Below are 60,948 nucleotides of genomic sequence, written 5' to 3'. Positions count from 1 at the left end.
GCCACTCCTCATTCAGGGCTCAAATATTTCATATACCTGGGTATTTGGTGTCATACCAACTGATTTTATCATTTTTTATGGTGATCACAATCTGTTGGAGATGTTCTACTTATAATTCAAGGTGGGAATGCTACTTCAGTGTACTGGACATTGAAAACAAGAACTGACTGTAAAATATATGTTGAAACATATCAACTGACTGATTACACTCTCTCATAACAAACTTGGCCACTTCCCTGAAAAAAAAAACAAGACAAAGTGTGGTCTATAAACCAAATTTATTTGTACCCATAAACTTATAGTCAAGATTGAATAAATATTTATTTACTTGTATTTTGCAAGATATAAAGACAGTGACTTCAGATATGCATATTAGATTCATTTACATACAAGAAATGAGTTCTACCAACAAAATAAGTTACAATATAGGTTTCTATTGGTGAAAAGAAATCAAGTAACTATCTGGTAATCTGTTCACACCAATTTAAAAATCGGTTTAATCTTGAAAAATTACTTATCAGATTTGTTATGTTTGTCACTCAAAAATATTGGCATTAACAATCATAATAGATATATACAGGTTTGTATCAATACTTCTCCACTATTTGAAAAATTGTACTTCCATGGAAAGAAAAAAAATGCACTGGATATCCAAAGATTAGTGAGGCAACTGTGACATAAACTACCAGAATTAACAAATGCTTATTTTGCTACCCGCTCCCTACAATGGGTGTGAAGTGGGTTGCATGCATGGGCTGTAGTGACAACAGTACACGATTCTGTACCTACAAGCTGTTACAACTTCTATAAACGGGCAATCACTGAACATGTCGTTCAGTGCAGGCACCCAGGTTAAATGTGACTGGCAGGTATGATAACAATATTTAGGCAGCTGGGTTTACATTCACAGAATACAACACTGGTTGGCATGAGAGTTGTCAGTATACCTCCGCCCCCAAAGCGAATAGTAGGATTTCTTGCAATTCTCAGTAAAACCACTTGCTTGAAAGTGGATTCTATCACCAGCTGGGTTAACTCACTGAGTGCTAAGAGAGGAGCTGTGGTAAGTGATATACAGTTGTACCTAAACTGGCCCAGTTGTGGTAATTTTATATGATAATTTAGAACAAGTTTTTTTTTCATTTTTTTTTTTATATTTTTTGTGCCAGATGACAGTTACGGACATTGAGTGCCACTGTTGTCTCTCCTGACACATAGTGCTTTTTGCCACAGAAGTCATATTCATGTTTGGGACTACATGACAGGGCTGTGTGGCCATCTGTCTGTCAAATGGCAATTAGTAATGCGCTATCCTGGCGTTAACCAGGCCCGGTCAATCACAAGCACCTGCGGACCTTAACCAAGAATCCCCCAAAGTCGTATTCGTTAGTGAATGAATCTCAGCCAGTGGAATTGGCCTTCCCATTGAGTCTGTGGCACACTCACCCAGGGTAGGGGTCGGCCCTTTGATGTTCAGCCTTAGGTAGGATTTGAACTTGGGTCTACCGATCATGAGTCTGATGCGACAACCACTATGCTACCAGTGACCGGTGAACAAGTTTGTTCTGCCACGCCCTCTATATTTGTCACTACGTTTCTGTGGTAATAAATATGCTAATGAGTTGCATGACTTATGAGCTGACAACCAATAAGAAAGGCAGCTTTTGGTCCGTTTTGTTCTACGCAACTAAACCGCACAGCACAGGTGGCCTGACGTTTAGAATCTTTTGCGCAAGCGCACGCCTACTTTCCTCGTTTTGTAGTGTTCCACTCCCAGGTTCATCACAGCATATCATGAATAAGTAATAGCAATAGATATGCTGCAGAATCGACCAATCATATTTTGTGTTGGACCACAATTTAGGTAAAAAAATATGAAATTACCACGGTTGGGTTAGTCTAAGTTATACCCTCTCTCCCCTTCTTCTGGACTGATAATTCTGGCGTACACTGAACAATCTCTACCATCAGTCTTCAGAAAAGTGCACCCACAATTTTTACTTTAAGTTCCTTATATTGCATATACATTTACATGAAATCTTATAAATAGTGTTGACAACACACATTATAGCGATATAATACCATTAAAGTTATTGTTCCACAAAAAAAGCATGCAATATTACATCAAGCAGTGTGGTGTTTTCAGGTGTTGTATACGATCCCAGAGTGCAAACAGTGCATATGTTAGAAGAACATACAGTCTTGACTCAAAAAAACGATTAATTAATTAATTAATAAAATATGTTATTCTTATAAACATTAATTGTATTTATATATTTCATTCGTTCGGCTCTAAATGGAATTAATGACAATGCTAGAATTCATTCTAAATAAATTAAAACTTAATTTAAACTACAAATTCAATAAATAAATATTGGCTTCAGCCTTAACACTACTCCCAATTATTTTGACTCCATGTGATATGTACAAGCGGCAGTTATATTCCTAACTTGCAAAACCCTGCAGGCAGAGGAGTTGTAATAGTGCAGCTACACAGTGCTGTGATATCCTGCCTATTTAATCACAACATACTTTAAAACACCGATTTCTTTCACCAAACTTTTCTAACTAGTCACCCGATGTACCAAATTAAAACTTTCTCTCACACAGACCATTGTGCACTGTGAAATATTGCTTCTGTATTAGATGAACCAAATGCCCATGAAGGGTACACATACTTTTAGTGCTACTAGCACTTGAATACAGGAAATAAATGAAAGCTTTACTGGATTTAGTATTTCTACTGGAAGTCTAATTGTAATCAAGGAAGCTTAACATTGCTTTGAGTTCATGTTTATTTTGTAAGCTTGACTATATGGGTCATGAGTCACTGGTTTCGACACTAACTTTGATGTTGAGGTCTTTAATAAATGATCATTCACCAACATGGAAAATGAGCTGGGTTTAGACCACTGTGTTAAAACAATCCTGTTGATAATTTACATATTATTGCAAACAAGAAAGATTCTTAACCCTTTGACTGCCATAATTTGTCTTGACTAAATTTTGCTGCAACATTTTTTATATATATTTTACTACAATGTTGATTTGAATAAATTGTACATAATTTCTAAACAGCTACAGATTAAATATACAAGTCCGGCGCTCAATGGGTGAAATAGATAAATATACTGATATATATATATAACATGTAATTATCTGGTCTGGTGGTCAGATTACTGCAAGGCAGAGGTACAAGATCTTCTGGATATTCCCGCAGATGGACTGAGAGAGAAAGACTTGTCTATCACCTGATTACATTATGTCACAGTTGTCGTAATTTCACATTGTTGAGTTGTGTATGGCAGTGGATGGTATTGCTAGTAGATCGTAGTAGTGGTGCAGAACCTCCTTCAGTGCCTTGCACACCTGGGATGACGTACACGTCGTGCAGTCAACGAGGTACGGATATAACCCGATTACTTGTTTCCAAGTATCACTGTCAACTGCAAAACGAAAACAATCATGAATAATTACCATGAAGGGGATTTTCTACTGATGAATTTAGTTTATTTAGACTGCCATGTTTTTATAGACGCCGTCATATCACAGGATTTGTTTATGTATTCCTAGTTTGTTTCACTTAGTTGTGTCTGCCTGCACCGTGTGTTGTTTACTTTCTAGTCAACTATCTCATACTATTAATGATCGCAATACATAAATAACAGCTACCTACAATTGAGCAGTGTTACGCTGTGTTTTCATATGACAACTAGGTGGCGCTATACTCTAACTTGGCACCAAGTGAGAAATCACACAAAAATAGTAGACACAATGTTTATCAAATTATGATTGTATGCCACTAGTTAAAAAATAATATCTTCACTCCATTTATTGTCCAAGAGCTGCTTGTTGTCTGTCTCTCAACTTTAATCATGACAATCATGGTCCAGAGTCTGACTGTTTATATTAGAATAACCATTAACAACTGCTATATTGATGTCATCAAATTATACTTGTTAGAGTCTTCATTCAAACAGTATAGCGCCATCTAGTGTTCATTCTACTCCCCAGACTTTATTCAGTTATTTGAACAGTTCAAAACTTACCATTGCCAGGTTTGGCTTTCTTCAGTGAATCAAGCAACGTTCCAACAGCCTTCAGTACAAACGCCATCTCTGACATACGAGGCCTACAAGACAATACGAGAGAATAACATAATGATACCCTGTGATCAAGGGCAATGAGACCATGTAACACAAATCCATTCACCTATCTAGTGTTCAGGTAATTTTTCATGCATATTTAATGAGCTATTTTGCATACATTCAACTGATTTTTCAATTCACACAAATCAATTTACAAAACAAAGTGTGCTTGAAAGTCACACTGGCTTCAGATTCATTAGATGACACATCTAGCTTGTTTGTTTTCCTTCTACAAATACCAATCATAACTAATTACAAATCAATTAATTAGTCCCTGTTCGGACGTAGTCCGAAAACGGGGACTTATGTTTTGCCCTGTGTGTGTCCGTGCGTGCGTGCGTGCGTGCATGCGTGCGTGATCACCTGTATCTCGAACATGCATGGACCGATTAAGTTCAAACTTCACTCATACATCACACATTATGTGGGAAATATGCACATGCATTTTTTTCATGATCCGATTCACAATAGTCGAACAGCGGCCATTTTAAGGCCGAAAATGCATCAAAATCGCACATTTTCACCATTCCGGACCCGGATCTCAGTTATGCATGAACAGATTTTGTTCAAATTCGGTACATACATTAAACATAATAGGACCTTGATGCAGGTCATTTTTTTTTAATCGGGTTTGAAATGGCCGACTGGCGGCCATTTTGTTTTAAAGAATTCAGTTCTGGATCCGTATCTGAGACATGCTTGGATTGATCGAGTTCAAACTTCACACACACAAGGTACATCATGTCACAAATATGTATGTGCATTTGTTTCATGATTTCATTAACGATAACCAAATGGAGCGCTTTAAGGCCGAAAATGCATTGAAATCGCACATTTTCACCATTCCGGACCCGGATCTCAGTTATGCATGGACGGATTTCGTTCAAATTTGGTACATACATTAAACATAATAGGACCTTGATGCACGTCTTTTTTTTTCGGATCAAGTTCGAAATGGCCGACTGGCGGCCATTTTGTTAAAAAATTACGTTCTGGATCCGTATCCAAGACATGTCTGGATTGATCAAGTTCAAACTTCACACACACACGGTACATCATGTCACAAATAGATATGTGCATTTGTTTCATGATCCGCTTAACAATAGCTGAATGATGGCCATTTTAAGACCGAAAATGCATCAAAATCACGTATTTTCACAATTCCGGAACCGGATCTCAGTCATGCATGGATGGATTTTGTTCAGATTTAGTACAATGTGTTGTACATATGCAGGTGAATTTTGGTCATGATCTGCTTTGAATGTATATGTCACTCAAATATGAACGAACGGGGACGTGTCATTGACAATGACTTGTTAACTATTGTTTTACATACCTAGGGAGAGGGCACTTGCCACTGAGCTTCTCATCTTCAACATATTTCTTGAGAACTTCCTGGCACCTTGTCAACAATGCCGACAATGCCATTTTGGTTATACTGCCCTCATTTGTAATAACGCTTTTAGTGATGTAAGAGAACTGCAACAATGTCTCAAAACAAGCTTTGGCAAATTCCTCTCTCAACTGTCGACTAGAGTCTGTGTCTGTGAAATAGAAGAAAAGGATTTCTTTCATTGGTAGATAAATGAGGAAAATAAAAGTCATTGATGAATGTGTAAGTTTATTCACCAAGTACTGATCACAGGTGGTAACTATTGGCAGGTGACTTTTATATTAAGGAGTTCAATAACACAGGTTGATCTGATTACAAACAACATTAGAGATTCCATGTATACTAGTACCTAGTAGAATTTATTGATGAATGTGTAAGTTTATTCACCAAGTACTGATCACAGGTGGTAACTATTGGCAGGTGCCCTTTTATATTGAGGTGTTAAATAACACAGGTTGATCTGATTACAAACAACATTAGAGATTCCATGTATACTAGTACCTAGTAGAATTTATTGATGAATGTGTAAGTTTATTCACCAAGTACTGATCACAGGTGGTAACTATTGGCAGGTGCCCTTTTATATTAAGGAGTTCAATAACACAGGTTGATCTGATTCCATGTATACTAGTAATTGAATTTGAGGTTAACCGTTGACCAGCAATGACAACTTTTCTCCCCTTTCACAAAATAAAACTTTGTGCAACAACTGCAGTCAATAGCAAATTATCTCCATTTGGTTCAAACTTATCCAAAATATTGGATAGAAAACCACATAAAAACAGGCAAAATGTTGCATTTGAAGTGAAAAATTATGGCATTCAAAGGGGTAATAATTGAGAGCAGAATTCTCCACTTTACTGGTTTATTTATTGAGATATAATGCGAAACAAAAGATTTGTTTTGGGTATGCTTTCTGCCAAAATATTGTCAAAATGAAAACAACATGACGCTCATCACCCCATGTTTTTCAACATTTTAAGAAAAAATACAATTTTGTTTTAGCCTAAGTACTGGTCTTATTACCTGTAAATGATGTAGTTTTACTTGAGTGTATGGATCCTCTGTTTAGCATTGATAGTATCATTGCCATAAATGGTTTAGGTATGTAACTAGGATACGGCAACACCTCATCACGTAATAACTGTACTACTTGAATATCAATTGATTCATGCTCTTGGAATTCATCTATTGAGAGGTTTGGCGGAGTGCAGCTGAAGAATAAAAAAATCACAGAGAGTGAGTATTAAAGTATTGTTATGAACACAGCTGTGTGATGCTTCACTGGATAATGTAACCTATATGGACCTGAATGTCCCTAAGGTTTTTCATTTATAGGTGATGGGACTTGTATAATCATTTCTGTGCTGACGTGATTGATAGGAATAGAGATAGGTAGAAACTGACATCCTGCAACCATATTGTCAGCCAGCTATCATTCATTTGAAGTACTCAATAGACCATTTTCCGTACACTGCGAGAACCACGTGTTATGTGTGAAATCGAACGTAAAAACAGGACAAACAAAGGTCATAGCGTCGTAGTCGCGTCAAACATCGCGTGGGATTCGACAAACGCGAAAGTATTTCGGGGACATTTCCATGCTTAATAATGTGCTGTCCACATTTGATGATAGGCAATTTCAATTAAGTAAGGGTATTCGGAAGCAATATTCCTCTGTCGAAGATTGGCCGGTCAATGTAAGCTGCGAAATAAAGAAATTCTAGTTCAAAATCAAATCGTTCGATTTTTGCGGCAGACGTTCGATGCGCGTCTTTCATGCATCTCGCGAGATCTCGCAATTGTTCGGAAAATCACCTATTATTTAACAAAGATGGCAAAAAAATGTTTTGTATACCAGTAATTGAGAGCTTTAGGGTTAAAAGGCAATACACTTCATTGATTCTCACAATGGTGAGTGGAAGTAGATTATTTTTCCTGGATTCAAGACAAAGACTGACAGACAAATCACAAGTCCATGGAGTTAATATAGATTAAGTCTGAAAACAAATATCGGTCATTCATGACTTACTGTGGTGAGAAAAGGAAATGATCCAACCCTGTGGATAATTCTGACCACATGCCAGTGAAGTAAGAATCACTGTGGTGCTGTCTGGCTACAGGTAATGCAATATACAGCATCTCAAGCTGAGCACGTATGGCCAGTTTCCATGTGGTCTGAGATGGGCAACCGTATTTCATGCCAAGTGGTAACTGCAACGTCTGAAATCATTGAAAATTAGTGTTAATTATTAAAGGTCAATCATACAACGTATACTTTGATTCTGAACTCGAGGATGCAGCTGTAAAACAAAATATTATATTTGATTTTTTGTAAAAGGAGAATTATACTATACCAGCATTTCAATTGACTGAAAACTGTAAAATACTTTATTTTAGCTGGAATTAATTTTCGCTGAAAAAACTTTTTTTGTGGGATTTATTGAGTTGAATGTAAAATATAGGAGAAAGGTATATTTGCTGAATTTTATTTTCACTGGATCATCCCTTAGCGAAAATAGCGAAAGTAAGTTCCAAGCAAAAATAATATATTTTACAGTACGTTTTTCTGATTGTTTCTGATTCTGAATAAATAAATATATATATTTATATATATATGTGATGTAGCATCTAAAAAGTTGCATTCGTTAGTAAATAAATCTTGGCCAGTAGAATTGGCAAACTCACTGAGTTTGTGGCACACTCAACCAAGGCAGTGGTCGACCACATTTGGTGTATAGCCCTAAGGTAGGATTTGAATATTCTTATTTGGGACTACATATCAGGGCTGTGTGGCCATCTCTATCAAAGGGTAATTCAATGTGCTATTCTGACGTCAATAGGGTCTGGTCGATTACAAGCACCTGCAGACCTTAATAAAGGTTCAACTCAAAGTCACATTTGTTAGTAAATGAATCTCTGCTAGTGGAATTGGCTGACCCATTATGTCTGTGGCACACTTACCCAAGGCAGAAGTCGTCAATTTTTGGTGTTTAGCCTAAGGTAGGATTTGAAATAATCACAATTAAGTCAGATGCAACAAGCACTATGCTACCAATGACTTGTCAAAATCCAGTGATATTACCTTAATGATATTCTGCAAAACGTGTTCTTCTATGACTGATTGGTGGGTTGCTGTATGTCTGTATAACTCAACAACCATCTGAAGTGATTTCTCAGCAAACGGCACATAATTCATAGCAATCCATTCAGGCTGTACAAACAATATAATTGGTTAGATAGCTAACAACACACATAGATGAACCAAACAAACTATCGAGTAAAATAAATAATTCAACATAGAGCACATATTCATATTCCATAAAACATATCATATATAAACAATTTGGGAAAATAATAACCAGTTTAATATCAGTATTGTATTTTATCTTAAGTTACATACAAGATAACTTACACCACAAAAACATAAAATAAAATATAACATACTGTAAAATTTATTACCGAAGATAAAAAGAATAAATATATTACCTCCAAAAAACAAAATAAAAAATCCACACAATTAGGGAATCACATGACTACTAACATAACAACACATGACTACTGACGATATCATGACAGTCACATGATTACAGGACCAGCAAGCGTGTGTTGGGAAATCACTAATTAAACTAAAATAACCAGGTTATTATACCTTGGTACAAATGGGAAAGAAGGAACACAATAAAGGTATATAATATAAATACATATTGAAAATATATTTAAGCTACGTTGCTATAGCAGTTCATATACATTATACAACAAACTCCAATCTATACACAGGTCAAGTATGATGCAAGGGTACAGTGCAGTACTAGTGCATCATTTACAATCTTGCGAGAATCAAATCGCTACACTACACTGCGACTTTAAACAATATGGCAGCTAAGCCAGATTGTCAGATGCAAGTGCATAAGGTATATGAACCAATCTATTGCTGCTATACTAAACGTACCTGTGAACTATCACTAAACCTAAAATTAGCCCACCTCTCCTATAAACATGAGGTAATATAAAACAGTGTTATACAGATATGAGGAAATATTGTACATGCAAGATACAATCTGTGTGTGTCCAGATACTGGCCACTGGTGTGTGGGGTGGGTGTGTGTGTGTCATTTGTCTTATCAACGTTGTGACGACTTCCATTTAACTTTACACCTACCAAGTGATAACAAACCTACCAAGTAATGACCCTCACTATTATTTATATTAATATTTAATCAAATTTAAGTCAAGCATAGCTTAGGGTTAGTAAAGGGGGAGGTATGGTTCAATTTATATTAATAATGATATAACTATACCATACCTACTTCCTTTACTAACCCTAAGCTTCCCAAACTTTCTATGTTAAGTCACAAAATGTATGAGGTTATTTCTACTTTGTTGCATTTTTATTTAATTAAACTTGAATTAAATTCTATATTGAATTGCAATATAATTAAATCGCAATCCTATATAGAGTTGTGTTGTAATCCAAACATAACGCAACTATATTACAAGTTAATCCAATGCGTGTCGTTACAACGATGGTAAGACATGTATGTGTATGCGTCCAGATGCTGGCCACTGCTGCATGTGTGTATGCGTCACAATACTGGCTACTGGTGTGTGTGTGTGTGTGTGTGTGTGTGTATAAGTCACGATACTAGCCACAGATGTGTGTGTATATGTTCATGTACTGGCTACTGGTCTGGGTGTGTGTGTGTGTGTGTGTGTGTGTATGTCTGGATACTGGTTACTGGTCTCTGTGTGTATGAATGAAGAGGTGTCACACAATGCTTTGTATGGGTAATGTGCTAACATGCTAATAGGACATCAAGCATACATATGAATTAATATAACAAGGCACAATCAACATGATACATTATGTATATTATAACAGGGCTGTTCTGATATCCATATCATGATTGGCAGAGTTCAGGCATTAAGAGTTCATCGGGCAGCATTATATTTGAATTGGCAATCTGAATACCATGCAGATACCAGGCAACATAACATAATAGATTAGTTTGGTATGGAACCAGTAATATGTACCAGTGACAATTTGTGTAAGCAAGAAACAATGTGACACAACAAACAAACATACATTCAAGCAATCCCGGGATCAATGATTTGTACCCTTGTTTTTTAATTTAAATTTTACTTTCTTTACACATTTGCATGTCTATGCAAAAAAAAAAATACTGTTTATCACTAAACAATATTTTGAACAATTAGTTTCAGTTTGTAGATCCCATTTAATTTTTGTATTTTGGAATTATTTTATTGTATCCCATATGACGTACACATTGCATGCAAAATACATTTGTTGATGTGAAGTTTGAATGTGTGTGCCGTGCTGACTGTGATGACTTTAAGCTGAAAATAATAATTATGCCTGGAGAATATACTGTGGGATTGCCATTTCTAAAACCTCTTTGACAGGTATTTGATTTTGTTTTAACCAATACCATCCTCAACGACAACAGTGTTAATAAAGATTATGTTAATATTATGCACTTCATAAAGAACTTACCTGTTTAGAAGTCTCTGCAGGGTTGATTGTTTTCGTCTCTAGTTTACCATAGTTTGGTGGTTGGCAAGCAAAACTTACAAAGGTTAGTAACTGATTGAATATAGCTGGATACATAGACTTCATATTTTCTGGTCCATCTTTAATTGCCTAAAAAAAAAACAGAAGCTATATATTAATTTTAATGCATCACTTACTCAGCCAATAATATTTCAATCTAGAGATTGTGTCATTAACATTCACTAATCTCTAGTTCAAAATCATATTCTCTAAAAGGGATGTTTGACTCATCCATGTCAAATATGGTTTTTAAGCAGAACTTGGAGGATGTCTGGTGTGGATAACAAAGTAAGAAGTGAACGATGAGACAAATGAAAACCGAGACCTCGTTGAGAGCGAGAGAGCCGTAAGATTGCTTTTCACCCTTAAAATAGTGTTTCATTATCTCCTATCATAATTTCCACTGTTCTTTTGACTGATGGAACACGATACAATGATGAAAGAGAATAAAACATTATTTAAGGTTCAAAACCAGAATCTTGGCAGCCATTTTCATTAAGGTATAATCACCTAGACGTTTCATTATGATAACTTTATACCAGTGCAGTCAATCAATTAATAGTATGCATACAAGCACAGTTTCTATTTTTATCAAACCTTTGAACGCCATAAGTAAATTTTTGTCACAATTCACAAAATAAAAACACACAATTTTTTTTTTATATATTTTTGTAGAGATTTAGATCAGCAATGGAAAATTGTTCATTTTGCTGAAAATTTACCAAGAAATCACAAAAGTGGGAAAAATTATGACATTCGTAAGGTTAAAAAATACAATTTGTATTTAATGTTAAAAAGGTAATAATTTGGGTCATGCTAAAATTGGGTTATCTAGACACACAATTTAGCTGACATCATTAAAAGCAGCTAAATATAATTCTACAGTTATACAAAAAAGCACCCTTCTCTCTGCATAAATTAATTCACACATTTATATACCAGCACTGAGTGACACCATAGAAAATGTTTAAATAAGATAACAAGTATCGAACAAACATGAACCGCACTTTCAAATTGATACAATACCAGAAATTAGATTATCAGTACTGGCCACACAAGTGACAAAATTTTAACAATCCTTTACCTTTTGCACTACATCAATGGCCTGCAATGTAGACTCTTGCAAAGATGTGATTTCACACTCAAAATAAGAAGGTATAATGAAAGGTGAGGTCTCTGAACTGACGGGAGCAGACACTGCACACCGCAACACCATACACAGCTTGTAAAGGTCAGCCGAAACAAAACGCTGTTTGATATGTTCGAACAATGGTGGAAAGATCTCCACCAAGGCAGTCAGGAATGGCTGAGAAGGTAAGAACTGCACAGTGTTTGATTCCGGAGGAGTAGTACAATGGATACCAATGCTGTGCCAGACACGCCAGGCATTGGACCATAGCGAGATGTCATCCGGATCGATTTCATCTTCAGATTGCACAATGCATTCAGATTTGGCACCATTTGGTCTTCCCATTGCATTATCACTGGGAAAGACTTTTACCACAGCAGAGGAATCCTTCTGGTCTTTTTTCAATGCACTTTTAATTTGTAAGATTTCTTGGAAGCTTTGTAACGCAGCTAAGGACACTTCAGAACTAGTACTTAATGCTGCCGATTCAATATGTTCCAGTAGTAAAGCCCATGCACGTGGGTAGTCACCTGTAATCAAATCAGAATTATTATTTTACAACCCTCATTTTATGTGCCACAACCTAGTTAATTAAATGTACTCAAGGATACTGAAAATAGAAAATAAAAAAATGTTGCATGTAAGTAAGTAAGTAAGTAAATAACTTTATTGATTTTGTATCCTTATTGAGATCTTGAAAATAATACAATAAAGACTGTTGTTTAAATAAACAACAGCTAGCTAAAAAAGTAACAAAATAAAGTAAACAATTAGAAAATTAGATCAATAAGTAAAACAAAACAAAAGTAAAAAAAATAAAAGAAATGTAAAATTGAGTGATTATTTTGGGGCAGCCGGTAGTTTTTTCAGTGTAATATCTCTGTGGATAAAGCAGTTAAAATGTATTTTGCGTAGTCAGTGATTTCTTTGTTGTCAGTAGAGGTGAGAATTGTTATCATAATTTTTTCCTCAGCTACACCAGCTGAAGATAAGTTATGTTCAGTGAACAGTTTAATCCTCTCCTCTTGGTGTAGTTTGCATTTTAGCAGAAAGTGTTTCTTTTCTTCTACTTCATCAAGATCACAGACTTTGCATTTTATATGGTCAAGGTCAATATTTTTGTACCGCCCCATTTCTATCTGTAAGGTGTGGGCACTTATACGTAGTTTTGTTAGGGATGACCGATGGTTGAGATTTTTAAATACTGTTACTTACAACACAAACACAAGAGCATGTACATGAACCAATAATTTATTTGGCAAATAGGGGGGCACACCACAAGACAATCGTACACAAAAGTGAGACAATGCATAACAGACTGATAAGATGGTCCCTGGTGCCGCCCCCAAAATGTAGAACAAAGCAGGTGTAAACTAGCTGGCTTACAGTTTCTAAACTAAAATACAAACTAGACTAAGACTGAAAACATGTTGGTTGGTTGCATGATGTTAGTATAGAATGGCAGATTGCAGCATGACTGGAACTGGAAAGTATAGGCAGCGAGTGCTGCGGCTACACCATGGTTATGCAGCGGGGGCTGCATGAAGTTAAGAGATTATGGGTAGAGGCAGCGAGGGCTGCAACTACTGAGTTTAGACATTGATGCAGCGAGGGCTGCCTGGGAAGTCGGTAATGAGGTATTAGTAATTACAATAATAAAATTAACAATAATAAAACCCACGCAAAATATACCTAAGAAAAATATGAATGATCTTGGGGGGATATGAGCTAATCCCATAAGCGAAGTCCCCCAAATTGGTGTTAATGCCAGCCTAATGGGGGAGAATGGGGATGGTGGCGGGTGAATAAAACAAGAATAGCTGAAGCTCCGTAACACTTTCTGGCTACTTCCAATATGGCGCCAGAAACAAACTTATTGTGATGTTGAGCCACGCAAGAAAGTGCGAGATCTATGTAAATATCACGCTAGAGAGCATGAGATTTGCGTCATAAACATGGTTTAATATTACACATTAAACCTGTATTTATGACACAAACACAAGAGCATGTACATGAACCAATAATTTATTTGGAAAATAGGGGGGCACACCACAAGACCATCGTACACAAAAGTGAGACAATGCATAACAGACTGATAAGATGGTCCCTGGTGCCGCCCCCAAAATGTAGAACAAAGCAGGTGTAAACTAGCTGGCTTACAGTTTCTAAACTAAAATACAAACTAGACTAAGACTGAAAACATGTTGGTTGGTGCAGCATAGCTGCATGATGTTAGTATGGAATGGCAGATTGCAGCATGACTGCAACTGGAAAGTATAGGCAGCGAGTGCTGCGGCTACACCATGGTTATGCAGCGGGGGCTGCATGAAGTTAAGATCATAGGTGTAATCCTTTTTCAGTAATCTGTAGGTTCTAAGTTTGTTTTTATGATTTTTAGATTTATTGTCATCATACATGCTGTTTTCAGCGACTGTTTTAAAATGTTTAATGAGTTTATCTAAAATTGGATGAAGTAGACTGTAATCACATTGTGTCCATGCGTCATCAAGGTCTAGAAAGTTCAGGATGGTTTTTATTCCTGTTACCCAATTTTGTATGCCTGCATCATTTAGCTGTATGCCCAGCTTCATGAACTAATGTATTATGATCCATGTCGTTTAATCGCATCCAATATTTCAGCATTTGCCTTATACTTGAGATGGCAAGTGGAAGCCTACCAAGCTCAAGCAATGGAGGAATGGCACGGTTCAAGCCGAATGGTGGTTTGTAGTTTATTGATTGTTGTGGACCTATGATAGGTTCCAAGTTCAATTAGTTGATTTTCCATTCAACTGCGAGATCTCACGAGTTGCCTGCAAGATGTCTGCCACAAAAATTAAACAATTTGATTTTGAGCTTACCTAAAGTGATCACCTGGCAATTAATTTGAAGAAAAAAAGCCATGCATGGCACAATCCACGTTAGTTATCAAATTTAAGATATATATGATTGATTGATTGATTAATATAGTGTATCTGATAGTCAAAAAAGTACTTGTCTATATTGAGAAATATTGCTCTGGAACAGCATTAACAAGCCATGCATGGCACAGTCCCAGTTAGTTATCAAATTTAAGATATATAGTTTCGTTTATAGTAATATAGCTGGAATATAAACATGTCAGGAATATGATTATGATGATTGACATTTGTATCTGATCAACAAACGAGTATTGAGAGATGTTGCTCTGGAACAGCATTAATTAAAACAAAATCAGCCATTTTGAATATATGTATAATGAATATATAAAATTCAGTCTAAACATGTCAGAGATAAGGCTCTAGAAGCCCATTCATTACACGCACACACAGGTGTACAAGGGTCAAAACATAAGTCCCTGTTAAAAAAATGTGTAATTTTGTTTTGTCTCACCTAATGGTTTGAGGGCATATCTCCAGGTATTGAAGACTCTAGCAACCCCAGCTAGCGAAAGTACTCTGGTTTCGGCCCACTGTTTCTCTGCAGTATCTCTAGAGTGGTGAATGAGGATATTACCAGCAGACATCTCACTTTTATCTGTCGATGCAGCCCCTGAAAATTTGTGTACTCTATCCAGTAAAGGAAATAACACCTGAAATAAAATATTAAATGTATAATCTTTTATTCTCAGTGAAATACTTTTTCAGATAGCAATTGTGTTGGTAAATATTAAGGCAACAAGCCATTGTCAATTACAAGTCCCAGTCTAGTTTTTTTTAGATTTGTGCAATATCTTAATCTTAATGCACAAAAATGACAATCAGACATCATGATTCAGATTCTGAAACAGATTCATGTGCATAAAATTAATTAAATAATATAGTTTGAATGAAATATGTCCATGCACGACTGAAATCCAGTTTTGGAATGGCAGAAATGCTTGATTTTGATCACGCTTAGATTTTTACCACTAAAATGGAGGCCATTCGGCCATCTTTATTTGGATCACTAAACAAATGCATGCGCAAATGTATGATATGATGTGTGATTGTGAAATTTCAACGAAATTGTGCCAGGCATGTCTGAGATTTATTCAGGTACAAATAGTCCACACGAATGATGGATGCACACACAGAGGAATAACTATAAGTCCCCTATTTTGGACTACATACGAACGAAGACAGAATTACAAATACATTAGTTTATTGATTGTCAGGTTATGAATGGAGTCCACAAAGTGTATCTACACATTGTCAACACAGTTAATATTTGTACGCTGCTTGTGAGTCTAACAAATGAGATCGCCTTACCTGCCATAGTACAGTCTGCCAGGTCAGTTGATCCAACAAACTACCATGTGCACTGATAGTTGAAAATAAAGTCTGACCAGCTGATTTCCTGACTGCCGGTCTAGGATCCACGCACATGTCAGCAAGTTTGGAATACAGACACAGCCACAGTGTATCAGATGGCGGTAGACGACCAAGTTTACTGTCTTCTTCCACATCACCAGATGTCTTCCTATTTTCAGCTTCTTTCTCTAAGACCACTTTAATCTTGTTCCTGTTCTGGTACAAATAATCTGCAATATTCCACTGAAAGATGAAAACAAAATTATCAAACTTGGACTTAATCCTATAAAATAAATTGATGGTGTATCAACAGTTTTACGATCCCTATTACCAATTCTATTTGTATTGTATGCTAGATTATAATGTTTGAATAAATTTGCATGGCTTATTAGATAAACTGACCATTGTGACTGTGTTGGAGGAAAGGTTTTAATACCCTACCCCTGAATTGCAGGTTAGATAATGAGTGAATCTCTAAATTGAATTTAGCAATTGAATTTGGCATGGTATAAAATATGAATCAAAAAAAGACATCGCAAACACCATTCCCTATTAAAACACCTTAGTTTCAAAATGATGCCTTGGCATAAAACAAACTAAAAATAATTCCTTTTCATGCAGTTCTCTAGTACACTTATCCAACTCAAAATCTTGAACATAACATAAGCACATGGCCCCAACGCTATTCTGAATTGTGAGTGACACTTACCAACAAACCAATTGATGTCAGACTAATATTGAGTTCTTGGGTTTGAAGTCCAAACTTGGACGCTACTTCCACGCACACTTGTAAATACTGGGAAGGCATCATGGGTAGGAAGTCATTGACGACTAACTGAAGACTTTGAAAAGCTATGCGAATTAAATTCTCTCTGAAATATAAGAAAAGAAGACTGGATTGTCAATAGTTAAATCAACAATGGCTGCAACTATAAAGTTATTGTGAAGAAGCACTTCCTGTGTTATTTGTGCCAATTTGTAACAGCCACCGCCGAAATGTGAACATTGAAAGCATAGCATATATGTATTGGTACTAAATGTCCAACTCTTAGTTTTCAAGTCGCATTTTACGTGACATTAGCCTAGTGCAACTGTGTCAAAAACAATATTTCAGTAAGATTTGGTAATCTTTATGTGGTTATAATGTTCAAAATCACTTTAAAGAATTAGATATCCATATTCTTACTGCCAGACATATTTAGGATGTCTGATTCATATATTATAGGGCCATACATACAACTTTGCAGAGAAATGTTTTTTTTTTTTAAATCCTCTCATAATTGAAGGAGTTGTTTTTGGATGCAACAGGACAGTATGATTACCACTAGTTTCATTTGTACTTGTACAATGTAGGTTTCAAGATCCTTTTTCTAGTCTTTAACCCTTGAGTGCCGAGGTCAACATTATAGTCACCAATCATAAATAATAATTAAATCCACATCATTTTTTATAATTTTTCCATAATGTTGATCAGAACATGTAGCTTATATAAAATTATGACCATTCGATCTCAAATTATCAAAAAAAACAAAAAAAACAATGGGAAAATACATAAAAAACGGCAACATTTTTCACTAAAATTTTGTTAGGGAAAAGATGGTGCCCAGATGGTTATGGATCTATGTAGGCAGGCATCAGTATATGATGATACAAGCATGCCACTAAAATCTGGGTTACATTCCACTAAACTAAACACTTCGTTTTTTTGTTATACCATAATCTAATTCAACAAGTTACAGTGATAGGGTGTTTTCTGTTGCGGTTTCTGCTTATGGAACAAATTAAATTTTATGCATATATTAATTCTGATTAATAATATTTTTCTTTTAAATTTAAAATTTTTTTTTTAAGCATGTCTATATCAATGATCATACCGGAACTGTAGTCAAATGAAACACTTTACTGCCTTAACTAAACCACTTAGACTTACCCTTGATCAACTGTTACATCCCCAATGACACCTAGTATCAGTGGCCAACCATGTTCCAAAGTCTCACCGTTGTCTTGAATAACTTGAAGCACACACTCTAACTGTTTTTGTCTGATATCAGGATGAGATACGTTAGACAACTCTTGCAGCGGTGACAGAAGCATACCCTGGAGTTTCTGTTGAAATGTCAAATATTTACATGTGTCAATGGTTGGGAAATTAGGCACTCATAAATATATATACATTTATATATGGATTTACCCAGCAGTAATGAAGTATGACTGTATTCAAATATAAAGTTTATACTGTCTGTGGAGTGTGGGTACCATTCACACTGCAAAGCCAGCTATTAGTTTGTGTGAGCTCAAGAGAGTATTATATCATATGGTGTTGTCCACCGAATTTAATTGCATTGTATTGCATTGTGTGTCTAATATGGGTTCTATGTGACATATACCAAACGTATAAAATTCAACAGTTGTTTAATGAAATTAAAAATTTATAAAAGATATAAATGTGTTGGTTATGTGCCGGTATACTGCACTTAATAATTATTCATATCAGAAATGTTCATGATCTCTCTCAGCGGTTTCCCTATTATACAATTTTTTTGTTATGGTAGTATTAAATGCAGAAATAAACAATTTGAAAATGATATTTGAACTGCCATGATGAGAGGTTTCTTTAAAAAAATCTGCCATCATATAACAGCAAGTGTGAAAACAGCAGTAAAATACACCCTGTAAAATACACTTTATAAGTACAGCAATGAGTTTAACCTACACAGACCACACCTTCACCTGTTGCCAGTGGAGTTAAAAATACATCGCAATTTTACAAACAATTTGGTCAAAGATTAAGAGATTATAAACATCATGGTAACATAAATAATAACATGATCTGCCCGATACTCACAACCAAATACTGCCAAAATGATCTGACATCATATATGGGCATAGCAGCAATTTAAAAAAAAAATAAAATCATGCCAACATCATCGTAAATTGTACTTGCTGGTAAGCTGAATGAGTGACATGTGGCTACAACTGTCAGATTTGTGCATACATTAATAATTATATTAAATGAGTGCATACAAGTGTGTAACATCTGTGACGGGACATTCACATGGAATGACAAGAAATGCAACCAATGGAACTCTGTTTGTGAAAATTTTTAAATGAAAAGAAATGTAACCAAAGCAACCCTATTTGTGAATATTTTTAAATTAACAATTTCAAAACTGTGTATGGTGTACTGCGTATTGTTAACCTACATTGTTTTAATTACATGTACCTCCCCACTTCCCCGGCTTATAATACTACATTTCAAATTAAAGTAATATATTCAATACTTTATTAATTAAAACAAATATCAACTACACGTATAACACCATAATACAAATGACATATTTTACAAGTTAACATTTATAAAGAATGTTTGTTTTTTGAATAATTACAAATGTAAGTCTTACATCATGAACTGATGTAACACATGTTACCAAAAACAGACGTACCACTAGTCTTTACTTCAACACACTCAACTCATCATTTGTAAAATGCAGTAATCCACTTGTGAATATCAAAAACAATGTCATTTACATGTGTTGTATTAATGGGTTGAATTTTTAACTGCAAAGATTATTACAAAGTTGTGCATACACTGATTGCAGGTTTATATCTTTAAAACATGCACGTTTCCACAATCCAAAAGAGTTGAGTAGAATCATATCCGAAATGCAGAATTTGATATGTTGAAAAAACCTGTCACCAAACAAGCTCCTCTATGATGGGTCTGACCGTTAGGTGTAAGGGTTGGCTAGCCAAACAGGGACAATCTAATAAGCAGCTTTGCATTGATCTTAAAAGTGTAGCGGTTGAGGTGTTAAAAGTGGAACTATGAATGCCTAAGTACAGTATGAGTTGATGTGACAATGTTCTATTTCTCATGAATGCTTTACATACGCTGTGTGCCAATTTTGCTCATATGTGATATTTCGCTGCTTGGATTTTATGAGCAACTGAATCATAATTCTGAAAATAAAGACAAAAGCTTGCGTCCATAGTTATTGGACTGTATATATAATCCCTAAAAAAATGTAATATACATTTGTGATCTCTTTTGTATTACATAACACTATGAAGATACACATGTTATGCCTGTGTTAAAAGCAATTTAACTAATTTCTGAACATATTTTGATAATTTTGACATACTGTAAAGGTGGAAGAAACTGGCCATTGCACAGCAACAATACAAAACTGTATACAAATTCTGGTCTATTGTAGCTCTGAGATACGACACAAAATAATGATTAATTCTTGTGAAAGGGATCAGCCAGTATAAATGCAAACTTACCAAGTTTTGATGCAAAGGTGGCTCATACTTGAATGCCATGGCTGCTTTGACAAGCGCTGTCACAGCTTCAGCTCCCCATTCTCTCATGCGCTGATGAGGATGCTGACAGACGTCCAATAGATGGCCAGTGACCGGTGTCCACAGTATATCGATACGGGGCAGATTAACCAATCCAGTCTCCAATAATTTGGCAACAGCAAACAATGAAGGCTCCTGAAATATAAATTAGAATTTCCATAAACTGTAAAATATCAATTTTCCTGATTCAATAACTTGAGGGTATCATAGAAGGTTATTCAGATTCTGATGAAATGTTAATTTGAGGATTTACCAGACTTGCAAGAATACAAATTTCAAGCAGCTTACAGCACAACACAATAGAGACTAGAGTCAATTTCATAAAATAAAACTGTTGGGAATGATGTCTAAAAATAACTCAAGTAGGCAAAATTAGTTTACTGAGTTAAGAATGTTAAAATAAATATTCCTAATATACACATTGCCATGCTGCAAAACCAAAAATGTATATTATGCTCTTGCATATTCATTTAGTTCATTTTTTAATGCAATAGATTATAACTTCACTGTTTCTGGGACTTAATTAATAATAGTAATTAGCTTTACATTATTTATTCTAATATAACTGAACGTAAAATTATACTTTCATCGCTATGGTTACACCTAGGACACATGAGTAATTCCAGTATGTAAATGAATAAACAATGTAAGCACATGCACACACTTCAAAGATATGTGTTGTTGGTAAATAATTAACTAGAAAAATGGAAAAAAAGTTAATTTTAATGTACTCTGGTGATTGGTGTAATAAACGAGTCTACCATGATATGAACTAATGAAAAGAAATTAGGTAAATAGATATGAATTTAATCTATCTACTCCCCCAAAGAGCAAATTATACAACAAATCTGACTTACCCTATTAGCATATGCCAACTCCATGGACTCGCACGACAGCTTACACAGAGCATCAATGAGATGGTGAAGAGCAACATCATCCAAGTACTGTGAACTCTCAAATAACCGTGACAACATAGCAGAGAGAATAGGCAACTCGGCCATTACCGCTGTAGTTATGACAGCATTGGGACCATCCGTGGCACTTCCAACTTTCAGACTGCCACCAGAAGCAGGTTTTAGTCCCAGGATCCAAGTTAGATGTTGTAGGGTAGATAGTACAAGATGCCATGCTGTGCCAAGTATTGCACCATGACAGTGAGCAACACTCAGTATAGTTCTCATACATTGAAGGTTCTTTGCTGTCAACTAGATAACATTATGATCTTAAGCCATTAATATATTCACAGACACACATAATAAGAAACGCACACAAACATGTGATTTGGAAATATATCTGTTCAATTCAATTCAATCATCATTATTATAATTTTTCATTAATAAATAATGCATGCTCGAATGTTTTATTATAAATCATGTGAAAATTAATTTAATATATAAATACATAATAAATAAATAATTATTTCAAAAATAATATTAGGTGTGATGTCTCTTTCATTTCAATTTAAAGAGGGTAGCAGTGTCCTTTTGTAGGTTAAGTTACAGTTATCTCGAAATATCGGCTATACCGTAGTTGTATGGAAAACATTCAACAAACAAATGAAACACTACATGCAAATAATTGATACATAATAATATTGCCCAGAATTAAAGAATATTCACAATCTTACTTGACACAGCATAACATAATAGAATATGCTAAAAGTCAAAATGCTTTAATTTCCAAAAATGTATAGTAAATGATAATTACTAGATGAATTGAACACAGTAATAAGAAGACCACCATGACTGCGCCAAACCACTCCTAGATTCTGGATTACCACTTGATTGTTAGGTACACCTGAATCGAGCAGTGGTTCAGTGCTTGAATATGAAATATCCAGAGAAGTTATAATAAAGATAAATTTTAAGTCATGTTGAAGAAAAAATAACCAGACCAGTGACAGTATATTTTATAAACCATGCTTAGAAGTGCTAATAAGGAGATAAACAAGATTTCAAAAATAGAATGGAAATAGGGACTCAATGCGTACCTTCTTGTTAAATCTAGATTATATGCCTAACTATATCTATCTAAATACAACACATTAAGAGATTAACATAGCATTTATACTACATTGTTATTTCTGTGCTTTACTTTATATGTTAGCAGCAGCTATGAGTTTACAATTAATTTTGCTAGTGGACACAAAACACAGTTTTTCTAACAGTAGCACAATGGCTGACAGGAATCACACAAAATGCATGATCAGATGTGATCAGGCATGATTACAACAATAATCAAACTACATGTAATTACTGTCACTTGGTAAATTGATAATTAGTGAAAAGAAAGTTAGTATGAAAATCACTGTGAATGACAAACATTTAGTCCCCCATCCAGTTTTTAGATGTAAATGTTGAATAAGTTCAGCATGTTAATATCTTATTTCAAATAGTCATTGGAATCAAATCACAAAACTAAATAATGTACATCAGTAACCCACCATGCTTGATGTCAATGCCAAGTATGAATGAAATGCCAGGAAAATTGTTGATAATTATACATTTCAAATGTTGATTTTTGCTAGGTTTTCTCAAACAAAAATGCCAGTCAACTGTCAACAAATCGAATAACAAAACTATGTGCATACATTTATGAATCCAATTATAACTTGTCTTTGTACCAACTTTAAAAAAAATCAGTTTATGCATGTTCAAGACATGATGTTGTAAGGACGGACAGATGAACAAACGCACATAACCCAAAACATAAGTCTATGTTTTTGTCCAACTGGGACTGAAAATGACAATGACAACCAATATAGACAGATAACAGGGTTTGAAGTTAAGTATTCTAATGCATCCAATTTCAATACCAAAACTTATGAAAATGCCTGAATCTTATAGAAATTATGAAAGAAATTGGCAGCTTTAAATATTGGATATCAAAACTATTTCATAAACAAATAAAATCGAAACTATCTATAATCAAACTTGTGAGAGAATTGCACTGCAGTGAATAATAGATAAAATATATTTAAATACTGCAAATAAATTATGCATACAGCTAAATGGGGAAATATTAAGCATTAGAATTTGATGAACTGTACACCATTCTCAGGCCATGTAAACTAAGGAAGTTCTACACCACAAAAATCCAATGTTTTATCTTTTTACATTTAATGCCCAGTTATTTTTTTAAAATATTAATTAAACCGTACCTTAAACAACTCGCCACAACTTAACTGTATCCCTTACCCAAAACCTCCATACCAACACCAATTATAAAGTCCCAGTATTAGTCTAGCAGTCCTACTCTTTGCGTTTATCACTATCTCATCTACTCACCATGACAGGTCCTTGTTGAGTCCCTAGTACTGTAGATAATGGAGTGCCTACTGCTACTACCTGATTACGGCTGTCTCCTGTATCCGCTGCTCCAGCATCTGCTGCAGTATATGATGACATGTTCAGGAGGTTATCCTTGCTTGAGGTTCTCTTATGACCTACAAATTAGGAATGGGATCAATTATGCTATATACATGGAAATCAGCTCAGCATAGTCTTGTCTTGATGGTACAGAATATGTAATGCAAGTACATTGCACAGACGGAAAATGACAGTGCTCAAGAATTAGCATAAGATTGCAATGGACCAAGTGTTCCATGATAACGCAAAATCTTTTTGATTTGTTTTGATTTTTTAAATAATACCAATGTTTGTTTTTCAAATAGAATTTTACACAGATACAACTTATTATGTAATAAGAAGACACATGCTCCTCTAATAAAGATATCATGGTAAGTTAACATTTACTCATAACATCATAACTAGGTACATTGAGTGAATGAATTGGAACAGAATGGGACTGAATAACCAGGCATGAGTGCCATGTAGCAGTACTAGCACCTGTATACCAGACCAGTAACTGGGGGCCTTGTATGTTTGAACAGCAGGAATTTTTTAAACAAGGGAACAGGGGCACAGCGCCCTGATGTCATGGCCATGTGCCCCTTACCCTGGGGAGCAGATCCTCTGGCAACCATAAAATTCTGATTGACCAGGGATCACATTTAGCCACAGTCTTCAACTGTGACCTGTCTAATAGTAATTTTGGCACAAAAGAAGCCATAAAATGCTCCATTTTAACTTAAAATTATCAAAAACTCCACACCCTGCTAGGGAGAACCCTATCTCTCTGCTGAATTGCAGTACTTCCTCTTGCAGTTTTTTTCTAGAAAAAACCTGGAACAGTACATTATTTTCTTTTTTTGGATAGCCTTGTCATTTTCCATATGGCAATTCATACAAATGAATGAAAAAAACTGAATAGTTTGAAAACCAGTTCCAATAACATAATGATCTTGTCAGTCAGCAATTTAACTGGCAGTGCTGCTGTTTTGGTGTTTGAAACAATATACCGTAACGATATGACTGTACACCCATAAATGCTAAAAGACTCCCAAAACACACAAAAACCCCCACCACGATTCCAATAAATAAACCAGGTTCATAATTCATGAATATTCATGAGATACTAACACCTACCATCAAGTTCCCACCACAACGCTTTGTCGAAAAAAAATATTATGCAAATTAGAAAAATAAATAGAGAAATAAAAATATTAATAAAATATTTTAAATGATAGAATACACATTAGCATGCATACAAAATTGGGACAAGAACACCAATGTCTGATTTTCCAGTTAACCTTATAGCGAGGTATGTAAATGTGTCGAAATGGGCGTAGTGCGAGTGGTTAGTGCTAGTAGCACTAATCCGAAATAGTACTAGATCTAGTGCTAAAATGGCACTAGATCTAGCGCTAAAATGGCACTAGATCTAGTGCTAAAATGGCACTAGATCTAGTGCTAAAATGTACATAGTGCGAGTGGCATTGATATCGCATTGTCAACGACGTCGAGACATCCCGTAATTGTCCGAAAATGAATTAATATTTATGTAAATTGTTGTATCTTTCATTCATTGGGAAATGTGCTGCAGTGGGAAAATTGAGAATGTACATGAATGTCATTGTCCACGTTTGTCGTAATCACGGTTACTAAAAGAGACTTTTGAAACAACGCGATCGGCCGGGAAACTAGCTCCACGGACAGTGAAACTGCAGGTCAAACTTCGCAATTTTTACAAATTGTGAATAGATACACTGTATGAAATCGTATTGTGTGGAAGTTTGTGTTTTCAGCTTCGGTGGATATAAACTTGTAACTTATATGTAAATGGTGGAATTCAGCTTTGATTTTTTTTAAATCGCTGACGTGCCGTTTTATTTCTAGTCGGCGCCACATTTAATGAAAATAGATCTTCGAAAATGAAATTATGATGCCATATGTGAACTAAATAAAAAATGTGTATACTCCTAGTCTAAGTCCCGGGTCCCTGTAAAGCTCGGTGGATTTTGTGTGTACGGCGACCTGTGAATGGGCATGTCGCTCAGTACCGCTGGGAACCAGACAGAAAATGAACCGTTGTCTGGTTGTCATGACATTGACCTTTGCGGACATAATCAACCAATTATAAAAGTGGATTCACGCAATCCTGTTGTTACATTGTACCAAGGAGCATAGATCTTAGAATGTCTATGCAAGGAGGTACTAACGGAAGCAGCAACAACCCCTCTCAAGTGGCCATTTAAGCCTCTTAACTGGCTTATTTCCTTTCGTTTCAACCCAAGTTAATCCTGATAAGGACACTGTCTAGCTCATCTTTGATGCCAATGATAGTTTGCGATTGCTTACACAAGTAACCAGTTAGCGGAATATGATATAACCTCGCTGATTTTTTAACATGACCATATAATATATGTCTAGACACTTTCTCAGCAATAGTATTTTTTAAGAGTCCTATTATTTGTTCTAGACTCTCGAAATTTTGTTCTTGTTACAGTTGCTAATAATTAAAACATGCGAAATCTGTGAAGTTACAAGTTAGTCTGTTGAATTTCCGGTTGTGAAATGCGTATTTTAACCCTTCACAGCTAAACAAACCCAGTGCGCATACGTGATGACCGTAGTTTCGTAATGCGGCGATTTTTCGGCAGTTTTTAAATATTTTGGCGTAATTTTTTAGACATTTCAATCTTTCCGGACGCCTAAAATAGTCTACCGTCCCTCAACACGGACGGTGATTTAAATTTTTATTCAAGAGCGTGTTTATTGTTACAAGCATGAATGGGTAAGCTTCGTTTGGACAAAGAGCTGCTATCACTGTAAACAATATTAAATTATTCTTCTGATGCTCAGTTCATCTTTTGAAAACAACTATTTTTTGACTTGAAAAAAAAAATCATGCCATTTTCCCATCAAAATCCAAGCCAAAATATCGTACTACAACATCGGCAAATCTCTTCCGCGTTGCGTTCAACCTATTTAAATGAGCTATGGTGATTTGAACACATGGGCATCCTTCAGCATTTTGATTGGTTAATTAGCGATTTGACCTATTAGCTCAACTCATGCAAAAGAAACATGGCGGATACCCATACAGCATCGAACGTTTATATGCGATCGGAATCATTTGCTTACGATGAAACTAAGTGAATTTTATTTGAATTTCATAACAATTCAACGAATTTATTTTTTGTGCATTATTATAATCACTACTGAATAATATTCAACAATTGTGAGACGCAGCATGACCGGATTGCGCAACCATAATCATTTGCTACTACGCAATGCAGTTGTGTTCGTTTTTATTTGAAACTTCGTTGAGAATATACTTTCGTTACCAATAAAATAAAAACAAATGTATTTGAAAAATGACACTGGGCGATATTGTAATGAAATTGCAGGCGGTCTACTTTTTAATTCAACAAGAATTATTAATTATTATTGTTAACTCTGCAATAGTTTCTTTCGTCTTAGGTGGCCCAACTGACGGTGTTGAAAGTCTGCGTAGTTAGATACTTCAATGATGAAAATGGAAGTCCCCAAAAAATATTTGATGATTATTTTTTGAAATTCTGAGCCCAAAATAAGTGCCCACCAGCCGTGAAATCCCCAGGGAGATTTTCGGATGGCTAATTTACGACGGCATATAAAGAAAGTATTATTATGGACATCTCGCGTATATTGCCGATGTTTTATACTGTTTGTAGTTTGAATATGAAAGTGGTTGTTGATGCCCCTCCTATTATTCGACGTCGTTGACAATGTGATAACAATGCCACTCGCACTGTGCACATTTTAGCACTAGATCTAGTGCCATTTTAACACTAGATCTAGTGCCATTTTAGCACTAGATCTAGTACTTTTTCGGATTAGTGCTACTAGCACTAACCACTCGCACTACGCCCATTTTGACACATTTACATACATGTTATAGCCAGAAAAGACAGATTTAGACAGAGATTTACCCAACAATACAAGATATTGATATTTATTATATTAATCCAGCGAGTACCACTACCAAAACATTTTCTAACCAAATCAAGAGTTACAGATCTACATTTCAATGTTTATTTATCCTACTCAATGCAGTGACAGTGTTAGTGTAAAGATCAATAAGAGATGCAACATTTGAAACATGAGGGAGGACGCTACCTCTCCAAGTTTCTTATGGTCTATCCTTAACAGAGAATTTGGTAACAAAAAAAGCAATTTCAGTGACTATTTTAATAGCATGTATTGATGGAATGTCAAATAGTTCAGCAATATTAAAAGATTTTTCTGGGCCCAACTGGTTAGCAAAGCAATTACTGAGAAGCAAAATTCTACATATCTATACACTAAAATACTTAGGACAGAGAGGAATAAACACCGTCAACATCTACATTTGTATCTAGTGGTCAAAGTACACATGCTGAATTGGTCTGAATTTCTAAGCAGTTAAAGGGTATATATGTGCAATCTCACCTTTAGCAGGGGCACCTTGTTGAGACGAGGATGAAGACGAAGACTGCGATGACATCAATGACTGTTGTATGTTGAGTACAGTGAGGGCATAATGTGGAGGTAGAGAAGATTTACACAGTGACGTGATGAATGCATCTCTTGGTACGTTCAAATTCAGTTTACCGCATAGACTGGCATAAACTTGCATGGATTTCAGTATGGATTCTGTTGCTGTCTCATCGGTACTGACAAAATAAAGCACAACTCATAGTACAAATTCATACACACATAATATACAGCAACAAAATGTGATTAGTTTTTACTTACATCATACAAATTTTCTATCCCGAGAACACAATGTTTAGTCACACTTTATATTGCATGCTCACATTTTGCCACTGAGGGTGCTGTTTCTAGGTGTACTGTAAAATACTTTATTTTCGCTTGGAATTAATTTTCGATATTTTCACTGAAGGAATAATTCAGTGTAAATAAAATCTAGCGAATATACCTTATTTTCTATATTTTACATTCAACTCGTGCAAAATCAGTGAAAATAAATTCCATACGAAACACCCCAAAAGTCTTTTCAGTGAAAATTGATTCCAGCTAAACTAAAGTATTTTACAGTAATTAGTTTTTACTTATTATATCACACATATGCTCTTACGAAAACAACGATTAGTCACACTTTTTGCCAGGCTGTTCAAAAACTTTACATCATCGATCAACAAGGTTATGTAACAGTTGAAAAGTTTCCTATCAAACATGATCTACCAGTAATCAAAAACAGAGTGCCCTCGGTGTTGAACTCATAGTTTAATGCTCTCATAATATAATTTAATGCTACACTAAACTGAAGCAACAAACAAGATTCAGACTTTCAATGTCATTAAAAGTGAAGACTGGGCAAACAACATAATGCTCCCAAAGCTCCACAAATATAGGAGAATGCACTTTGTTGAATATCTAGATAATGAAAAACGATAAAAAACGTAAATTGCATTTTCCTACATTTGTCGATCTTTTTATCTGAGAGCGTTATTCTGTTTGCCTAGTCTTCTTCTTCAAAGCTAATCACAATGACTTATATTTACCTGGCATCTAGTAGTAATGACAATGATGCTAAGATACCACACCAAGAGGAGTTGACTAGACACTCCCATAAATTCCGTAGTTCTGTAAGGCAAACACATCATAAGTATGGGTTATGTTTATACACTTGATATTGCATGTGTATAAACTTGCAACTTTGGTGAAACTTTTTTTTACTAATCTGACTAAAATAAGAACCGTTTTTTTTTTTTTTTTTTTTTTTTTACTTTTTTCTTCTTTTAATTTTTTTTTGTATGTTTATTTCAATTTTATTTTATTTTATTTAGATCTATTTTTCATTTTTCAAAGTTTTGCTAATCGCGAAGGCCAATAGTTGAAAGAAATATCAAATAATAAGTATGTAACAAAAACATAAAAAATAATAAAAAATTTAATAAAAATAAAATAAAAAAAACACGCCGTACAAAACATTTTTTAGATTTCAATCAGACTGGTTCTTTTCCTGGTGGATTTTATCAACTAAAAGACAGACACCTTTAATTATAAAATGGCAAACCTTTTTTATGGAATAAACAGAGATAAGAGAGTGGAACCTACAGCTCTGGTTCCAACCACGACATTTCTGGTGACTGGGTCTAAGTAACATTCCACAACTTACCTGGAGCAATGTCTTCCCCAATAATGGCATCAACTGTCTTACTATTGCCATTTGGTGTCGGCATTTCTTCTTTTTCTTGTTCTATTTCCAGTTCAGTCGTAATAACAGTAGAGACACCTTTTACAATATCTAACAGAGTGTTGAATGCGACGGACATAGCATAGCCATCCTGTATCGTACATGTCAGTGGATCTGTCTTTTCTAACATTTCTAAACTACAAGTGACAGAAAACATATACTGTTGTTTTAATTTAGCGTATTCATCAAAATGTTGACTATATTGTTCAATAGTGAACAAATTTAGTAAAATTAACTAGTGGTACATAAACCCTTCAACATATACCGTAGGCACAACTCATGCTTGAAGGCACCATACATGTATAAGGATGGTACTTACTACATAGGTTTGGTAGAAGATGATGGTGAAACCTGTACCAATGGTATCCATATACCGCGATATACAAAAGCAGGTTGTGGTGTTACGCCTCCACCCACTGGTAAATTACCAACCATTGCTGGGGCTGTACTACCAGGATGTTGGGTCTGTCCAGCTAATAAGATTGAAATTAACATTACAGCAGACTGACTTTATAAACATGGTGGGTGTAGTATATATATTGAGACAGGCTACGATGGACTAAGACCCTTGGCAAATATTTATTCCTAACCCTTTCAAGTATGTCACATTTTTTTCTTCTTTTTTTTAAAATTGTAACTGATAATAAATTTTTTTCAATGGATTCAATAATTAATGCAGAAATGAAATACATAAAAATGTTGAAATCAAGAGTGCCAAAGTCGAAACAAATACTGCAGGAAATGTTCTGAAGAAAACTGATAGAGAAGTAGTTTTCTTGATCAGTTAATTAATTAGTGCCCGATGTAAGATGTCCATGGTTCACTGATAGTAGTAATACATACATGTACACTGTATCACTTTTATTAAATGTGAATCAATATTTCACATGTTTTGACATACAAGGACTGAGTTACTGTAATTTGAACACAATACAGTTTTTTGATTCATGTGTACCGGTACTTCTATTAGATGATCACAGCAGTCTTCAAGCACATGTCATCTTGCTCAAAGGTTTACTTCTAACATAAGATCTATGCTATAATAAAGTAGGACTTCAATGAATCCAGCAGGGCAGGTTTAGTTGTACTTACTGCTTGTACTAGTAGCCCTTTCTGGCATGGGTGTTACAAATAAAGACTGTATAAAGGATCCTAAACCATTGACAATATCACGGAATACTTTGGAAGAATGTTCCTTCATATCATAATTCTCACAGAATGATCTGGAAACAAATACAATTTTACTCATTTATAGCGAAGTTAGTTAGTTATCAAATTTAAGATATATGTCAAAAGTACGGATCCAGAGAATGATGCTTAATTATGATGATTTTTTAACATTAAACTGATTGTCATCTTGTATCTGATCTTCAAATGAGTACTTGTCCATATTGAGAAATATTGCTCTGAAACAGCATTAATTAAAACAAAATGGCACACCAGTCAGCCATTTTAATTACATCTATATCTATAAAATAATGTAAAATGAATATATAAAATTTGATCATAATCAGTCAAAGCATGGCAGAGATATGGCATTTTGAATTTTATCTGAAAACAAAATGATGTGCATCAATGTCCTATAATGTCCAACGTATATACCAAGTTTGAACAAAATCAATCTGTAAACAGCCGAGAAATGCTTGATTTTGATGATTTTTAGAACAAAAATGGCTGCCATTTGGCCATTTTGAATCAGATCGTGAAACAAATTGATGTGCATATGTATAATATCATGTATGATGTATGTGTTATGTTTGATTGTGATTGGTCCAGGCATTTTTAAGATACAGGTCCGGACGCACGCACGCACTGACACACGGACGCACAGAGGTCAAAACATAAGTCCCCGTTTTCGGAGTGCGTCCGAGCGGGGACTAACAAACATGGCAGGCCTCAGAGTTGAATCGGACTCCACACGAATAAGTTTGCTAAATTTGTTCTCAACGTTTTGGATTTCTGCATTCCCATGATGTATCATCTGGAGGAAAAGATGTATAATAATAAGGTTATACTAGGACACCTAAAGTATGCATGAAGACAGTACGCCGTCGCATCAACCTCTAGCTGCTGCGCATTGGTTGATACTCCTGCTGTACTGTCTTCATGCATTTTTTTCGATATCCTTATAATAACCCCATAGTATTTAACACCAACCTCAGCAGTTGTGGATGCACACATAACCTATGTAAGACTTCCATTGCCAAAGCTCTCTGCCACATGGGCTTATCACCATCCAGAAATTTTACCAGCAACGACAGAAAAATCTCACACTCAGTAGTCTGAAAAAAACAAAACACCAAATCTTGTACATTGGTTGTAATACGATTGAGCATAATAACAACAAAATCCCATTACATAACAGTAGCTAAAATAATGTGCAACATGTGACCAGCAAGCATTTGAGACACAACAGTGGCATCCTATACTGATTTATCTACACACTACAGTACAAGCCAATGTGTCAAGTAAGCATTGCTTAGTACTCAGGTAACTTTATGGTTGGGCTTTGCATGTCATTTTAAAAGAAACCAAGATCATGGGCAATTATGGATTATGCAGTAGGAATGATTCAATATTCAATAGCCAACAGCTTTTAGTTAGCACCCCTCTTAAAAAAAACAATAAAACATATACTGCACTTCTTACAGAATTAAATACTAATTTTTAAAGAAGTTAATTTTTTTTTTGCATTTTTTCACATAAATACTGACATAAAGTTCATTTCATTACAAACAATCTAAATATACATCTTGGTACCTTGAAATGACTAGCTACAAAACCCATATAAAGTTACAGCAGCTTGCATTTGAGTAACTATAGTAAAGATCTGCTTGCATATAATACAGTGAAGACAGCTTACATCAAACGAAACAAACAAAGCACATTCACATTGAACAATATCCCAATGAACACATTAACTACATACCAACTCCTTTGTCTATATCCATCCAGCAGTTTCAGAAAAGCCAAAAACGTGTTCATCATTAGTAACTACTCAATTTGAATATGTTAATGAGGCTTACATCACAGTCTTAGTGCACCTAAGTTATTTGTCAGTAGTTTAATTAAACACAAGTGAGTGTATGATTACTTAATTCTAAAATTGCCATAATATGTAAATACTACACAATGTTTTTGTTTTTGTTGGCATGCAAATGAGTGGAGAAAGCATTGATGACAACACATCTGATATTAACTTTAGAAAAACCTAAGTAAAACATCTTGATTTGATTACCCACCTTAACAAAAGTCTAGTGCTACTTTACTTTATATGCCCCTCCATAAAAATAAATGGCAGTTTACATAGTAAAGATGTACCTACCTATTAGGGATATAATATGGACTCAGACCTGCCTGTATAATTTTTTAAAGATATATAATGTATATCTGCACCCCTTCGCCAGTGGGCCAACCCACCAACCAAAATTCTCTTTTGCACACAACCATGAAAATACCACATGGCATGGATATGAATTTAATACTATGTAAACAACCATTTTACTTTCAACAGAGGTAATTTTACTAAAAACATAGGCATACTTATATTGGTGCACTTAAGTCAATGGTCCTACCAGATCAAGGTAGAGTCTGGGAGACCTTTTTCAATTTCTCCCTAATATGGTAGAAGTATGTCTATACATACACATGTATAGTAAACACTAACACACATGGATAGCACGACAGCAACTACAACATTATCTGCACATCAAAGATTGTGGGCTTAAGCATAATCTACAAGCAATGTGAGTAAAAAAAGAATGTGCCACATGGCACGAATTCGATAGTACTTTTAATCACAGGGAATAATTTACTGGTATACAAACAAGAAACATTGATGTGCTGTGATAATTAACTAGTAATTGCAGCTAGACACGTAAAACTATAACATCATGTTATCAGACTTACCAGAATGTTATAGTACTTCTGTAACAACACGCTGACAACTCGTAGCAATCTCATTGATATTGGGAAGTATGGTTTCTCAACTGGACTTGGAGATGTCGGTGCAGCTATACCATGTTTATATTTAATACTTGGAGAGAATAATTTGATTACCAATGGACAAACCCTTTCCTTCAATAAGAAGCTGAACTCTGTGTGCTGGTAGAGACAAAAAAATTACACAAAGCAATGATTTAGTTATTCATCTTTCTCTAGAACCAATACCCATAAATTATAAGTTTCAGAAAACACTGCAACCAATTATATCAACTTAAATCACAACCAAGCTGGGCCTCTACTAAGCATAAAATAGGTACAGCAGTGTAGGATAATACTACCGTGGTTCTTTATTATAAAGTTGTTTTATAGCCACTTTGCAAATATAAGAGGATAACATACACAAAACTTTTCCAGATTTATGTAACAAATTGAACTATTCTACTGTACCATAAGCTTTCTATTAAAGGATGCTGTACACGTTTTTGGTATTGATTTTCTAAACTGATATTTTCATATAAAATATTTACTGAACAACACAAAGCTATATATTGATGGAAAGCTTATTTCACACTGGATATGAAATCGACAAGATAGTGTGTGTATGGACGTGTATAGTCACGTGATCTCTGTGTAAACACAGAAAGCCATTTTTGGTAAAAAATAATTGAACCAATGAATAAACAAATTTAGTGGAACATTGGCAACAAAACAGTTTTTCAGACGACGCTCACCACCATTCCCTGTTAATTGAGATATATATCTACATGATAGTTGGAGAAGAAATAATAATTTAGCTATCTTGAAAAAACAATGCGATCTGGTTCTTTCCGGTATTCAGAAATTAGAATGTAATTTCCAAACAAATAGGAAAATAGAAAAATCCCAGCGCGGCTTGAGAGGGAACATATCGAAGAGTGTCTGTGCGAAAAATTAGTATAATGCGTCCACTAAAACTCAAGATCAAAGGCCTGCAGTTGCCGTGAATCGCTGTTTTGTTTAAACGAGAAAATGGCAAAAACAACTTAGCAGCAACGTATCATCAGCTAACTCATAATCCGTTTGTCCCATGGATCAAAACAAACTCATAATGAATAGTCATGGTATCTGTCTGTCATAATCATGCAGATGTGTGGATATGTGTGGTCGCAATTGGTTATAAAGTACGAAATTATGCTCCCGAATCCAATAGGAAACACTGTTTCACGGCGTGACAAAGCTGCGCCAAAATGACGTCATGATTTACATATTCATTAATACGTTGTGGGAGGAGACACTCCTTTTCTGGAAGACTCATTACCATACATTGCCCTCCATGGAAGGTCATTCTCTTGCTCAGCTGCTGAACCAATAACCGTGGCTGAACGCACCACCAGAGTCAACTACATGTAGTTTTCTTTCCAATTTTTACTGTGCGAGATGTCTCGACGAAGATCTGTATTATCTGATTTGAATGGCAATGAGGGGGAGAGAAGTCACAGCGAGCGCTGAACTGAATCCGGAGATGCGATCGCTTAGGTTTAAAGTTGTCTGTCGATCAGGCGGTGAATTTTCAGTTTGTTTGCTCCGTTATTATTTTGTTGATTTGTAAAATAACCTGTTCGCCATAAATCGTGTTTCCCGTTTTTTAGTTCCCAAAACTGTTGTGACAAAATTAGTGTGATGATTCTTTTTCCATCTTTAATGCGTAATACATAGTACCGGAACAACTGCTGGCGGGGACTACTGCCGGTATCTTACATTCAGTTCACTTTTCATATCATGTATAACAAATCTAACTTGATTGAATCCGTCAAATTATTTATTGAGAATGTGAAGATTAAGAAAAATAAAACAGGTAAAACAAGGATGCTCACACACACGCTTTTACAGCTGCTTGACTCATGCTTTACGTGTAGCCATGGTGTAGCCAAGTCCGGGCCCAAGTGTTTCACTTCCGACTCATTGTGGTCGGAGTCCATGACACGTAATTTGGTCACGAAAACTAAGTCTGCCATGTGCTCAGATTTTCTACCTTCTGTTTATACCTCCATGGTCTGATCAATTAAATCGTGGAAGGTACCTTCCATGATTAAATTTTCATAATAATCGCTTTACATACTGTCGACGTTCTTCTCCAAATTTCCTTGCATTCGTTTTCTTTCGTCACTGTCATAGTCGACCCCAAGACGGTTTGATAGTCAACTGCTTGAAGAGCGAGAAATTCAACGAAATTAAATTTGTGGACGATCGTAAATGGAATGCGTGTAACTTGTACCTCGGACTACTAATACTTGTATTACAGTCTGAGCTTGTACTGAATGCACGAGACTGTTTATATTTGCTATGGGTGGTGACTATTATGCAAATTATCTGTCTATTATGTCTTTGGCTGATTAATTAAAACATGGCTTTCAAAACAATGACATGTGCTTTTGTTTTTAATTAACAAAAATTGATTTTTACACCCTATAAAAACATCCAATTCACTTGTTTTCCTACTGAGTGTTTGCTCCTTGTAGTCCAGCATTGAAAAATACAAAAAAGTAGAATTTTGGATTTCAAAGCAAAAAAAGGTGTACAGCATCCTTAAAGGTACTTGGCTTCCATTAAAACATATCGCCAGTTTTCTTTTACTTTTACATTATGGCTTCATTTTATACTGTTGCTTAGCCAACTACTTTTCATTCAAAAATTTGTCAAACATCCATGAAAATAGAGATTTCTCAGACGAAATTTTAATCACATCTCAAAATGCATTTTCAGTTATATATAAATGTTATTTAATGTTTTATAAAATAATGGATTCTTATGAGAATACATGATTTATTTAGTTTGAAAACGGCCTGTTTTCCCAATTTTTAGACATTTTGCTTCACAACAAATATATCGAACTGGGTAAAAAAGCAACAATAATGTTTTTTTAAAGTTTAATTTAATTTGGGTGGTGACATGTTATGGTTTTCAATTTGTCACAATCTAAAAGTAATTTGCGATTGAAGATGTGTGCCATGCACTACCGTGCACTAGTGGTAACCAGCTAGGTACATGTATGAGTGTGTAGGTTATGCACTTTGGAAAACAGCAATGATATACAGATATGAAAATCAAGTGAACAGAATATGTTGTCAATGTTAACCCAAATTATGAGGACACTGCATGATACTCACATTCAAGAAGACTGGGGGAAACCTGTTCAATATAGACTCCAGTAATTCAAGGCCAAATGTTCGCGTCATCTCCGTCATTCCAACCAACCAGTATGGTTGGTCAGCATTCACAAGGTAACACAAATCCTGAAATAAACAAGGTTACAGTTCCAGATGCTCAATATCCTAGTGTACAGTGTGTTTTGTACAGAAACCATATCCATGATTTGGCAGTACATGACAGGGCTGTGAGGTCATCAATTTAATGCACTATTCCTATGACAACCAGGCCCAGTCAAAGAAACTGCATCTACAAGTGAATAATTTAACATGCAAAAAGCCAGTCATACCTGGAACAGAAGGTAGGCATCCCTTGCACATGGATACAAGGACACTGGTGCATCTTTAGAACCACTTTTCTGACTTTCCATATCAGCCTCAACTCTCTCAACATCTGTAGAGAATGTTTGAGAAAAAACACTTATCTATTTGAAGCATGTCTCTAATACAAGTGTACACAAAGTGAAAATTGTATTTGATACAGGATAATTAAAATATAGTTTATTTCAACCTTATCCAGTCAAACATTATTCAAGGTTATCATCAACCCAGCATCACAAAGTACAAACCTGTGTTGCTTTCATCTCCAGCTACAACTCTTTCAAACACAATGGACACGACTTGTCTGACAGTTGCAGACGCAGTGTTACTTGTAGTGCTGTCTTTGAAGAAATGAAGTCGAAAACAGATCACTATCGCCTGGCAAAAAAAGAAATGAAATGAAATCACTCAAACGAATTCAGTTAAGTGATTTTGCTGCATTTGGTACTTGATTGCAAGGATATGGACGTAATGTAAGTGTAAATTGAATGATAATATACAGACCCGCCAGAAAGTATTTACGCACCTGTCATTTGATCGTTTTCGTGACTAAAAATAACAATTCCGGGTAACATGATGTGTTGACTTTAAAATATACTAAATTTAAGAAGAACTAGTGCATTTTAGTCAAAATAAAATGTTTGATTTGTGTTTAGTTTTTTTGTATGTACACGTTTTTTCAGTGAGCGAAAATCGCCATGGTTAACTCTATGGGAGCGCGCTCATTTGCATATCATTTGCATCTTATTAAAACTTCGCGCCATAAAACGTGCGATAGTCGTGTCCTTTCTCATGCAAAATTGAACCTGAAATTTTTTCAACACGCGCTTCTGGGCGGGAATACCTGTCAGTTGTAGTTCATGAATATTCCTATCGAGGTCATAGTGTCAGATACGTAATTTTTATTTACAAACATTGAGCCATGCCGAAAGTTAGGGAATTGTCAGAATTTACTAAAGGGAACATTGAAGCACTGTATACAGAAGGAGTTTCTAATAGGGAAATTGCAAGAAGACTGGGAATTTCTGAAGGCTCCATACGTTTCAACCTGCGAAAACTTCGTCTGCGAGGTAGTATAGGCAATCGTCGTCGATCAGGTCGACCAAGGCGTACAACACAACGCGAAGACCGGCTACTCATCAGGTCTAGTTTAGCGAATCGGTTTCACACCGCCCGTGATTTGCGTGCCAATTTTAATCAACTCACTAGGAAAAGATTGAGTTTGAGCACCATAAAATCAAGACTATATAAGGATGGTAATCTTCGCGGCTGTGTTGCAAAAAAGAAACCAAAACTACAACCTCGACACATCGCAGCGCGGTTGCAATTTGCCAGACAACACATCGACTGGACTCCGGCGCAGTGGGCTCAAGTTATCTGGTCGGACGAATCAAAGTTTACGGTGTTTCGTAGCCGTGGAAGATTATTTGTACGTCAGAGACCAGGTGAAGAGTACGAGCTGAAATGCATTAAACCTACAATAAAATTTGGTGGTGGTATCGTCATGGTGTGGGGATGTTTTTTGGCTACCAGCTTAGGGTCGCTGGTCTGTGTACCGACGACCATGAGCCGATGGAAATATTTGGATATCCTGCAAAACGAAATGATACCGTCGGCACTAAGACTCGTTGGACCCAATTTTCATTTCCAACAGGATAATGCCCCCGTTCACACAGCATTGGCAGTGAGGGATTTTCTAAATAATCCACAAGAGTACGGATATTTTTTACTTTACCACTTTGAATTGGCCTGCACAGTCTCCAGATTTGAACTCCATTGAGAACCTTTGGGAGTTGATCGATTTAAAGGTGCATTCCCGACCAGTTGCTAACATCGAGGATTTATACGTGAGTATAATGGAAGCTTGGGGACAGTTCCAGGTTAACATGTGTCGGAAACTCGTCGATACCATGCCAAAACGGCTCAGAGAAGTCATCCAGCGAAGAGGTGGACACACGCATTATTGACAATCGCCGCGTTCTATGTCTTCATGAATATTCATGAGCTTGCGTTTACACAGTGTTCTCCATAGAGAATTCAAACGTTTTTTTCACTGTTTCATTCAGACTGCCGTTTTTATTCAATCCTGCATGACAATGACAATTTTGTTGTTTTTATTGTGTGTAAAAACGCATATTTTATTAGATATATAAATATATTTATTCAAACCGTTATTGAGTTTATTTTATTGTATGATATCGTAGGTAGTAGCTGCCTGTAGTGTGGTGCGTAAATACTTTCTGGCGGGTCTGTATTGAATTCAACAGTTTAATATGGGACAGCCGAGAATATTACAATGTTCTACTCCCCAAACCCCCTAGGGCAACAATGTTGATATGGTTGGTGAAGATTTGTTGTCTTCTATGAGGAAGTCTGATTAGCAACTGTTTATATCAAGTCCAGCATACTAACTGAATATTTATAGACATTGCTTTAATTGAGGTGAACCTGTTCATTCTGTTTCGTTATTTTTGTTCTTGAATGAGGAAGCTGGTTGTACATGTATATAGCTAGACGTCAGTCTGTGACCTCGCTGCCAATGTTCACAGCAAGTGAACACCATCACATGCGTAAGCCTTGTAAATTCCTTTTGCAATTTCACATGCCTGTGAAGTGAGCCATCTACGATAACATAAGGAGATTTGTGTTTTTCTGTTTCAGAGAATGTTTTGTAGCTCTGAATGAACATTTAATGCATGTATTCGAAACAGTATTTATTAAATGTTCAAAGCATGATCTGATTTCAGAACAAACTTAGAACCTGTATTCACACAATGAATGTGGAGTTTTTTTTTTAGCGGTAGTATTTTTTCTCCCTTGAATAACCAGAACATGTATACAAGTAGAACATATACATGTTAAATGTTTGTGTAATTTAATTTAATTTTTTGTAGGTTTCAGTTTCTGTGGAAAGGTGTGGTAATAAACATGTTCATCATCTTAGTCAATAAATACATGCTTTACCTTTGATAGGACATCTCCTTTTACAATGGTATTGGTCGTGAGTAACACCAGTAGTGTCTGTAAGACTTTCACCTCCTCTATACCATGGTCCATCAGACTCCATAACATGTTAACAACATTTCTAGCAGCAATCTGAATTCAAACAAATGTACTTGTTGTGATGATATAACTACTCTAGAACTGTATATCGGCTGCCAAAGATCATTCTAGGGTGGCCATCACTACAATATTAAACTAGATTTTCCTCACTCAAGCAAGAAAATAATTCTACAGATTCAGGCAAAAACAGGTTTTAGATAATAAAATCTGTCAAAATTCTATGTTCACATATAATTCTCAAAAATAACTAGAAGGCACTGTTCAATTCTTAATTTTTTTTTTTTTTATTCTGACTTGAAAACAGCTGTCTTAGAAGAGACATAAACTTTTGGCAGACATGTTAGCTGTCTGAAAGGGTGCAAGAGTCTGGAGGTACTAGGCTCTCCCAAACCTATCAAATGTCTTTTACCACGAGTAGAAAAATGAGTAGCCATGCTTTCATTTTAAAACAAACACTTAATGGTTATTTTTGCTCACGAATATTCAAAACATAACTTTTGAAATATGTTCCTGGCTATTTTTATCATTATTAAATATAAAGTTCAAAAACCCAAATTACTCTGGCCAATTAAATCCTTCGTTTCACCCTGAAAAGTCTACAACTTGACCATGTCCAGGATTGAATTGGTGAGAGACTGGTATATCCAGAGACTTGTGGTTGATCTGGAATTTCACTCAAGTGTTCATCACGTGTGCTTGAAGGTGGTTGGTATGATTGGAAACACAGTGGATAGAAATACCGGTACTATGAATGGGAATGATGTGTTGCAGGTGAACAAGGTATTGTAGTATGTACTGGGTACCATGGAGAGGTATATGGTTGTGCAAAATGAGGTACAATTAGTGAAAGATGCGGCATCATCAACAAGTATACAACCTGTGTTTCATGTTCCATTTAAGCCTAATTTTCACAACCTTTCCCCTATCATATCATTTGTTAACACAAACAAAATTAATATTTAACTAAACTTTTCTGGATAAAAAAGCAAAATTAGTGAATACCTATAAAGTTGCTTTGTCTACAAACCCATCCATGTGGCCATATCTTGCTCATGTACCGGTATATAGGTAACATCAGCAAACTTGTACAGTCAGTTGTTAAAAAGTTTATGATTCGGTTATTTTATTGTTGTTACGGTATATCCAATCCAATGCACAAAGTATACACAAATATTCATAATCAGTAAAATCATTCTTACGTGCAGGACAATGAGGAAGTATGGAATATCTAAGATTTATAATGAACAACTTGTGTATAATCTGGTGTCGCAAGAATGATTGGACAGATGCCAATTCAGTGAATAGTGGTGTCTAAATACAGACTATACGTACATTACTCTGCGACTTTGATGTACTTTTCGTACACTTAAGAACAATACCAACGGCATTAGAAAACTTCTTTTTCAAAGACGGCTGTGGATTCTTTCAAAATGAAATCCCAATAGATAAATACAGTTTATATTTCTCAATGTACAAACCAATCTTAATGTACAATGAGTGATTCTCCCAGCATATTGAAAATTGTATGTTGGGAGAATTGAAAACTGTGTTTATGTTGGGAGAATTGGAAACTTGTGTGTTGGGAGAATTGAAAACTGTGTATGTTGAGAGAATTGGAAACTGTGTGTTGGGAGAATTGAAAACTGTGTGTATGTTGGGAGAATTGAAAATTGTGTGTATGTTGGGAGAATTAAAAACTGTGTGTATGTTGGGAGAATTGGAAACTGTGTGTTGGGAGAATTGAAAACTGTATTTCGAGAGAATTGAAAACTGTGTGTATGTCGGGAGAATTGAAAACTGTGTGTATGTTTGGAGAATTGAAAACTGTGTGTATGTTTGGAGAATTGGAAACAAGTGTACACCGTTCATGTTGAGAGAATTGAAAACTGAACCAAGTCTCATTCATTTAGCTGCTAAATACTATATCAGTACATAAAACTCACCTCTGACAGTGCTTCATGGATAATCAATTTCTGAACAGAAACTAGACATATCTGAACTATCTTGATATTTTTGGTATCACAACCAAGTAAAAAAGGCTGCAATATTTCACCACTGCAGGCAACCAGAGCTACAACACAATCAAAATAGTGTTGATGAGAATTTTTGAAGAGTTGAATGTAAAATATAGGAAAAAAGGTACCGGTATATTCGCTGGATTTTATATTTACTGAATCATTCCTTAAGCAAAAATAGCGAAAATTAGTTACAAGAAAAAATATTTTACAGTAATTGTTAATGAGCCTCAGGGTACTTCCTCTTCGCGTATTTAGGCACATAAAAAACAGAAAAGTCTCCAGTAAAGTTTAAATTGTCTTTTAAAGTTGTGCTTTTTCTTTTCATTTTCATGACCAAAGACAGATAAAAAAGCTGTGACTTTGATGTGTATTACCGGTATGACCAAAAAATATGATATGTTTCTTGACGTTAAACTTCATTAAAATAAATTGTGACGATTGCTTTTGAGAATGCTTAATCAATAGAGGTATAGAGGGAAACATTATATTCAGTCTTACAGCTTTCTTGACTTGTCACGATTACTATAAATGCATTCAATAATGGGTTTGGTTCAACATACGTAACATGTCAAGTGAAGCAGGGAACAGCATTGTTACATATATACATTGGATTTGATCACAATCTTTAGAAGCCCATCTCTAATAGAAGCACACGTAAACCAAAAATCTAATAGAAGCCCACATATTATATATCTTTATAAAAACAAAGCTGTATGCAGTCCATAAAAATAATATAATATTACATAATTTAAGTAAATTGCTAAAACAATGATTGACAGGGCTCACATTTCACAGAGGCCATGAAGGCAATTACCCCACTTGAATGCATTGATATCTTACAATATTTCCTACACAATTTCAATCAACTGAAGTTCAAACTCTGGATTGACCATATTATCACTTTGTTAAGTGTTTGCTGTATAAGAAACACACACTCATAATGGGCGACATGCATTCTATTTACTTTGGTGTTCAACCCTAAATATGATTTATATATAAGAGTGGTTTTGATATCACAATTTGAGCCTGTTTCACACTCAGCCATGCTCTAATGTACTTTGGCATTCAATCCTAAATATGATTTTACATGACCACAACCAAGAAGAGTGAGAACTTCACCACATATCAATAGATCATAGCCTATTTATAGCACTATGCAGTGTGCTTGTACAATCTCCTTCATCATCAATAATTAAGCACATACCAGCAATTTTTATGGAATGCAAATTTATTCCTTTGTTGATAAATCCAGTAATTGTGGTCAATTAGAGTAATCACTCTTTGCCATTGTACAATGCATAGCATTTCTATTTAAAAAAATATATATAACAATAGTAAAATGAAGTAAACCAATGATTCAAACAACCAGGCATGGTGCTACATGTATATTACCGGTAAACACATTGTACGTCCGGATAAAAGATGAAACAAATAAAAACAACTGGTGATTCAAACCACAACAGAACACCCAGCACTATGAAAGCACCATGTTTCACATAAATGTATCTGATACAATGTATTATGGGTGTTTTCATCAAATATTAGATTCACAAATGTTGCCGTTTTTTACATTTTTACAAGATTTTATCGGGTGAGGGCAACAAAAATAGACAAACAAAGTAAATTTACAGACATGATTATTTAACTCAAAATTCACTCTATATGATGAGTAAGTTAATTACACATGTCATTTTATCTACAGGGAGCCAATCTCTCATGAAAGCTGCATGTTGTTTTACACTGTAAAACAGAACTCATTTACAAAGCTGGTAGGGTTCAACAATTTACACTATTAGAAGCATGTATACTTTACACTATTTATTGAATTGTAATAGATACAGTACAGCATAATATTTTTTTTTTAGCATTGAAATTCATGTAATAATTTATTACAATGACTGAAGTTTGCAACACCAATATAGTAATTAGACAAATCAAATCATTTATTGAGAACGGAGTACTCCGAAACATACAATTGTTTTCAAGCAAGTAGATGTAGTTTGGATTTGCGATTTGGGTATTTAGCCTTATATAGACAAATAATTTATTTTAATCATAGCTATTAAGAAAACAAAAATTTGCACTAATCTTAGCATGTATATTATTATACCAGAAACACATTCGCATACACAAACATGTAATTGCTCCATTCTTTATTTAATCCTCTTGGAGGCAGATGTTATTTAAAGTAATGTACACTGAACTGTACATAACATGACAGCTATAATTCCATACTGCATGTAATATTTACATTTTAATACACTCATGGTTGTCATGGAAGCTTGTGACACATAAATGTCAAACAACCTTTCATAATTAATATTTCATATAACCGACACAACGATAAATATTCAAAATAACTGTGACTATTCAAATATTGCAGAGAGGTTGGGGGGTGAGGTGGGGTGGTGGGCAATATCACATGGGCCAGGGTAACTGTAATTGTTGTACAATAGCTGCTAATTTCCTCTAGCAATTCAACGCCTGGGCATGAAATGCCCACATTCAGATGCTACAAACAATTAATCCATCTTGATATTTATTCTAAACAACAACAACAACAACAACAACAATCTATCAATTTTATTTTCATATTTCAATTTTTGTTTGTTTGAACCTTACTTCATAGACATTATCAATTCTAATCCTCCAATAACTCAATAATAATTTTATAGTATAATTTTCTTCTATTATTTCAGTAATCTCCAAATCACGATTAGATTAATCAAAGAATTATGTCATGTGATAAAATTCAGATGAATGCTGTTTTATTTTGGAATTTTGTTTAGATATGAAAGATAATCTGCAGGATTTCCATTACCAGTCACAACGTGGGATACATGAATGCTTCAATGTCTATCAAAGGTTAAAATGAAAATAGAAGTACCTGGTATGATATCTCTGTTCTTTGCCATCAATGTTTTGATCTTCAGTATACCAGCTTCCGCTGCCTATAAAAAGTTTAAAATAGATACACGTAATCAGTATTATTATGCATCTGTCACCGTAACGCCATAAGTTACAGTGTGCCGTAATTTTGCGGTATTTTATGGGGTATTTTCATGCTACCATATAAGGAAATTCGAATTCCAAATATGGAATGATTACGCGTGTAAGCGTTCTCTGATAATAACAACAAACATAGTTGCCACCAGGGTTTGATGGGATTCCACACAAAGTAGTTTGCTGATTCTGCTCTGAACTATTTTGATTTCGACTTTTCCATGATGTATCCTTGAAAGGAAAAGATGTATAATAATAAGGTTATTACGAGGATATCTCAAAGTAAGCACTCAGACAGTACGCTGTCGCATTGACCTCCGCTGAGCGTCGGTCGATATTTCTGCTGTACTGTCTTTGTGCATACTTTAGGGTATCCTCGTAATAACCTCAAATTCACATGATTCATAAAAGTTATATTAGATATAATTTTTTTGTAAAAGCTTTGCAATCTTGCATCCATGTACCAGTAATAGTATAGGGGTAATATTCCCAGGGTTATTTACATCTGTATAGATTACAGTACATACACATACAAACGTCTATAGAAACAACTGCTATTTATGAAACTGCATTTGAAATTTTGAATTTTTAGTGGAGATATATACATAAGAATCTGACTTTCATTTACCCTTCATGCAATGGAGTTTAAAAATATTAATATAAAAACATTGTGAAAAAAAGTATATAAAATTCACCCCCAAAATAACATTTATATACGAATACATGACATAAATTAAACTGTAGTGTTTATACTAACTAAAGAGTAAAAATATAATACAAGTAACATATGAGTGAACCAGCTGGGTCTGAATAACGAGACATTACATATAGAGTATGTAGATTTAATTAACACATCTACTACCGGTAACATATAGTAACAAGAACAGAGCTTGATTTCCCTGTATTGACACATGGCCTGCTGCCACCATTATTTACCATTCATATTGGCTATCTGTGGAAGCATTCAGCAGGAGATGTGGTAATTATGATAACCTTTGTGTTACAGATACTTTTGAATGAAAAAAGATGTACACTACTTTAATTTCATTTTTCATGAATTTTTATGAATCAGTGACATTCATTAAATTTATTACCTGTGAAAATAGGGGTGCTAAAGATGAGGAGTCAGTGATTTCAACTAAATCGTTTTAGTGGGGTTAAGTGGATTTGATGTTGCAGTGATATTCATTGGGTTTTGAATTTACTGGTTTGTGATGGAAATAATATATTCTATGGTCTCTCTGTCATAGGTAAATGTAAGAAATTGAGATTTATTTTTTCAAAATTTACTATAAAAAATCAAGATGAATTAGAAAAATTACATTTTGATGTATATGGGAAATGTTTGCCATTCCTTGTTTTCCGTTCTCAGTTATCACATTTATTAATACTCAAAACAATTCAGAGAGAGCACCCAGATATTCTATGTTTAACATTGTGATGAATATAGGCTTGGCAATATTCTGCCAATACCCTCATATACCATTACATATTATAATATAATTTACCAGTATTGTCTCCGTAATTGTCTAGTGTACTTTGCATGGCATACAAAATATTCATGTTTATTAGTTGAGTTGAAATAAAAAATAAAGTTGCCTGTCTATTGAACAGGTTCGGGAATAAATGTGTATGTTCCAATCAATGATGTGCTTTTCCCAATCAAGATAAATAGAAATCATTGGAAACCAAATAGTCATTTTTGGTTCATCATATTTAGATAATGGGTACACCACTACTATATTCGGTCTCCCATATTTGCCCAGATTGTAAAAACTTGATATCTTTATTTACCTGTCCACATGATGAACCAGAGTGAGTAATAAGACCAGAATATAGCAGAATTTACCAGCTATCAAAATCAAGTCTAGTCTAGGTAGGGGCAAGTGACTGAACAATATTTGTCAGTAAATTTCAGTACTGATTGCAGTAAATCATGGCATTGAAACCCCCCCCCCCCACCTCCTTTTTTCAGCTCAATTGATAAATTTACAAATTGACAGCCACAATAAAAGCGCATGTGGTATGGACCTCAAAACTATGGAGGACACCAGGGTACAGAGCCTCAAAACAAACAAGTTACAGGACATGCCAGCCTAACAGGCCTACTCCTTTTCAGTTATATTCTATTCAAGGATAAAAACATTTATAGGGACAAATTTCTTTTTGGGTCATCAAAACTATATATCATTATATTAAAAGTCGGCATCAGTCTCTGCTCATTTTTTATTTTGGATTCAAATTATATGTTCATTTTGGGCCAACAAGTGTCAAGTTGGGCTAATTTGGTTTTGCAGCTCTTTGCCAAATTACTGAAATACTGGTAGTAGTGAAAATGGGTAGATATAAAATAAAATTAATTAACAAATATATTACAAAATAAATTTCAATGAGAAATACGAAAAAAAATTGTTGATTATATTTATATGTTGTTGTCAGTGAGTACTAGTAGAACTTTCGTGGTTCTAGCAGTTACCCTTAAAAAGCAGCAAACATGGTTCATACAACAGTGGCTGGTAGGTGTCATCCAGCTAACGTACTATAAATAGAATCTTGCCCCATCACACACTATAGTATACACGTAGAGAAACACTTCATGTCAATGCAACCACTCCCATTTAAAATATAATTACAAGTGTTTACCTCTTTCACTGGTGGATATTTCCGTTTAGCCTCATTTGACAGAGCTCTGAGATCAGTCTGCAAGCTGTCCAACAGTTTAGTCGACGGTCCTTGCGTGGCAGTCATTTTCGTTTATATTGATCGAGTCGGTCGATTGAAAGAAGAGCAACAAGGCAAGGGTCGTCTGCAATGATACACGGTTTCGACGATAAATGTTCCTTCAAATTTCCGATACCAGCGCTGATAAATAGTGGGACACCTTACCGGTGTGCGTTGCTTTGATTGGATTGCATGTCGCGGAGGATAAATGAGAGAACCTAATACATAGCTGGGACATCAACATTAAATCCTACGCTTCGTGCACTTCCGCCATTTTGCTTGAAATCGTTCTACCCATAATACACTTGACTCGCCCGCATGTAAGCAGCGCCACCATAACCAACAATAAAGAATTATAGGTTCTTTTTGTTTTATGTTGATCGAATCGTTAGGGAGTGATCATGGTAAATAAAAGTGTCCTTTCACGAATAACACAATTCACAGTTCACAGAAATAAATCGTACTTAATTATTTCAGGAATAAACCAAAATGTGTGAATTCTACATGTATATAATCTTCAATCAATCAATCAATCAATGAAATTTATATAGCGCCAGTATCTAATACAACGTATTGTTCAGAGGCGCTGTACAATTAGTTGTTGTCAAAGGCTCTGGTAAATATGAGAGTTTTAAGATTCTTTCTAAAGGTATCTATTGTGGGTTTCTGACTCAATTTTATTGATAAAGTGTCCCATAAGCGTGGAGCTGCTCGAGAAAATGCTCGCCCACCAGATGATGCTAGTCTGAAGTTGGGAGTATGCAAAAAGCATTTGGCTGAAGAGCGGAGTGTGCGGGGAGTTGATTTGAAGTAAAGAATGTCAGATATATACTTCTGTGAAAGGCTATTCAGAGCTTTGTGGGTAGTGCACATAATTTAGAAAACAATTGTGTGCTGTACTGGAAGATTTGGTTCGAGCCCAGCAAAACTGTGTGGTAATAATGTGCACATTAAAAAAAAGAACTAATAAGTACTCAAATCTACACAGAGACCGCATACTATGTGATTTACATAAATTAAAACACAGCCAAAGCAGTCCCGTATTCATACCGTGGAGCCCGGGACCATACTTGTATACGACAAATACACGACGGCTAGTGCAATGTACTGACTGAGTGGCAGAGTGTAACGTGTATAGCCATATACTTTAGAAAACAGAGTCAGTGGTGTTAATCGTTAAGTTTTCTGTACATGTTGATAACATAGAAAATATGATGAGTCCAACGGCGGTCCAACATTTGCAATATTATAATTGCTCTGTAGAGGGCGCTTTATAACCTAGGATGGCCAAAACAAAACGGTGGATCGTGTTGAATATGTTTCAATAAAACACGCTTATACCTCTATGAAAATCCCCATATTTCATCGGAAAAATATTTTCCGCCAAAATAAAGATTTATCAAAAAAAGAAATATATAAACAAGTTCAAAAATACTCATTATCCGTATAACCTATATATAAAATGCGTTTGAAATGTTTTTAATAGCTTTCTTTGCCAACATTACCACCGATTTTTTTTTTCATTTCTGAAGCGATTCACCTTTCAAACGGAATATACTAAATTCTTTATAAGAATAACTCTTTATAATTCAATGATGGACCGATATAAAAGTGGTCTTCCTTTTCCAGCGACCTGTGTAGCAATATTATGTCAATGTACGTAATTAACCAACACACTCACGATCAGTTCAATATACATGAGGGGAGGTGATTGTGGACTCAATTTCAGAAGACTGGAAAACAGTGTTTTCGAGGCGGTAGCTGTCATTTTGTTATGACACTCCCTATGTTGCATTATGATTTTATTTGTGTAATGCTTTTTGTGTCTGACTTTGAAAACGTGTAAACGATCATTCATTGTCACCCTGGTCAATTACTGTACCATATAAAATAAGGTTCTTGGAAGAAATTATAAGTATTCATGCATAATAACGCGCATTGTCCATGTTGACCACTATTTCTGTTAGACTCAAAGAAAAATAATTATCTCTAAATTATGTCCGACTTTAAAATTCCCGGATTCCTTAGCATTGTGTTTCAGTAATCAAAAAACAATCTATGTGTTTTCCAAATTATATAAATATATCGGACAATATATTACATGCTCAGTATTTGACGATGATTGTGTTTGTGTGAGTATGCACGTTGAGCAAAAGCAACAATTTGTATTCACCGTTACGAGAATTTTCGCGAAACGGTCCTTTCTGTTCAATTCAGTCCCATTAATACAGTAAAACAAATTGACTCGGAGAGGTGTGTGCATGTCGCAATATTATTTTATACAGCCTGAGTTTGTTTCATTGTAAAGAAGGACGCCGTTAGCACGAGGACCCCGAGACACCCCGGCCTGGATGCCAGTGCTTGCATATTATTTGCTTTTTGAGCCCTGTTTTTACTGTGATTTTTCGAATTTAGCAACAAATACTTAACGACATTTCACAAATTCAGCTCTCCCGCGGGTACCAACTTACACTTTCTTTTCTTGTCCTCACACAAGTCACAAAGCAACGCCCTCATCGGTATGATACCCGGGACTTGGACTACGCTTTGTTGCGTATGGTATGTATGCTAAAGTGTTTTTTTCCATGTAGATTGTTAACAGAGACTCTCGTAAATCTTTCCACATTATGTGGCATTTGCACTGTGTGGAATCATAAAATGTGGTTTGAGAACCAAACACTCTAACTGGTGTAATTTATTACACGTGCGAATGAATATACGGGACTTTCACATTTCCTATACTGTAGATGTACATGTATTAAGTATTACAATGTATTATTCATTGGGTTTTAATTTCGCTATTTTCGCTGATAAGTAAAATCTAGTACGTTCATGGTGAAATTCGCTAAATTAAATCTATGTGAACATGTGAAACAACAATAAAACTCATTGTTTCCTTGATAAATTTGTGAAATTAAAAGACAGTGAATATGCTTAAAACACAAACAGTGAAATTAAATGTCAGTGAAAATAAATGGTTTTACAGTATATTTTGATAAATTTATGTGAGTTTGTTAAGCGTGTTTTCCAGATTGGTATTTATCCAATACGATATGACAACATACAACCGGGGTGATGTCCCAAGAGCTGGGGCAATTGAACAAATTAAACGTCAAGGAATTAAACTTTCCGGCCCGAAGCAACTAGTCCAGAATTAGAGAAAAATAAGACGCTTCTCCTGTATAATTACTGACAACCAGTCTAGAATTATTTTTTCAATCAATAAAGTTTTTTTGCATATATATATGCACAATTGTGATTGTTTTGTCAAATTTATGAAACAGAGTATGTTACAACTTTGATGGCCTGAAACTATGGAAATTCCATGATCCAAGGTTCATGGGACCGACGAACTTGCTGTTTAACCATGCTTATTCCAGTTTCTATAAGCAAACTTTTCCATGTGTATGCTGCAATTCTGAAAAATAAATGCAATTACATGTAAATCTGACCATTGTTGCAGCATATCTTTAAAGCGCGGTAGTCGTCGCGTTGCGCATGTGCAAGATATATGGGTCTCATATAAACAAAGATGGCGACTTTGACTGTTGTGCAGATCAATGAGTGCGAACTGACACGTTTCCAAGCTTTAATTGGGTAATTTTCATGTGATTGGAAGATATAGGAGTCACCGGCGATAATTAGTGCAATTTGCGCCCAGGTCAAACCTCATACTTGTGATTTCCATTTGAAGAGCGCATTGGATTGTGGGAAAATCAATGTTTATCAACACAAATGTCGACAACTACCGCGCTTTAAGTATTGTGTAAACACACATGGCGCTGCAGCTGTGGCACAAATGCACTGAATAATTGTAGAATGAGATCTTCATAGCAGCTTTACTCTATTTGTAGAGTATCTAACATCAAAAGATGTTTTTCATGATATGGTATGCAATAAATTCAATTTATGGTTTATACGTGCTTCCAATGAAACAGTGCATTCATATCATAAATTGCACCTCATAAATTTAATACTAATCAATTAAATACCACAATAAGAGTTTATTGACAAAAAGGAAACAGAAAAAATATATGCTAATGCTGAGAAATTACAACAATATTAAACTGTTCAGCCTTAATGAGACATGCAAAATAGCTGTGAAACGTATCCAAAAAGAAAATATTAAATTTGAAATTGCATCCATTCCTTCCCAAGATAAACTGGGACTATACCAAGGTGGCCCAAGCAACTTGCATTGCTATGGACCGACCATTTTAACATTAAGTCTTAATATCTCCTTATATCACCTGCCATCTCCAGAAATCTAGTCATACATTTCAGTCTGAACTGGAGCTTATTCCACCTCTTCTAAATATTTCTACTTATTTTACACCTTTCCTGCATTTGTCTAAATAAATGATCTGTTACAATTAAACTTGCATCAGTACCATTCAAGAGTGACAAGTTGTTTTTTTGTTAAATTTTTTAAATCATTGCAATACTGAAAAAAAATGGCCAAAAATGACCTTTTAATCAAAAATCATATTAAACGGTGTTACTTCCAATCTCATGAACGTCCCACATAGGCAAAGGTTCAAATTTTGTTAAAGGTGGGGTTATTGCCATTTTTAATTTGGTTAATTTTTTTCTTTATCAACTGTTTTCTGTTTATTTGCCATTCTTTGTTTATCTCAGCAAAACTAAACAACTATTAAAATTTAACATATGCTTACAATAATCAGGTTTGGAAATACATATATCCAACAATTATTAAAATGTAAAAATGATCCATAACATAATATGTGTGTATATTAGTTAAATAATCACAAAAGGTAGTATATGATGACAATTCAAATTCCCCCAGTATAAACAAAGCCAATATCACCATCACGTTGCATGTAGAAAGCTTATGAAATGATTATTACAAATGTATTCAACAAAATTTTAATTATTGCTCCACCAAATGCTAATTCAACTTATTGGATTCAATAATGTACAGAATTTCTATTTTTTTAATTGACTTTTCAAACAATTTCTGTGGAATGCTTAAAAATATCTATTGGTCTAACAGACAGCATTATTTAATTAACAAGTGCACAACGTCCAATCAGTGGAGAATACCTCAATATAGAATACATGAAGTTTGCAAGAGTACAGTTTGATATGTGTAATGTTTAGCTACAACACTTTTGGCACAACAGTAACGCATATACATTATTCAATTTTTAATAGAAAGTGAAGAAATTGTTGTATATACAATAACTATAATATACAAGGTTAGTTTTTTTTTATATAATTACATAAATTAAAAAAAAAAATTAATCACTTCTAGTATGTCCAGCTCTTGCATTTAGCTGTATTGAACTTGGAAGAAAGTTATCATTTTATCCGCAAAATTATAGTTTTATTTTTACTTTAGTGTCATAAAAAAATTAATAGTTGGGTTTTATGACAGCTTTTTTCAACACCTCAGACATACAGGACAATTTTTATTTGACTGATGATGTGGTTAAATAAACAACCCATCAACAAAAATAAAATATACCACAAAAAAGAAGGCAGTTACAATATCGTATTATGGAAAGCAGAGCACAAATTATTAAATATTTCACCATGGATAATGTGTACAGATAAATCTGCTATATTTTTATTTATTATCCATGACAAATAGGCAATTCACTGGCTTGTGTCATTTGCACCTCTGCATTAATCACGTCAGACAATCCAATTTGGTGCCATTGCTCAGTTGTATGCATTATATTATGCAATTACAAATCATAACAGGTTTTACATATCTACGAGTTATTATTTTTCTGTTTTTAGTATTAGTGCAAAAACCAATTTTAAAATGATGTGCTCTTATTAGTATTACAATGGTTTTGAAGTTGTTTCATCATCACCATAGAAGTTTAATTGGGTCACATGAGCAATGCAACCAACGTGGCATTGCTCTAAAATATATGGCTAAGATTAGATAAGTCTAGAAGTCATTGGTGCAAGCATATAACTAAGTAGGTCTACTTTCAATACCCCTTGCTACCAAACAATTCTGCCCACCTCCAATCTTGTACAAAATTTCTTGTACAATGTCAATTTTAGGTTTTTTACACGTGTACTCACTGGTTTTTATAACTACAGTGACGATCAATACATAGGTTCGCTTTGGGAAAAGAAAGCAATTGCAGAAACAATATCAATATGTACATGCAAAAAAATATTTTATTTCAAATTTTTAATAATTAAAATTATTACTATACTGAGGGGAATTGGAAGAAAAAAAAAATGTATCTTTTTAGTGGTGCTTGTTTGGAATGAGAACATAAGTATTATATCAATCTTTAATAAAAGGTTGGTAACTTCGTGGCAGGGCATGGTATCTGATAGACAATTTTGAGAAATTTCAAACACTGCCATTGGAACACCCTATTAGCATGAAGCAAATGATGAAATGTAATTATTTTGACCATTTAACAAACATGCATTCTTCCTGACATACCAAGGATATTTAAGTGTTGTTGATTACCTATTCAGTAAACAGTTCACTGGTTTTTGAACCTATTAACATCTCCAATGTAATTTCACATACAAGTACAAGTGTGATGTTTACACGTCTAGAAAACTGTAGACAAATTACAAATATGTTTTTCTTTTTTGTATCTACAAAGTATTAACGGGACACCTGGCAACAATTCACTGAGGTATTAGAAAGCATAAATAATATTAAACTGTATATAGAGTACCGGTATGTACAGTCAACCCAAAATGGCACACACTCTGTTTATGAAAAATCTTTCAAACACAAGTAAGAATAATAACCTCTTAGACTTTTATAAAACCGAATTTGGGATCACGACCCCCCCCCCCCCCCCGATTAGTGTCCTGTGTGGCATTCTTGAATCTAAGATTCTGTAAGTATCGCTGAATATCAGTAGTGTAGAGTACAGAAACAAAATGCCCAACTGGGACTTGACATTAAAGGTAATTCTGTAGCCCGGGACAAGCAAAATTGCCATTCATGATAGCATCTCATTGGCTAGAATAGACTACTAGTTATACTATAAAATCTGTATTAGAAGCCACATCCATTCTTTATCAATAATTGAGAACCAAACATTCACATGATGCTGTATTACCGTAAAAGCAACACCCGGTCTGTTCCATTTCCAATTTTATTAGAAGCAGTGGTTTCTAATACAAATTTTACAGTAGTAAATATATAGACAATATACATTTCAAACAAGCGAGTTTAAAAGTTAACATTAAACACAATAACTTCTCCAGCAATAACCAGAAGTGGGAATAACATTGTATGGTCAGGTAAATGCTTCTATGCAGAACTAGAGTACCATAAATGTTTTTTTTTAATTTGTAGTTAATTCACAGATTTTTTTATTGAAGTTATATAACTGAAATGGTTACATGTTCATATCCATTTACTTTAGCAGATTTCAGTTATCAGCAAAAACCCAGTTCATAGTAAGATAATACTGAAAGGTGGGGATGGGAATGGAGGTGGGTTATCCTAATATGAACTGTATTTATAAGTTATAAGCAAGAGTATAGGTCTGGGTTAAAATCAAAGATGCGACCTATAATTTAGCCTTTTTGCTGCAGTATAAGAAAACATAATTTCAAGACTGCCACCTTCCTGTTGCTATAAAAGCCAGTCGTTGATATTATGATAATGTTTTAGTTTATTGATTGTATACATGACTTTCTTAACAAATTGGTCTCTCATGACTGAACAGTATTTTCAGCAGTAATGTGAATGTAATAACGATGACCTCATAACAAAATTAGCCACACCAGGCTACCTAATACTGGCTACAATTGGAAGAGACCACCTATCAAAAATACTCATCCACATAACTACTCTTACAGTGCCACATTGTTATTTTACGTTATATCACCACACTGCAAAACCAGTCAACCAAGAGGAGAGCCAAGAAAATAAGGGTTAAATCATCAGCTACTTTGAACCTAAATTGTATTATCTGGGGTCTCAATATCTTGTTTCTCAGGTGTCATAGGATTTGCAGGCCGTTGCTTTGATGCCTCGTACTTATCGAACCAGGGAGTCTCTTTATATACAAACCATACATTTCCAGCCCATACAAACATATTTAAGAACCCGAAAACCTGTAAGAAAATAGTAATAATACAGTTACTAGTATTAGAGAGAATCTTGTCTATTGAGATATTTTGTAAATGGTCCAATACTTGATTTGGTAACTTGCATTTATTAACGACTGTTTTCACTAAAAACTTTAGTGAGATAGAATGGTAGTGAACAAATGCAGATTTATTAACAATAACTTTTGAAAGCCAAAGTCAACTTTTAAATTTTTTTATCAAGACCTGCAAAAGGAAAATATGCCTATTTGGTCAAAAAATAACAAAGAATTTTTAGAGGAAAATACATATAAATGTGCAAAATGTTGCATGAAAATTTTGGCGGTTAAAATTATTGTACTCAAAGGGTTATGGTTTGTAAAGTCAATAACCAATTATGGGCTCAACACTAGTTCATTAACATTCTTAGTCATCAGCAAAACAGCCAAAAATTTGTTTCCTCTCCTCAATGATTACAATAGATAAATTAAATATGAAAAATTAAAGGTTGTTATCACGAGAATACCAGAAAGCATGGTAATTGTATCGAACAAAGTGTAGTGAAGGTCAATGTGATGTCATACTGACAGAGTGCATAATTTACGGTATTCTCATGATAAACCTTATTATTATACATCTGTCAGACAGTATACAGCCTCATTGACCTCCACTGTGCGTTGGCCGATACTCCCGCTGTACTGTCTTTCAGAATACTTTTCTGTATTCTCGTAATAACCTCATATTATTATACATTTTTTCACGCTTGTAATAATATTTTAATGACAGATAACGACCCAAGATGGCATCGAAAATCATCTTGCAGTGTGTGTTCAGTGGCAGAATTTGATTTCAGTCACACGTTATAGAACCTCTGTGTTCAATGGAAACAAAGTAGTGTTCAAATGTGACGTCAATAATCTTGAATGCGTCAATGTTGGTGACATGGTTTACCACAAAACAAGTGATAATTTGAAATTTTGTGTAAATATGTTAAGGAATGAATGCATATATGGGTTTTCACAGAATGGTAAAATGCCAGATGTATTATAATGTATTATATAGCATAACACTGCTAGTGAAGATCTAAACCCTTGATGTTGCACACACAAAATGTTTGGTCTTAATAAATTAATGTCACTCCATTGACAGTTGTATGCTACTAGATCAAATCAAAGACAATGTATGTGTTAATTCCAACACCACCTGTGTCACTAATGTTAATGAGCTGAAGTTGAAAAAGTTGTTGACCCAAAATAAAAATATAGTATTTTTGATTTATTGATAATAACCATTTGTCATCTGAACTATTTCATTTTACAATCATCAAAATCAGAGCGCAGTCAGGTTGGCATGTTCCGAAATTTGACAGTAGGGCTAAGAGTTGGGCTTAGTATTGAACACTGCATTTATGGGCTTCTAATGTTAATACATTTGTATAATGTTATCAACATTCACAGGATGGTATTGAAGTGAATGTAAGGCATGTACTCACTATTGAAACATTCAGAGTAGCATAGCTTGGGCTCTTTACAAGAGTACAAGTGACAGACTCTAATGAACATTCTGGCAGGAGACTTTGAACAGTATCAAAATCAGTTGCATACTTCACATCTGTCACGCCTTTGGCCCACGCCGATGAACCGGTCAACCACAACAGGACAAAAATGCAGGTCATCACGAAATCCTAAAAGCAAGAAAACTTATTAAAAAGGATGTACATATACATGAATATATTCAATATGTACGCCATTTTACAGAAAATAGATATTCAAAATTCAAATTGTTTGAAGTCATTTTATAAACTTACTATGTCCAATGTATTTGAATAATACTGCAGGTCTTAGTCTAGTGGGATGGGCAGAATGATGGACAAGCAAAAGTACTCGACTAAAAACATTCTAGTTTCTGCTCAAAGGAGACTTTTGAAAAACCTAATACAAAACATGCTCTATAGTCACAAGTTATAGTTTAGTAGTCCTATATAAAAAGAAATTTTGATCATACAACGATGTATGTTCTTCTAAAATAAAAGCAAATACAGTAGACATAATACTAAATTAGAAAAAAATTAAGTAAAATATTAAATAAAAAAATTTCATAATTAAAATATATTTGAATTCAAATTACTTACTGCTAGCTAAAAAAATATGTTTATTTCAATTAAGTTGCTTAAAAATCCATACTTGGGCTACCAGCCCTGACAGTATCAAATGATAAGATAAAAGATAAACTTACTCCAAGTGGAAGTAGGTCCTTATCACGATGGTTCTTCTCAAAGAATACATACCAAACAAGTGCGACTATGCAATAAAGAAAGGCTAACACACCAACAGCCACAAAGTACTCGGCTGAACTTGAAGGGTCCAATTTAAGATTAATTTCATTTGGTGCCATTGTTGATGATGGCGTGGTATGCACACAAAGGGGATAGGAGATTGTGGTTTGGGTCATGCTAAAACAATAAAAAAATATGATTATTTATAACGAGTTGTTTATGAATATGAGTTATCACAAGAATACTGCAAAGTATGCATACAGGGTCATGGACTGTCGCCGAGCATGCTATGCAGTATTGTTGTAATAATCTTATATTATCACATTATTTTTAACCACTTGGTGTAGGATGAGCTGTAAAAAAAAAAATGGATTCAGAATTCACATTTACAAAAAGTATGATGCATAAATGTCACTAAATTACAACACATAGTAACATATGGTAAGATCGCCAAAATATCAATCAGATGAAAGATGATATTAACAACAAAATATATATATAAATACTTTATTCACAAGACACCGATTATTATATGTACATTAGTCATACTCTGGGTTTTATCTTTGAAGTTCATGGTTTTATTTTTGCTAATGTCAGGATAGCTAAATGTACCGGTACTGAATTAAAAACCCAGCAAATATTTTTAAATTGGGCAATAATAAACCAGTGATTAAGAACCTAATATATATATATTAATGAAACATCAAATCCACTAAATTAAATCATAACCAGTGAATATTTTTTCTTTTATAGTACCGTACTATGCATCGTCTTTGAATCATCCACCCAGATCATTTTTTTGCTTTTCACAAATGTAACATTTTGCCAATTTTTAGAACACTTTCATTCACTTTTCATGTATTTGTCCCCCAATTTTAATGTAAGCTTTGAACAGACAGGATTGAATAAATCTAACTGGTTTTGACGACAACTTGGGAAGATTCACCACAATAATTTAGTGATAACTTAACGAACGCTTAAAATAAAAACTTACTCAAACGGATAGCAGTAATCAACTCTCTCAGCAGGGTAATCATCATCATTACAACTTAATTTGAAAGTGAAATAACCACAATGGCCTGCTGTTGTTGCAAAGGCAAATATGGCTAGAATCTGAAAAAAAGAATAAATCTGCATTACAAACATCTGATTGGCTAATATTATGAATTCTATATAACTGTAATTTAAAATAAGAAAATCTCCAGTGGAACAAGGTACAACTGACCAATAGGAAATAATAGTGTGCAATAAATTGAAAAATTTATTATCTTTCAAAAAATATAAAGACTTTGTGGAGGCCATGAAAGCCATTGCCCTGATGCCAGGGATTGAAATAGAAAGTTTTCCGAAGATATAGTGTGCATGATGGTTTTGAGAATTACCTTCACCAAATGTTATTTATGAACATTGTTGAGGAAATTTGTGTATTTATTGTAGCAATCATCAGTTTTTGGTTATGTTGTTTTAGGACCATATAGTCTTGTATGTGGGTATGGCAATATAAACGATGAGAAATAAACATACAATGTTCACTGGATGAACTCTAAATAGTAACTAAACTTTTTATTCTGCAACAGCTATAACTAATATTAAAACGACAAACAAGTATTGAAACACAGAACAATAGAATACAGAATATTAGAATATACTCGTGTGATTGTGTCCCGATAGGGGGTCATCCAAACACAAACCGGTGAAACTACATTAACTATGTTATCTGGGCTGTATGTGCAGTCGTGGAAAAGTGATTTGACTTCTAAATTTTTATTTCAAAACATCAAATCTATGCATATTTACCAATAACATTGGCTTATTATTCTTTTAATTTTCTACATACATGGCATGCACATCATGTTTTAGTCTACAGGCACACTGACAGGATGATAAAAACAACATGCACAG

At 34.7% G+C, this 60,948-nt stretch overlaps 2 protein-coding genes across 5 annotated transcripts in view; both read right to left on the bottom strand.

The window, feature by feature from the left end:
• Positions 1-261: 261 nt before the first annotated feature.
• LOC100372102 (protein MON2 homolog) lies at positions 262-48,989 on the bottom strand. Of its 4 annotated transcripts, none has more exons than XM_078005868.2 (31): positions 48,639-48,989; positions 45,880-45,943; positions 42,918-43,045; positions 40,876-41,007; positions 38,160-38,289; positions 37,881-37,984; positions 37,552-37,677; positions 34,370-34,564; positions 32,618-32,742; positions 31,553-31,683; positions 30,780-30,933; positions 30,383-30,597; positions 29,766-29,847; positions 28,690-28,913; positions 25,363-25,383; positions 24,163-24,320; positions 21,733-22,080; positions 20,798-21,010; positions 18,444-18,619; positions 17,223-17,385; positions 16,472-16,756; positions 15,615-15,813; positions 12,198-12,772; positions 11,057-11,203; positions 9,494-9,532; positions 8,627-8,755; positions 7,574-7,764; positions 6,568-6,755; positions 5,485-5,692; positions 4,050-4,132; positions 262-3,446 (listed from the first exon to the last, which is right to left on the bottom strand). In XM_078005868.2, exons 1-31 carry the CDS (start codon positions 48,741-48,743, stop codon positions 3,283-3,285), a joined length of 5,202 nt encoding a protein of 1,733 aa, XP_077861994.2. In that variant the 5' UTR covers positions 48,744-48,989; the 3' UTR covers positions 262-3,282. The 4 variants fall into 4 exon arrangements, with proteins under 4 accessions (XP_077861994.2, XP_085352919.1, XP_085352918.1 ...); XM_085496793.1 differs by having other exon boundaries at positions 24,223-24,320; XM_085496792.1 differs by lacking the exon at positions 9,494-9,532.
• Positions 48,990-54,860: 5,871 nt separating this feature from the next.
• Positions 54,861-60,948, bottom strand: part of LOC100313744 (synaptoporin-like protein) — a 7,899-nt gene continuing 1,811 nt past the window's right edge. Inside the window, 4 exon segments of the mRNA NM_001168193.1 lie at positions 54,861-56,798; positions 58,264-58,455; positions 59,007-59,223; positions 60,041-60,159. Coding sequence (NP_001161665.1) covers positions 56,640-56,798; positions 58,264-58,455; positions 59,007-59,223; positions 60,041-60,159 — 687 coding nt within the window. The 3' untranslated portion in view covers positions 54,861-56,639.

Source organism: Saccoglossus kowalevskii, chromosome 3, assembly GCF_978046115.1.
Source record: "Saccoglossus kowalevskii chromosome 3, keSacKowa6.1, whole genome shotgun sequence".
NCBI lineage: Eukaryota > Metazoa > Hemichordata > Enteropneusta > Harrimaniidae > Saccoglossus > Saccoglossus kowalevskii.
Note: the sequence above shows the minus strand (reverse complement) of the source record. Positions and strands in the feature narration are given on the sequence as shown.

Coding starts and splice junctions, on each gene's coding strand:
- LOC100372102 (XM_078005868.2), bottom strand. CDS start 48,743: ATGACTGCCACGCAAGGACCGTCGACTAAACTGTTGGACAGCTTGCAG. Junction 31,684..32,617: donor GTGCATCCACAACTGCTGAG/GTTGGTGTTAAA, acceptor ATTTGTTTCCAG/ATCATTCTGTGAGAATTATG. Junction 6,756..7,573: donor CATTTCCTTTTCTCACCACA/GTAAGTCATGAA, acceptor TTTATTCTTCAG/CTGCACTCCGCCAAACCTCT.